The sequence below is a fragment of the Macaca mulatta genome, chromosome 1, assembly GCF_049350105.2.
Source record: "Macaca mulatta isolate MMU2019108-1 chromosome 1, T2T-MMU8v2.0, whole genome shotgun sequence".
NCBI lineage: Eukaryota > Metazoa > Chordata > Mammalia > Primates > Cercopithecidae > Macaca > Macaca mulatta.
The window spans coordinates 140,927,818-140,999,906 of record NC_133406.1 but is presented as its reverse complement, the minus strand read 5'-3'; the positions used below and the strand labels follow the sequence as shown (position 1 = coordinate 140,999,906).

At 36.4% G+C, this 72,089-nt stretch overlaps 1 protein-coding gene across 1 annotated transcript; it reads left to right on the top strand.

Moving 5' to 3' along the window:
• Nucleotides 1–13,773: 13,773 nt before the first annotated feature.
• On the top strand, nt 13,774–56,807 carry PLPPR4 (phospholipid phosphatase related 4). Its single transcript, XM_015145652.3, has 7 exons — nt 13,774–13,953; nt 37,575–37,760; nt 46,360–46,489; nt 48,651–48,846; nt 50,519–50,576; nt 51,358–51,531; nt 54,847–56,807. Exons 1-7 carry the CDS (start codon nt 13,876–13,878, stop codon nt 56,170–56,172), a joined length of 2,148 nt encoding a protein of 715 aa, XP_015001138.2. The 5' UTR covers nt 13,774–13,875; the 3' UTR covers nt 56,173–56,807.
• Nucleotides 56,808–72,089: the final 15,282 nt, after the last annotated feature.

Sequence of the window (72,089 nt, the reverse complement as noted above, 5' to 3'; positions counted from 1 at the left end):
AGACTAAAATTCAGAATTAGTGAGAATTAGGATAGATGAAGTGTTGGAAATTGTGGAAGTTGTTGAATATCAGGGATCAGGATTTACTTTTCTGTAAAGGTCCTGAGAGTAAATATTTTAGGTTTTGCATGCTACATAATCTCTGTCACAGCTACTCGACTCTGCCATCATAGGGTCAAAGCAGACATAGACAATTCAGAAATGAATGGGTGTATTTGTGTTCCAAGAAAACTATTTACAAAAGCAAGCTGGATTCAGGCTGTGAGCCAGTCATTCTCCAGCCCCTGCTCTAGAGGCTCCAAAACCCCCAAGGTCCAACTGGTTCATCAAAGAGCTCAGTCCACTTCCAATGTCAGAAGAGAGAAAATTGAAAAGCCTCATTTTTCCTGTGGCATTTTTACTCTATATGCTGCCACATCCTGGTCCTCCACAGTCCAGTGCAGGTCACCTCGAGGATGCTGAGGCTCTCTCCCTCACTTGGAGCCTGACACAGACTCCAGTAGTGCCCCACTTTGGGACTGCCAGGTTAGAGCTCTATTATTTTACAATCTCATGCTGATTCATGGTTCCTCAAAGCACAACACTATACAAGGTGCTACAGTTGAGGAAATGCGAGATGAGTTTCAAATCTATCTTCCCAATCGATCAAAGTAAGGGGTTTATATAGTGGGGCAGGAATGTGGCTAAAGTGCAGGTAAACAAGAATTAGGCAGGGGTAGGTAAGAGGAGTTGGTCAATAGGCAGCAGGTGGTTGGTAAGGCAATGAGGATGAATAACGGATCTGGTGTCTCCTTGTCCAGATGCAAGAATCTAGTAAGTTTCAGTTCCTTAATACTACTTGGGAGTCCTGAGAGTCGATTTCCTGAGAAAGGAATGCAGAAAATTATCATCACTATTGCTATCATCTTTATCTATCATCTAACTATCTATCTGTCTATCTATCTATCTATCTATCTATCTATCCATTCGGATAAGACAAATGTGTTTCTCAAGCTTTAAGACTGAGTGGTTCACAATGAGATACCATCTCATATCAGTCAGAATGGCTATTTAATAATAAACAATAATTACATATTAATATAATAAAATATATTGCTCTTATATTATATATTAATATACTGTTTTAAATTAATAATTTTAAAAATATAAAATGACTTTTTAATAATGATAAAAAATAACAGATGCTGGTGAGGCTGTGGAGAAAAGGGAATACTTATACACTGTTGGTGGGAGTATAAATTAGCTCGACCATCGTGGAAAGCATTATTGTGGTTTTTTCAAAGAGCTAAAAGCAGAACTACCATTCAACCCAGCAAAACCATTACTGGATATATACCCAAAGGAATATAAATCATTCTACCATATAGACACATGCACATTAATGTTCATTATAGCACTATTCACAATGGCAAAGACATGGAATCAACCTAAAGGCCCATCAATGACAGATGGGATTTTTAAAATGTGGTACACATGCACCATGGAACACTATGCAGCCATAAAAAAGAATGAGATCTTTGCAGGAACATGGATGGAGATGGAGACTATTATCCTCAGCAAACTAATGCAGGAATAGAAAATCAAATACCTCATGTTGTCACTTATAAGTGGGAGCTAAATGATGAGAACTTATGAACACAAAGAAGAAACAACAGATACTGGAATCTACTTGAAGATGAAGGGTAGGAAGAGGGAGAGGAGCAGAAAAGATAACTCTTAGGCACTGGGCTTGATTCCTAGATGATGAAATAATCTGTACAACAAGCCCCTGTGACATGAGTTTACCTAGGTAACAAACTTTCACATGTAACCTTGAACTTAAAACAAAAGTTTAAAAAAATATAAAAACATTAAGACTAGGAGGTTCAATTTCTATGTTTATTGAACTGTAAATATCAATTATATGGGACAATTTGGCTGGTTTCACTTTCTTACATGAGGATCCTAGCTTTTTAAATTAAATCAAACAGATTCATTTGTCGAAATACCAGAGCAAACAACTTTCGTGGCTTCCTTGACGTTAAAAGTCTTCCTTAGGGATGTTGGGTCCTATTCTATTTACATTTGCCTAGATCAACTCTTTTTAAAGTAAAGATCTGCTCCAAGATGACTTCTCTCTTTTCCTGTAGAATGAACTTGCAATTTGTCTTCACGAAAATAAAATTTAGCCTAGTTCAAAAGAAACTCTTATTCAGGTGTGAGCTCATTTTCCTGGGAGGCAAGAAGTCCTTTCTGGAAGGGCTAGACATTCTAAATTGAATAGAAGCTCAAGTTTTTAAAATGCAAATTAAACCAACGCTTTGTATATTGATTCTTTTTAACTTGCCAGTGCCCTACTTATCTTTACTCCGGCATCACCTCACACCTGCTGGCTTCTCACACAACTTGTACAATTCACCAATCAAAACCTGCCAGCTTCAGTTAACCCCAGTGAGCTGCACCCATGGTCAAGACATATGTGCCTGCAAGTAGAGAAACTCCAGAATCACTACATAAGAGGGGTTGATAGGCATCCTTGTCATCACCTCTCCCTGCGAGTTGTGGGTGGCAGTAAATTATGCAGTGGTGAGTAACTGGTGTTACAGCTTAATTTGTAGTCTATAGTGATGCATTTCAGGATGATGGCATAGTAAGATTGATTATAGCTTGAAATCAGATACTGATTGGTAACACTTCATACTTACTCCCACAAAAAAAATCTTACAACATCATTAGTATCATTCTACATTTTTTTGCATTTTATAAAGTGCAAATTGCACAGAGATTTTTGTTTACAAGTGAAAGGAACTCACAAACAAGTAACTTAGGCAAAAATAGTCGGGGGAGAAGGTGATTACTAACTTATATACTGAACCTCAAAGGTTGAACAGAAAGTTGTGTTGGAGCTCTTCTTCCAAGTAATTGAAATCAGGGACTAAAAACTCTTGAGAATTTCTATATCTCATCTCTTCTCTATTAATGCCAGTTTTATTCTCTTTTACAAGTGTAAGACTTTCTTCATTTGCTTAAGGACACATGACCACAGGAAGCTTTGGTACTTACATCTGTACATCTTTGCCACTAGAAAGGGAAAGGCACTCTTCCCTCCTGACTCTAGTCAGAACACTCCTGGGTGGGTATTCAGATAGGCTTCTACTGGTTTCATGATCATCTCTGGACAAATCTCCATGAGCAGAGGATATAGGGTAGCATAAATGATAGGCTTCACTTCAGTTGTGTGCTCACCCCATCATTAGTGTGGTGCAATCTAACAGAAAATGTCCGGATGTCCCAGGACCACATATTAGCTTGTATGTGGAAGAGAGGACCTCCCTCAAAAGAAGGGAGCAAATGAAATCGACAGATATTTACTACACGTGGAATCAAAGATAAAGTTTTATGAAAGAACATTTTATTGAATGATAAATTAATAACATACAATTCCATGTAAAGGACAAGTCAATGAATCTGAGAATTCTGAAGATTAAGTGAGCATAGTCTCCCTATTTGCAGAGATAGGACTAGAGATTCTCTGTTGTTTGTGACTCCACATATATACGAAATCAAATCTGCAGCCAAGAGTGGTGGCATGTGACTGTAATCTCAGTGTTTTGGGAGGGTGAGGTGGGAGGATCACTTGAAGCTAAGAGTTTAAAACCACCCCGGGCAACATAGTAAGATTCCAACTCTACAAAAAAAAAAAAAAAAAAAAAAAACAGGAATGGTGGCATGTAATACCTGCAGTCCCGTCAGCTTGGGAGGCTAAGGTGGGAGGATCATTTGAAGCCAGGAGTTCAAAACTGCGGTGAGACATAACCGCATTACTGCACTCCAGCCTGGGTGACAAAGAAAGACCTCGCTGAAAAAAAAAAAAAAAAGGAAAGTAAGGAAAGAAATCAGGTTTGTATTACTTTTATATATCAAAATGGAGTCCAGCATAAATAGAGTCATTTTTCAACTATCAATGAACACATCTACATCAAAGGAGTAAGTATAGGGTTAAAAAATATTTACAGGGTAAATTTTTATGTATTTTATTTTATTTTATTATTTTTAGATGGAGTCTTACTCTGTCACCCAGGCTGGAGTACAGTGGCACGATCTCAGCTCACTGCAACCCCCACCTCCCAGGTTCAAGAGATTCTCCTGCCTCAGCCTCCCAAGTGGCTGGGACTACAGTTGCATGCCACCATGCCCAGCTAATTTTCATATTTTTAGTAGAGACGGGGTTTCACTATGTTGGCCAGACTGGTCTCAAATTCTTCACCTCAAATGATCTGCCTTCCTTGGCCTCCCAAAGTGTGTGATCACAGGTGTGAGCCACCATGCCTGGCCAATTTTTATGTATTTTATATATTGCTGTGAAATTGAAACAAACTTTAATTCTATATGTTTTATTTTAAAGTTATGAAGTGTCTTAATTTTAGGAATGATCTTGCTTCAGCTCTTTTGATAAGAGCTTTGATAACAGATAGTATACATGAAAGTTGTATGAGTGTTAGCCAAAGTTGTTTTGCATATCCAGGAAGGTGTTTTATTCATTTATTCTAAAATCATTGGGAATTTGCCCTAATTTTTCTTACAATTGGTTCTGAAACATAACGGTTATCATCACAGCAGTCAAATTAAGACAGCGTGTAAAGAAAAGTTGTATTTTAATGTAACAAATAGAAGTCCCAGTCCATAGAAGAGTTCAACAGGTAAGAACAGGACAGGTGGGAAGATGTATGCAAGAGCCACATCGATGCACAGGTAGAGAAAAAGAGGACAACTAACATATAAATTATAGAACCATTTGGAGCTGTCATAGCCTGGGAACAAACTCGGAAGACTTCAAAGGGGAAGCGAATCTTCAGTAGAATTTAGGATGCAATTTAATGGAAGGCATCGGGCTGGACGCTGGGGAAAGAAGAAAGGACAACACAGATCCACTTTACTGAAGCACATTTCTCGGCAGCTCCAAAGAGATGCTCAATATTCCCATGTTGTACTAATTATAATACATAATCTAACTATGCAACCAATGGATAATCATTAAAGGATTGAGAGAATGCACTTCTTGTTGGGGCCAATAGTGTTCTCATAGTGCTGGCAGAGAGAAAGAGAGAGCAACAGGGTGCTTATTAGTTTACATAAATTATAAAATTAATAATTGTACATTCAAAATACTTATGTTGTTCCAGTGTTATACTCATCACTAGAAGGAAGGGTAAAAACAATGAAATTTATTTATTCAATAAAGATTCGCTGAACTCTTGATATGTACAAACTACTATGTTAAGGGTTCAAAAGAAAGGTGAATTAGATACAACTTACACTTTCAAGAAGCAAAATAGTTTTTGGGGGAAAATAAGACAATCAAGGCAAAAGTTTTATAATGTGATCTACATAGCTGTCCAAAGAAAGCTCTAACGGATCACATAGGAGGGAAGGTTTGAGGAAATCTCATAAGGAGTTTACTTTGGTTTGAAATTTGAAAACTTATTAAAGGAAGAGTACAAAAAAGGCTTTGGTACAAGAGAATATGGTTTATAAAATGCCATGTAGCCTAGGATGTCTGGAGTTAGTGATTGTATAAGGAGAAGGAGAGGTGAGATGAAAAGATTGGTGGAGGCCAGATCACAGAGGCCTTTACATGCCAGGCTAAAGACTGAATAAAATTTTATAGGCAATGAAGAATCACAGAGCATTTTTGAGCAAGAGAGTGGCATAATCAAAATTGTGTTTTAAGAGAATTTTCATGGTGCAAAATTATAGACTTGATCAGAAAATGGAAGATTCATGGTTAGGGAAATGAGCTAGTAAGCTATGACACTGTCACTGAAATAATGAAGTGAACACAATGGTAAGAGCAGACATGGAAGAGAGGAAATGGAGAAAAGAGAAATGACGTGTTGTTTCTCCAATTCACTCCTACGACTGGAAGTACAAGATGAGAATATATCAAATCAAATAAAATGATTTATAGTCACATGCTAGACTGTACAGTCAAAATAAGTTCTACTGGTATTCAGCGACATGCCTTTGAGAGCTAGAGTAGCAAGGACAAAATTCAGAATGTGGGATATGAATTCATTCCAGGAGAGTAGAACAGCATGTGAGGAGGCACAGGAACTGAACAAAGATGGTGCAAGTGCAGCTCAAACAAGCTTATCAGAGGAGAGGACACATCTCTGCAGAGGGGGACACAAGACAAGTGTCTAGTGGGGCAGGACTTACCCAGAGGGGTGTTGCATGATGGAAGAGCCTGGAGGCCGTAGCAGACTTTTGTAGGAAACCAGGCATTAATTGATGCTAATGGAAATATGGAAGAGAAAAATACGAAAGGGCAAAAGTTCATTGGAAATTCAAAAGAATTTGGAGACTAAATATAAGGGACACAGGCATGCATAAATCAAGGATGATGACTAGATTATTAGATTGAGTGGTTTGGATCATCTTATACTTTAATTAGCTACTCCTTGTTACTTTCCAGGAAGATAGTAGAGAACCAGTTGCAGTGTGACACTGAAAAAAAAGGAATAGCCAATTCATATGTATGTATTTCTCAACCCTTTCAGACATAAACTAGTGTATTAATACAGCACAATAGGGTAAATGTTTTAAAAGGGAATTGAGGGCTGCTGTGCAGAACTTGGTAGGAAAAATATCACATTTTTATAGTACATGAACATGAAGAAAAATCAAGTTTTGGAGAAATATATTAACTTTAAAACTTCCAAATACTATTCAGTTTTTAAATGAGAAACTTGGACTTACTTTTACAGAGAATGGCTACGTACATTTTCTCATCAGAATTTTTACTTTTGATCTCTTTAAATCCCTGATAGTAACCATTGAAGAGAAATTTTGCACAAGCAGGTGATAAAAGTCTGATATCATTGCTTTGCAATCATTAAAAATATAACAACCCTTGAAATTACATGTGAAGAATTCAACAGCTCTGCCTTCATTGACAAAAGCAATGTTTAAATTTCTTGTGATAAACTTAGATGTTTCTAAATCAAATTAAATATTTTATCACATGTTGCAAAAGAGAAATGATGCTTTATTTACAGAATGTACATTCATTTTTAGAGCTATTGCTATGTAGGTAGCATGGAAGCCATATACAAGACATATCAGTACCCATGGACAGAATTTACAGAGAGAAGAGAAATAGCAATCACTTCCCTCAGTTGTGCCCATGAGGAGAACTGCTGGATCTCTCCACTCTCCAAGCATCTTTAGCAGACCACACCTAGGGGTGTGCCCGGTGCTCCTTGGGCAGTAACATATGCCGCAGCTGGCTGTCCAGTAGGTTTCCAGGTAGTGGGGCTCCCTCTTGGCTATATTTAGTACACTGAGGTGGAGCAGCAAATTCTGAAGTCATTCCTCTTTTCTCCTGGTTTATAGCCTTCGGAGCTTGCTGTCACACACTGTTCCACCTTGAACCTGGATTATTGCAGCCAGGAGCAATCTGCATTGAGACTTGGCAGAGACCCTGCTAAGGCCCTGAGGGGATCAATATCTTGTGGGAAAGCTGAAACCCATTCACAACACACTAGTATCACAATGCACAACACAACTCTGCAATAAACTTTTTATTTTATTCCCTGTGTCACTGCTATAGGTTTTCTTGGGATAGCCACTGATTTCCAGGGCAGATATGTTCCTGTGGGATGAAGCTCCACAAATTCATGTAAACCAGCTTCTACCATATCCTGATAAGGAATCACAGAGGACCATAGTGGACAAAAGTCATTGATAGTAAAACAAACAAACAAACATAAAATTATATTTTAAACATCTCTTGCCTGAACCAGGCATGGTGGCTCACACCAGTAATCCCAGCACTTTGGGAGGCCAAGGCAGGCAGATCACTTGAGGTCAGGAGTTCAAGACCAGCCAGGCCAACATGGTGAAATCCCATCTCTATTAAAAATACAAAAATTAGCCTGGCATGGTGGCATGCACCCGTAGTCCCAGCTATCAGGAGGCTGAGGCAGGAGAATCACTTGAACCTGGGAGGTGGAGTTTGCAGTGAACTGAGATCGTGCCACTGCACTCCAGCCTGGGGAACAGAGTGAGACTCCACCTCAAAAAAAAAAAAAACAAAAACAACAACAACAAAAAAAAAAAAACAAAAAAAAAAACTCTTGCCAGAAGAATTGCTGAATTGCTGTTAGGTAAATTTGGTGTTAAATTAAAAAACAAAAAAGCCATGTCTTCTTATCAAAGGTATGTGAATTTTTTTGTTGTGGGCACAGAAAATGTTTTGATTGGTTGTGGGCACAGAAAATGGGCTCTGGCTAAATTAACGAGAAAGACAGAAAAGAAGAGAGGAAAGGATATATTTGGAAAGACAACGGGGATATAAAAAGAAACAAAAGAAAAGGAAAAAGACAGACTTCTTAAGGGAAAGTTAACAAGGACAGTTCAGAGAATCAAAAGGCCAGCCTTAATTATCATTCTCTTTTCTTCTACCACGCATCAACACCAACAATTTTCTGTCTCTGTATCACTTTCCTCAATATTCAGATTCCTGGGGAACAGGGTCCAGTTGTTCACATTTTGGTCACTATCCCATCTGGCCTAGGGCAGACTGAATACCTTCATTTACAGTCCCAGTTTGGACTGTAGAAGTGGGACAGTTTATCATGAAAATTCAAGAAACCACCACAGAAAGAAGGAATGATGGCTCCTGAACAAACACAACAACATATGTCCATTTCACTCATCTAACTCATTCATTTTTAGATGTGGAAATAGAGTCCCTGAGTTAAAATGCTCTTATCTACAGCCATGGAATTAGTCAAAGATGAGGCTGGAACTAAAACATCACTTTCCTGTCCTTCAGAAACTTCTCATTTCAGTGCTTTTCCTGCTTCACACATCTACATATTCAGTTATGTTAAGTCTCTTCTGTTTAGAAAAATGCAATAAAATCTTACATTGTCCCCTCAAAATGTGGTGGAGTGGGCTGATATCTGAGAAATACATAACTAATTTAAATATATTTTTATGACCTTAAAGATAAATGTCATGCAAATACCCAAAGGGCAAGTAGTTGCCAGGAAACAGAAAAGCAGTTTGCATTTGGCTATGGGCACACAAAACCAATATATAGAAAAACGACTTCTTTCTTATCTGAGAAGTCTGACACTTTTAATAATAATGTCAAATGCACTTTCAGGCATATTTTTTTCCATGTTATTTGTGCTATGAAGTACTGTCTCGTGAAATGTCAGAGTGCTGCTTTTTCAGTGGGTGCCATTTTTCATTTGAATGCACTGAAACAGGATTTCCATTGAAAATGTTCAAGTTCTGTGAGGCACATTAAATTGTTTTTAATTTCATTATTGTAATGTAGAGCTGCAACTAGCATACATGAAGCAACATTCAATATAAAAGTTTTGCACTTGGCTTCAATGTGAATTTACATGGTAAAGATGGGATTAAACATATTTTTTAGTTTTGGAGTGTTCTCTAGTAGCCTCTGTGCTGTAAGTGGTTTGAATGTCAACTCCTCTCATGGACTTCCTTGACTACCATTCTTTTTATTATTATTATTATTTTATTATACTCTAAGTTCTGGGATACATGTGCAGAACGTGCAGTTTTGTTACATAGGAATACAAGTGCCATGGTGGTTTGCTGCACCCATCAACTTGTCACCTACATTAGCTATTTCTCCTAATGTTATTCCTCCCCTAGCCCCTCCCCCCTGACAGGCTCTGGTGTGTGATGTTCCACTTCCTATATCCATGTGTTCTCATTGTTCAGCTCCCACTTATGAGTGAGAACATGCAGTGTTTGGTTTTCTGTTCTTGTGATAGTTTTCTGAGAATGTTGGTTTCCAGTTTCATCCATATCCCTGCAAAGGACTTGAACTCATCCTTTTTTATGACTGCATAGTACTTCATGGTGCATATGTGCCACGTTTTCTTTATCCAGTCTATTAATGATGGACATTTGGGTTGGTTCCAAGTCTTTGCTATTATGAATAGTGCCACAACTACCATTCTTAAGAAGTTTCTCATAGTGATTGCAACTGCACCTTAACTGTTTCTTTAGTAGTCTATATCACAAGATATAATTATATGTTTGTAAAGAAAGGCAGTACATGTAGCCCTTAAGATCACATAGCCTGGAGCAACCTACTGAGTTCAACAATCTCAGCCCCATTAATTATGTCTATGGTCCTTCCATACAATCATAGTTTACATCTCTGAGTCTCAGTTTTTTAACTATAAAATGTGATAGTAATGATACTAATTTCATAAGGATTTTGTGAGAATTACATGAGGTAAGATGCAAAGTATTGTTAATGGTGCCTATTCCATAGTGAGCTTCATGGAGGTGTTTTCTCTTACTATTACTAATCAATTGTCTGTATCTGTCTTCTCTTCACCTACATTAGCCTGTGAATTCTATGAAGGCAACAAGCATATATATTCTTTTCTCCAGTGGGTGTTTTGTGAGAAATATGCCTCTCACATGGAAGGGGATCAATAAATACTTATAGGCTGAATGGATGGACTGATGAACGGATGAGGTAGTTTTACGTTTCACCAAGTGCTTTCACATATATTGTCACAATTAAGCTACTAGGCATTGTTGTCAGATAGTACCAGTACTCTTCTCATTTTACATAATAGAAAACTAAAGCTTGGAGATACTAAATGGCTTGCTTATGAGCAGAGTTCAAACATTACAAACCCTGAGCTCAAATTCATGTCTTCTGACTCCAAATTTCATTCTGTTTTGGTTCAAATTTTCTATTTATTTATTCTATCTCTGAGTTCTGTCTACCGACTTTTTTATAAAATAGGGAAATCATTTGCCGTGTTCACTTCATTGCATTGTTTTGAGCATCAAAAGTGAAAGTAGGTAATATATATCAAACTGTTACCCCAGTGTAAGACATTATTATTGTGTTTAGTATTTAAGGGAATCTTTAGCTTGATTGGTTTAGGAAATGCTATACATTAGAAAAATAAAATTCAAAAGAAGAGAGACCGAAGGAAGGAGAATCTGACCTAATGAAAGATAAAGGATTTACGATAAGAATTGTCTTTGAATTCTGAAACATTTCCTAATCCTTGACAATGTGAGCAGGTCAATCTGGGCAGACCAACTAGGGAGGAAAAAAAGGGTCACTTTCTGATACTTGGACAATTTGTTGAATTGTTGAGGTATGGTCAACATACATCTCTGATATTTTGTCACATACCTTCAGGTTTTTTGCTATTGAAATTAAGCAGGTATAGGTTTAGTCTTATATTTCACCCTTTCTTAAATAAAAATACTGAGTTTCCAGGATGATAAGATCTGTCTTAAGTTACATATGTTCTAGCTTATTTTTTACCTCACCAAAGATTGTAAATTTTCTTGAAGTACCAAGAAGGTTGAAAAAAGAAAGGCCTCCAGTACCCAATACCCAACCCCCACAACACAAAGTAACATTGGTAGTAATGAAAAGTATAATTACTGATTAACGTAATAGTTAAACAGAATCAACAAGCACTTAATGAACATATACTATGTGAAAAACTATGCTATCTAGTTATATATGCATCACTTAATTTTATTGTTCCATTTATTTCTTCACTATATACTGATAACCTACTCTTTGCCAGGCACACTTCTAGTTACCAGAAAATATAATAATGAAAATGTACTGGACCTCAAAGAGTTTACTAGTGGGTGAGGCAGGCAAGATAAAAAAAGGACACAGAAATACTTGATATACTATCAAACGGTGATAAATTCTATGAAGGAAAATAAAATAGTATAAAAGAATAAAGAGTAACAGAGGTCTGAGATTATGAATCTACTTGGTGCATCAAAGACAACTTCCCTGAGGAGTTAAAATTTGAGCAGAGATATGAATTAAGTGAGGGGGTAAGCCAAGCGATTTTGGCGGAACAGAGTTCTTGGACAAAGGAACAGTAAGTGCAAAGCTCCGGAGGCAGTGAAAGGCTAGGCTGGAATGGCCAGACCATTGAGGTGCAAAGTGATGTGAATGAGGTCCTAGAACCAGGCAGGGTGGCCAGGCAGGGCTTTAAGGAAGAGACGGGAAGTTTGGACTTTCCATTGAAGTGGAAGAGAGCTCTTGGGGGGGTTTGGGTAGGGGAAAAACACAATTGGGTTATTTTTCAAAGGACCTTTCTGGTTGCTGCATAGGGAATGGTTTGTAGGTTGTGGGAATGGCAAGGGCAAAAGCTGGTAGAACAGTTAGAAGGCTGTTATGTTATGCCAGTCTAGGCAAGAGATGGCGGTCACTGTGTGTGGTGGGAGGTGAGGCAAGTAGTGAGTTTGGGAAGAAGATGTAGTTCTCTTCTGATTACTTCATTTTCTAACTGAAATAAGAGTTAATGTCAGGAACTGAGAATGAGGAGATTTGAGAAGTGAGAAGTTGTGAATGGAAAAATGGCTGGACAGAAAAAAATTACAGAATTGTGGGGGCAACTCCAGGACCTACTTGGAGTTTGTGGTCACGAGTTGGATGTGAGACAGGAGCATGCAGTTGCGTGTTTTCCTCCAGTAACTTTCAGTTGCTCTGGTAAGGGCAAAGAAGTTGGCTCAACTAAGCTGGCATATTATCAGGTGTATGGCAAATTGGGAGGCGGAAACAAGCAATTATAATGCAAGACTTTGGAACCCAAGGCTGGCAGAGGAAAGTGGGAGCAAGAGGTGGTGTTGGCAGTGAAATGTGTACATTATCAGATAGGGTGGTCCCATATTGCTAAAGACCTATTGGAGGAGCAACTAAAAGAGGGAAATGGACAAATTGGTTGGAAATTGTTCATCACATGCTTGAAATGGAGACTTGGAGATACTGGAAATGGCCTGGGACATGTGATCACAAAAGTAACTTATCTTTATTAGTATAATACCATGTCTTCTGTTTGCTGGGTGTTTCTCTCTTCTGTATCAACTTGATACTTCTGGTTGCCAAAGCAATCACAAAATTGAGACCAGCCATGTATACTGCCAACAAGGTGAAGGATTTCAGATTATTAATATCTGAAGACATACTTCTTTTTACAGTTATGATTGTGATACTGACACTGTTCTGGGAGTGTGACAGTGAGATTAGAACATACAGTAGCCTCTGGGCTCAGTGAGGATGCCTATTACCTGCGCATTCACACATCTGCCTCTCTGGATGCAAGGAACCCACATCATTCCCAGGCAACCGGTAGTGTTTGTTAGTGGGTGCTTTGGTGTGGAAGGGAGCCAAGGAGTCTCCTAGGTAGAATCCCCTGTAGGAGTTGTCATTCCTGGTTAGTAACCAGCTTTCAGTGAGTGACTACCTCGGCCTACTTTTAGTGTGGGATCCAAGATCTCATTTCGTGCAGACAGGGGTTGGTTTTCTTGCTATGGGTCAATGCGCTGGAGCAGAGCTTCTGATCCTTAGCATTCTTGAATAGCATTCCTAGAGTGACCTGGGAGGGTTCCCAGAAGGGGACTAGGTGGCTAGGCTCCTCTACCTCCCTACTGCAGAAACCAGGAGTGCGTCCCCCTTTTTGGATTCTTGACGTCAAGCTCCGGCAGCCTTGGAGCCTCCCAAGGGCGGTAGAGAGCTGAGGGAGGGTGACAGGGAGGGGAAGCCATTGCAGCAACAGCTTGGAGGAGGGAGCTGGACATCGTCTCTCACCAGAAAAACGGGGAGCAGGAGCCAGACTAGGGGAGGAAGAGGACTGGCACGCTCAGAGAATCGCTGGGTTGCTGCAAAAAGGGGCGGGGAGAAGGCGGGGGCGCTGCATGCAGCGCGCTGGCTCCAGCGGTGGCCGCGGGGAATGTGACATCAGCGGCGCCGGACGCTTGGGGCTGGAGGAGGCAGCTCGCCTCAGCTGCGCTGTGCACACCTCGCCCGGGGGAGAACGCAGACCCGGGCAGGCGGCAGGGATGTCGGCGAAGGAGAGGCCAAAGGGCAAAGTGATCAAGGACAGCGTTACCCTCCTGCCCTGCTTTTATTTCGTGGAGGTGAGTTGGCCCAGCGCCTTGGCATAATGCAGATCCTCTGGGCATCTCCTGAGCGAATTCAGGTCCTGGACAGCGTTGGAGGCGCAGAGATCGTGCCAGGGCGCGCGCCGCTGTCCCCAAATGCCCGACCCTCCCCTCTTCCCCTCGATTTCACAGCAGCTCCCCGAATGTGCCTGTGAATACCTGTCAGCCCGGGGTGATTACCATTAGAGGTGTCGCTGCTGGGTGGCCTACGGGGAAGGGATACCTGTGTGAGTGAGTGCGGTTTTAGTTCCTTGGCCCTCCTGTAGTGCCTGTGTGCACAACGTCCGCTAGTGCCCCAGAGGGGCCATGATGCCCATATTTCGGGATTTGTGTCTTCAACCTGCCGAGTACGTGTCGGGAACTCTGTGTGCACACAGCTATGCCTAGGGCATATGAGGGTTGAAGGTGTTTACATAGTACAAATATTGTTGATTGCTTTTATTACCCCTGCCCCCCCCACACAAATCCTTCTCCTATTATATTATTATGGTGCTCACATATGCTTCTGAAATTGGATCTGCATCTCTAAACATCAATCATCGGTGTACTGGCCTCTTTCCACAGTAAAAAAATACATATTATGTATGTGTGTATACATAACTATATATAATATTTCAAATCTATGACATCATCTGATTTTACATGATTTGTATCTGTGTATTTACTGTGCTGAGCAGTATTATAGATAAGCAATTAAATGCAGATGTATCCATCATGACCCTCTAACTTGCCAAAATGCAGTATTTGAGGGAGAAACAATTGGTAGGAGTTATAAAGATTGGCAGATACAATGGTTCTATGTACTGTGCTCCATTGCATTAGGAAGACATTTTTAAGCAAGACGTTTACTAAATTACAGATACAAAAGGGGTATATTGCATATGTTTAGGGAAATCAGATGGTTTTAGGCATAAAACTATATTCTGTGTAGTTAGAGTCTGGGTTGCCTAGAGAATTATAAGACTGTTGCTGAATCATAAATAACCTTCTCTGGCCATCTTTTCAGCCAAATATGGAGGTTTAGCCCTTCCAAGTACAAACAGTAGATTCTGTATTCAATGATTGCAAGGCTTATCTGTGATGAGGAATAGTCACTGCCTTGAAACTTGGGAGAAGAGACATTGTCAGTCTGTTCTTATAGGTAACAATATATTTGGAAGTTTTGTAGAGGTGTCATAATTTTTTTAAATAATTTCAGTTTTAAGAAAGATGTATGTGACTTGCATAAGTTTCAGAGAAATGATGGGTGACCCTTCATTCGTGACCCATAGAAAAGAAGCAAAAAAAAAAGGACCTATGTATTTAAAATAATGAATTCATTTATTATCCTTTCTCTTTTCACAAGAGATTTCTGAGACCACGATTGACCACGATTTAGGTAATTTTTGTTGAAAGATAATGAGCTTTCTCAAGAAAATGTAGGTAGCAGAAGATTCCATAATGAAAAGGGTGAAGGAATAGAAAGATGAGATACCTGCCTTCAAGTTCAATCTATCAGACCACTTGTCGCATTGCTAATCCATGTAGTTTTGTGTTATAGTGATTTCATTTGTGTCTGAATCAATGACATTTGTCTAGGAGAAATCAGTTTCTCTGAATTCCATCTCCAGGAAGCAACACACCTGAGGTCAGCTAGAAGCTGACTACATGGGGGTTGCAGCTATATGGCTTCAAGGAAAATGCCCCCATGAAAGAGGATGCAAACCAGACAATTAAGGATGTGCCTTTACAGAATGTCCGTGTGCACTTTTGAGGCATCTTTAACTGGAGTACATGTCCCTTAAGCAAGAATTTTAAAAGTACAAGTGCCTCATAATGCATTTGAATTGTGTGTTTAGGAACAGACATCTGACAATTGTTACTTCTTTTCCATGAGTGGAAATAGCCCAGATTCATTACTTTTACTTTGGCCCATTCAGATATCCTCTATGAATTCCTTAGCAGGGCAAGCTATAGAACAATTACTTGAAGACAATTCATGGAGTTTAAACGAGCATTGATGACACTGTGTCTTGGGGTTAACAGACTTCAAAAACAGATCCATACAATTGGATTGCAAATTATCTTCCTAAAAATTAAATGTATGATGAACCACTAAAGAGCCTCCAGAAAATGGGAGACTGCATTAGTATAACAATTATTTAAGGGTTTGACCAGATGCACTACCACGCTCCTTTGAAATGACTCATTTTGAAGGTGGTGACAATGCACTAAATTTACATCTCTTTTGTAGGATGAATAAACATAGCTTGAATTTGCATGTTAGTAAAATGCTCTAGAGTAATGACACTTTGCTTTCCAGCACAGTTTCCCAAGACCTTAGAAATTAAGATGGAAAAGTGAAACATGAGTGAATCTCTTTCCATCACAAATCAGTCTAAAGCACATATTTTTAGCCTTCTCTGTTACTCAAACCAAAATTTAAGTAACAAGAGGATTCTAACAAAACAGATCTCAGGAGAAAACAGTCCCTGGTTCTCAAGTCAGTGACACCAGGAGCGACTTACACTTTGCCTTTTTTCAAGGAGTTTAGGAGTTTGACATCACTAATTCATGATAGGTATGAGATGTAAAGAAACTTTAATTGGGAAAATGAGGCAAGGAAAACTTTCACTTGAGTTGTGAAAGGGGCTAAAATCAAGATGGACTGAGTTATATCAGGAAAATGGCAGCATGCTCTGGGAAAAACCTGGGCCTTGCACACAGATTGACTTGGTTCAAACACCGCCTTTGCCAGATACTACATGAATAGTTTTGGCCAAATTACTTCTCTCATCCTTAGTTTCTTCACATATAATATAAATTACATAATATAAATATAAATACACCTGTATTCATACATAATAGAAATTATTATACCTATGTCTTAGAATATTGAATATATCATGCGGTTAAAGGATCATGGCTGAGATATGGTAGGCAATCAAGATATGTTAGTTCTTTTCCTTTCTTATAACTGTTCTTGACCTGAAATAAATTATTTTACTTATAGTTTGGACTTAAAAGATCAAGTCCTGACAAGGTCCAGCTTGAGAGTTCCCATTGTTGAGAAGAAGTCATCTTCTCCCCAGTTTCTAGAAACAGTTTGGGCTCCACAGGCTTCTTGAAATGGATCTGTATTAATTGATACAAATGGAGAGAGTGAAGTACTATTTAAAGTTTGTACAATAATAATGACAACCATTTATAAAGTACTTAATATGTACTAACAATAAGCTAAATGCTTTACATGACCATGTCATTCAATCTTCAAAGTTTCTCTTTAAGAAAGAGCCATTATTATCTGTGTTTTGAAGAGAAACTGAAACTCATAAAAGTTAAACAACTTGCCCATTTTTATAAAGCAAAGTTAGAGGCAGGGCTGGGTATTAACTCAAAGCTCATGCTCTTCACCACTGCAATAACAATCTCTCTCAACTTGTTGAAAGAACATTCATATAGGCAAAGTCACTTTCTATGGTTTCTCACTGGTAAAAAAGGAAGATGTAGTAAGGCAAGGGCACACTGACAAAGGTAATACAGTTTTCTCTGACAACAGATCGGTTTCCTCAGCTCAACCTCCTCCACTGGGAGCCTCCAAGCACAAAGAGTTAGTGGACAGTGCATACTCCCCACATTGGCTCATCAGTTAGTGGCTAGTGCCCCTCAACAAGAACTCTGGATAGATGCAAGGAAGGAGTAAAGATGTTGGCAGCCCATTTGCAGAGTGTCAAGGTATCTCTAATTATACCCCTATGGGCATTAGGCTGAGGTGTTCGTGTTCAGCTACTAAAAGCAAGTAATCTTGTCTTTGTTCACCGCCATACCTGATGTTAAAGCACACATTGGTTTAAGGGATAGAATTATTTTTTCTTACATTTTTGGTTTATGCTGCTGCTTGCTAATGAAATGGCTTATGGTTGACAGTAATATTGGATGGCGATTTGAAAAACACGGTGATTTTTAATTTTGCACATCATTTTATGAGCAAGTTTCATAACTCAGTTTTACACTGTACAGCCTGGGAAAACAAAGGTCAAGTTGTGAAAAGAACTCTCAGATAAGCATAGCCAAATCTTATTAGGATAAAGAGAAAAGCAGGTTAAAAAGGAATGTTCCACTAAAGAAAAGGTTTATCATGCCCTTAAAGTTCCCAAGTACCCTGCAAATGATGGCTGTATCACTTACAGTAGCAACTGCAGCCAGCAGTATACCTAGAGTTAGCAAAAGAGTTTTCAAACTTTTTTTAAAATTATTATACTTTAAGTCCTGGGGTATATGTGCAGAACGTGCAGTTTTGTCACATAGGTATACACGTGCCATGGTGGTTTGCTGCACCCATCAACCTGTCACCCATAGTAAATATTTCTCCTAATGCTATCCCTCCCCCAGCTCCCCAACCCCCACAGGCCCTGGTGTGTGATGATCCCTTCCCTGTGTCCATGTGTTCTCACTGTTCAACTCCCACTTATGAATGAGAACATGTGATGTTTGGTTTTCTGTTCTTGTGTTAGTTTGCTGAGAATGTTGGTTTCCAGCTTCATCCATGTCCCTGCAAAGCACATGAACTCATCCTCTTTTATGGCTGCATAGTATTCCATGGTGAATGTATGCCACATTTTCTTTATCCAGAATATCACTGATGGGCATTTGGGTTGGTTCCAAGTCTTTGCTATTGTGAAAAGTGCCACAATAAACATATGTGTGCATGTGTCTTTATAGTAGAATCAGTTATAACCCTTTGGGCATAGCCCAATATTGTATGCGATAAGGCTGGTTGTCTGGGACTAGTGCACTTCCTTTATGCAAAGGATTACAGTGGTCCATCTGGGGCTCAGGCTCACAATTTTGTTCTCATTAGTCATCCTGCTCAAAGAGCAATTCATTATGTAATGTAAACAAATGACAAATTACCTTTTTAAACCTAAAAAGATGTAAATTCTTAACATGAAATAAATGGGAATGAGATTCTTTTTCCTTAAACATTCTGCTATATGACATAACATTTTTATAACAAAACTGATGCTAACTTTATGAAGGCAGAAGAGTTATGCTTCACCTATATGCAAATATATTTTGACAGGGTTACCGATACAGAAAAGAGTTTGAAATTGCCTGTTATTCATATGAGAAAACACACAAAGACACATATGTATGCACACACTTCTGTGCATAGGTATGTACAAATACACATGGAGTAAGAATATCATCTCTCTGTCCACTCAGTATAAAATTACAGTATCTGAAGCATTCCAATTCAGAATATTTGAATCTCAAAAAATTAAGATTACTCAGAAAGTTTTCATTCCTTTTGTTTTTTTCTTTTTGTGGCAGGGTCTTCCTCTGTCACCCAGGCTGGAGTGCAGTGGCATGATCTCAGCTCACTGCAATCTCTGCCTCCTGGGTTCAAACGATTCTCCCACTTCAGCCTCCTGAGTACCTGGGACTACAGGCGTGCACCACCACACCCAGCCAGTATTTATAATTTTTGGTAGAGACAGGATTTCATCATGTTGCCCAAGCTGGTCTCAAACTCCTGGGCTCCAGCAATCCTCCTGCCTCAGCCTCCGAAAGTGCTGGGATCCCAGGCGTGAGCCACCACACCGGGCCTACTCAGAAAGTTTTCATTACTTTGAATGTGTACTTAGCAGTAGATATGTTGCAGGATTTTGTTAATGGAGCTTAATTACTATAAGATCAGTAACTAAACAGTTTGTTCAGGAGTAGAAGCCATTGCTGCTACTCTGTTGCTATCCTACCTGGGGAAGTTCAACAAGCCTTTGAGCAAAGACACATATTTTGAAACACATTTTGAAATTGTGGTGTCTTGACAAAATCTTAATACAATTTTTATTTTCTTCCCATTGGAAATCGTCCACAGGTTTTTAATTGTAGCAAACATTAATTCACAAGATTTCAGTTCTATCTCATGATCTATGTTAAAATTACATAACTCACTTGATTTTCTTGCTAAGAAATATTGCTAGCTTATTCCCTTTTACATAAACTTCAGCATCAGTAGGAAATATAAAATCACATTTCTGCATTGCATATACCAAAATAGTAGCTGTAGATTTTTTTTCTCTTCTTTAGATTGTATAGAAGTAGAGTCTGCTCAAAGAAGTACTTCAAACCCTGCCAAATGAGATGAGTTGGCAAGTCTCTTCTCTTTCAAAGTCACAATGCATAAACTCTGATGCAAAATAAAATAAATAGAGATTAGAGCCCTAAGTTTTAGAGATAGAGTTAAATGAGGACATTTCTACAAATCTGAGTATTGAACATAACGCTTGCTATTAGGGAATTATTTTCTATTTCTAAACACCACGACTATCTTACTGTTTCTTCATGGCCAAGTTACTCAAAATGTGATTTGTTCTACTTTATCAGGAAAGAAAAAATACTTGGCTTCTGCCAATTTCAAGGAGATTTTAATAATAATGATAATAATCATAGTAATAAAAAAGAATAGTCCATTTCCAGTCTTCTTTATATGATGGACTCTCTAGATACATTATTTTTAGTCTGGAGAACTATCCTATTGAAAAGGCATTGCTATCTTTATTTTTTGAATCAGAAATTGTAGCTCAGAGAGCTACTGTTTTTACCAGGGTCGCATAGCAATGAAATGAGGGAGTCAGGATTTCAGAGCCTGTCCGTCTGGCTCTTGCATTATGACTACACCATACTGTCTCACACATGCTTCCAACAACAATGCTAAACCTAGTGAAGAAGTGCAATGGAGAGCCCTGCCTCTGCTGTGACTTGGCTAGCTTCATGGTATCTGGATGTGTGTCTTTGAAACATGTCTGGTTGTGGCTCTGTCAGAGTTGTGGATCAGAGTTTTTCTCTACATTCATCTACAAAACTTGGCTGTGTTAGTGCTTTTTCCTACTTAATAGTAACTGGTTTAATTTTTGATATGTCTAAAAGGCACAGTGTCCCCTAAAAACAAGCTCCCTTTGGGCAAGCACAAATGGCACCCGTGAGTCTCTGATGAAGATTAATGAGGATCAATGGGTAGGGGTGAGAGGGAAGACTTGGAAATTAAATAGAGTATAGGAGAGTAGAATATGTAGGTCGATTAAAATGATAGAAAGAAAGAAATTCAAAAAGATAATAGAAACAGAGAGAGGTCAAGCCAAGCAGGATTAGAAGAAAAAGCATTAGAAAATTGAAGGTAGGAGTGAAGTGGGTGTGTGTGTGTGTGTGTGTGTGTGTGTGTGTGTGTGTGTGTGAGATTGAGATCCAATCTATGAGCAAACCATGCAGACCCCTTTAAACATTTTGGTTGTCTAAGCTGGCTTGTTAAATTTGAGACACAATTATTGCTGTTTATGTTGGAAATGTATTACAAATGTTACTCATAGCAAACACATTTTCTCTCAGCATATGTATACAGCATAGGCTATTTCTCAAGCAACCTTTGTATTTAAAAGGTGAGGAAATGTCTTATAGAGTTTAAAAGTCTTATTACAGAGATAAGTCTAATAAAATTATATAATCCAATGACATATGGCCTTACTGTTTCTTCAATCACCTAAGAAAATTTTGCCTTGAAAAGGTTAACTGAGTTAACCTTTGGACATGCCAAGTATGCCCGAGTTACCTAAGGACACACTGGTTAATATCAGATCAGGAATAGAACCTAGGTCTCCTGACTCCTGTTCTAGTGCTCTTTCCTAATTATTACTATTTCTAGAATTCCTTATATTAGAAAGTTTCCCTCTGGATTATAACATTTAAAATACAGGTCATTCTAATTCTACATGTGAACAAATTGGGCTAGCTGTTTGTGCTAACTTCCAAACACATTTCATGACCACCTTACATTAAACAATTATGAATGGATCTTCCACTGTTCCAAGTTGTTAGGCTCTTTGAAAAGCATGGTAATAGCTAAAGATTAGAAAATCAGAAAGGGTTTTTCTCATTGCCTACATGCCCACCTGTAATTTCACAATTAACTCCCTTGACATGAGGTCTCTAACAGATAGTAAAGGAAAGCATAAACAAGGGAAGGAGTAAGAATATAATTTATGTCATCAGCTATAGAATAGCTTTGAATTTTCCCTTATACTTCAATGTAAATTTTTCATACATTATCTCATCTGATCCTTTAAATGCAACTGAGAAATAAATATAAACTCTATTTTAAAAATTAAGTAACGAAGACTCAGAGAAGTCCAAAAACTTGTCTAAAACTCAAGTAGTGCTATTTTCCATCTTGGTCAAAAGGAAAAAAAGGTGATATTTAAACTGTGAAATGTCTAATTATGAGCATCATGGTAGCCTTTTATGGTATGAATTAGCTGAGAAATTTATTTACAGTTAACTATCGAATGGAGTAATCTTTTCATGGTCAAGTGGATTTTGAAATATGGATGCCAAGGATAGAAATGCTAATTTTGGCATAAGTAACGTTGAGGTGTTTTTCTTATCAATAATTAGACTGAACCAATTGCACTATCTGGACTAAACCAATCATTACTATCTGGTTGTTTGTCAAGCAACATAGAGGAGGATAATTGCTTTCTTATTTGCTGTAACAAGATGGTTTCTGTCTGTGTAAAACTGGTATTTAGACCACTTAGGAATAAATTAAAGAAAAGGGGAAAGACAAGTAATTAAAATCAATGTATTTGTGGAAAAGGTAAACATGGAATCAGTACATTTAACAAAAGAATGATGTTTGGGAGTGAGAGCAATGGAAGTAGATGTGACTATATTGTTAATAACTTAATGCTCTTACCAAAAGTCTGTGCTATGGGTTTGCTTAGAGGTAAACTGCCATTTAATGAAATCCTAGACATGCTTCAGAAATTGAGTCCTCAGGGATAGAGTCCAAAAGAGATGGATCTTATATCAAATGTTCTTCAATACAGAATGCTAAAATGAAATTCCAGGGTATAACCTGTTTTGTACTCTTACAACAATTTATATATGTACTGAGTAAATATTTATTAATTGCTTATGATGTGACTTTTGGTAAAAGTAATAGAAACGATATAGAATCATCACTGACATACTTTCTAGTCAATAGTAGAATTTCCATAAATTTTAATTGGATGTAATAAAACAAGACTAATCATATGAACATAAATTTTTCTTTAACTGTCTTTTATCAGCTTGTGGAGACATTTTTATTTGCAGAGTGATCATAAATTCCCTATCAGAGACATTGCTCGGCCTTGTGGATTATTGAACAGTTGAAGATTAAATCAATATCCAAGGTCTATATGAGTCCTTATCTCTTAATTATGCTTATGTTCATTTTATGATCTAGGACCTACCTATGGATTGTTTGAGATTTGAAATTTCAAAGGCATCAGTGAAGCAAAGAACTTGCAATTTTAGTTTTCATAGAAAGTTGTTTCAGTTAGATAAGGCACATATACCACAGACAATTTTTTGTGCCTATGGTAAAAAAAACTATTAGATATAGATATATATATTTTTTTACTTTTGTAAAAGAATATAGCTTTTTTTTTTAACTTGATCTGCCAATTAGCTTTGTAATCTTTGGCAATTAACTTATTTCCTCTAAGCATCATTTTCCTCATTTGAAAATGATTGAACTATTGTGGTCAGGATAGAGTAATTATGACCCCTTAATCATATACAAATTATAAAATATGGCCAAGAATTCTAAAGCAAAGTCAGGCCTAGTAAACGAATTTTCTCTTTCCCATTTACCAACACCCCCTCTCCCATCTTGTCTGAAGTAAACTTTGTGGTGGCTTTAGATGCTACCAGATTACCTGGAAAGGGGCTGGTTCTCCTGATTGTTTTCTATTGGTATCACACATTTATGTATGTTTTATACAGTGTGCATACAATGGTAGAGCAGTTTATTATAATGTTTAAATACAATACCAACAAATATTTACTGGAATTTCTGCTCATTTTTAAAGATAGAGGGACATATGCACACACTTACAAAATAGAGACCACTTTTTTTTCAGTACCCTTACCTTGACCTAGTCAGTGGAGAGGAATTCTCATTTACTGAGCATCTTCTACACACAGTGCCCAGGTAACACTCTACTGAAAGTCCCTATTCCAGGGTTGTTGGGAGGCCCATAATCTGTAAGCTACTGCCGTTCTCAGCTTTTCAGAGTTCTAAAGTGTCATATATAAACTCATCAGCAGCAGTGTCTGTTCAATGCAAATTAAATATCCTCCCATGCCTCAACTGAACCATCTGTGAAATAAAGAATATTACGCTTTCTAAAAAATGATGAATAAATTAGATTTAGTCTTTGGGAAAGAGTCATCTCATTTAGGCTATTGTATGATTCATTGAAATCTTTTTTTTAAGGCAGTTGCATACACCCTGAAGAATTAACAGGTTACTTATCCCTTGGGTGATGATCTGAAAATGCTTGTATTGTAGCAACTGAGATTTGACTGATTAAAACATGGAGAACATCCAACTGTGAAGATTTGGACATAAATAATGTCTTCTTCATGGCAAAACCTCATAAAAAGGATGGTCAGCAATCTGTTATAAACAATGTACTATAGAGAGATGAACTTTTGAAAACTCTTCTGCATTAAGACCTCATTTAGTTTCTAGCTTCCAGTTGAATTTGATGTACATGAAGGAAAATTATTTGATGGTGTTATGTTTCTCAATATTTAAGCTTCAGACTAGTGGCTATTCCATAGATAATATTGGTTCTAGTAATTTTTAGATGGTTGGCCCAAGACATAATTAAGAAAAATTCCTTTTATTATTTATTTTTAAACTCCAGCCTGTAGAACAATACAAATAGCAGAGAGCAGATACTCTCTCAATAGATCTGTGATGCATTAGTTGTGGTGTTGGTCAATAAATCTAGCAGCTTAATTAATGAATATAGGGAGACAGAGCCTGGACTAAACCTCAGCTTTGGCCTTGGCCTTGGCCACATTATTCTTTGTCTGACCTTGAAGGCTAGTGGTCTTTTCAGTCCTGTTCAGAAATAGAGGAAGAGATTGCTAAGACTTCACTGCTCAAATGTATGTTCCAACATGACTAAGAATGGCCAAGTGTAGCAAATCCTAGAAAATGCCTACTCTATGGGACTACAAAAAACTTTAAGAACTGCTCATTCCTCATTCCAAATCCCCCCAGCCAACCAAACTCAACAGGCTCTGTTTCTTCCTCCACCACAACTCTTCACCTTCCCAAGATTCCAGAGGTCAATGCAGCACAGTAGGGAGAGGGAGCGGGGTATAAGGTATCTCATATGGGATGACCCTAAGAATCACAATGTCCTTAGCCATCTATCCTCAGTTCCACATTCTTTCCACGCCATGTTAAAAAAAAAAATCACAGAGAGGACAGCAATTTACAATCTAAGCAGAAGCTCTTTAGCATGGACACTGAGCTTGGGCAGTGAGGCAGGGCAATTTAGCTCTCTCTCACACTCTCTCTATTTACTATTGGTTCACTTACCTTCCCAGGTGATTGTGTTGGTCAAGCAATCCAAAAGCAGTTATATTTTTTCATTTACGTATTTAGTAATAAAGTGGCTTTCTTTGGCAGTTGTATAGCATTTTATTTATATATATTGTTCATCTTTTTGATGCATTTTCCAGTAAAACACATAACACAATCCTACCTACTTTAATTAATTTAATCACAGCATTAATATGTTAGAAAATAAAATAGAAGTTATTAATGTCCCACATTAACAGCTTAACTTCAACATCTCTTTTACATGCACCAAGCCTTTTCAAAAGTGAAACTTAAATAACTAAGGCCTTCAGCAGCACTGGAAAGTTTTAACTTTGAAGAAGGGCTCATAATGTGCATCTAAGTGTGCATCTAAGTGTGTATAAAGATGTGTACGTAGGAGACAAGCTCAGAGGGAAGAGAAATTTGTGATATGCTATAGTGTTCTAATCTCTGAAATTAGATGAGAAATTCCTTTTCTGGATAATTAATAGGTCAAATAAAATGTATCAGGCACAAGGCAAATACTAAAAACATTTGTTAAATAAATTGAATAAATATAATAGAAAATATGAACTTTCATAATGTTTAAGTAAAATGGTTTAATGATAAAATTGATACCTTATTTTTATAAACATTATGAAACTATAATTAATTTAGAAACACTGATGGTCTTTAATTCAGTCATTTCTGTGTGTATAATGTTAAGATTATATGTCAATTTAGATCTCAAAATCAAAAATTTGCTTTTCTTATGCTATAACTCAAATACAAGGGGACTTCTAAAAGTTCATGGAAAAAAATGGGATTAAAAGATAAACATAAAAAACATAAACTTTATTTCTCAACATAAGCTCTATCAAGTTCAAGATAATTTTGTAAGCAATGATAAAAGCTGTTTGGTCCATTCCTAAAGAACTGATGCTCCTGGGAATTTAACCATGTCATTGCAAAATTTTTTACATTATCAACTGAAGAAAAATGGATACCTTTGAAAGATTTCTTAAGAGTAGAAAACAAAACTAAGTCAGAACGAGCCAAATTAGGACTGTGAAATGGATGTCTAATGATTTCTCATTGACACTCTCACAAAATTGCCTTTGTTTGGGTGAGAGAGATGAGCATTGCTATGGTGGAGAAAGATTCTCTAGCAAAGCTTTCCTGGGCATTTTTCTGCTAACACTTTGGCTAACTTTCTCAAAACATTCTCATAATAAGCAGATATTACTGTTCTTTGGCCCTCCAGAAAGTGAACAAGCAAAATGCTTTGAGCATCCCAAGATGATGTTGTCATGACCTTTGCTCTTAACCAGTCCACCTTTGCTTTACCAGGACCACTTTCCCATCTTGGTAGCCATTGTTTTAATTGTGCTTTGTTTTCAGGATCATACTGATAAAACCATGTTTCATCACTTGTTACAGTTCTTTGAAGAAATGCTTCAGGACTTTGATGGCCTACTTGTTTAAAAAATTCCATTGAAAGCTCTACTCTTGTCTGCAGTCAATCTGGCCACAGTCACTTTGGCACCCATTGAATGGAAAGTTTGCAAAACTTCAATGTTTCAGTCATAATTGTGTAAGTGGAACCAAGGGAGAGGTCTATGTTGTTGGCTATTGTTTGTGTTGTTAGTAGTCAGTCCTCTTCAATTACAGTATGAACAAAACAAATGTTTTCCTTGCAAATTGATGTAGATGGTCTGATGTTGTGGGCTTCATCTTCAACATCATCTTTTCCCTTCTTAAAATGAATCATCCATTTGTAAACTTCGGATTTCTTCTCTTTATAAACCTTCTGTAAAGTATCAATGATTTTGCCATTCTTCTACCAAAGTTTCATCATAAATTTGATGGATGTTCTTGCTTCAATTTGAGCAAAATTCATGTTGCTCTGATAGGGGTTCTTTTCAAACTGATATCTTATCCTTCTTGGCGTTTCAAACTAGATCTTTTTCAGACATGTTTTCAGTGAGTATGAGCTTATTTTGGTGCAACAAATTGAAATCCATTCACAATTTTTTCATAATATACATGTTCCGTGACTTTTGAAGATCCTTCATATAGAAGTTTTAGTTATGTCACTTTTGCCTGACATTATTGCAATAGACTTTTTCCCCTTAATGTTTGTTTTGTATGCACTATGTCTTTCCTTTGCCAGGTTATGTGAACATCTATATGCTTTCTCTGTATGAATATAACAATCCCACTAATAGGGAAAGCACTATTTAATCTAAGTATATTAAGGTCTTAGTTTTGTTAGAGGACATCAAGAATATATGCAATATCACACATTATAGAAATTGTAGGGTAGCATTAACAATCTATAAAGAGAAATATTCTAATTCTTTTATTTTGTTATTTCTCAATGTCTTTGGAAACCCATTGGTCCATAGTATAAGCTCCTAGGAAGAGGTAGTATGTACAATAATCACAAACATGAATTGGGAAGCCAGATTTCTTGAGTTTGTAATCCAGCTAACAAGCCGTATAACCTTATACAAATCATGGAATCTTACTGTATAACCTTGTACAAATCATGTAATCTCATGTAATCTCAGATTCCTCATCTGTAAGATGGCAGTAATAATAGTACCTTCATCAAAAAGGTGTTGTGAAGATTGCATGAATTCAAACATATAAAGTACTTTAAATGGTACCTGTCAAATATTAGTAGCATTAAATTACAATTATTACCCAAATTTTAAAATGTCTGCTGTATGTTGTAAGGGAAGAGAAATTACAGCTGGAAGAAAGGATTTAAAAGCAATTACTTTTAACAATTGAAATACAGATCCTCAGCCTCAGGTCTTAGTCTCTAATTTGGTTTAAAGAATAAAATGCTTCCCAAGACAATACACATACTTCAGTGTCTAATTATGTAAGAAGAACAAATTTTTACTACCTGAGGTTAAGACTGGTGATTACAAAACCTACTACCCCAAGCCTAGTGCTAGATCAATATTCAGGTAATAAAACAACCATTTATCATTATTTTTGACTTTACTGTTAGATCATTGAGTGATTGTATTGGTCCTTTCAGAGCTGTAAAGATGTAGTTTCATATTCAGGTATAAAACATAGAACAGATTTTTTTCCCATTCAACCTAATACATCTATTAGGTGAGGTAGCTCTTCTCTATTAATTATCATTGCTATGGAGGATCCAATGTAAGTTTCTTGATTTTTTTTAATGCTAACGAAATCATTAGAATTCTAGAAATTCAAAATACAAAGCATTTTCTTGTGGTAGAATAAATGAAGATCTTTTCAAATGGGGGATATTTTCTTAACAATACAGCAAGAACGTCTCAACATTTGGCATCTCTCTTCAAATTATCCATGTATGTATTAGTTTATTGTATATTATTGTATATATTAGTTTATTGTATATTGAGGACACCTAATATGTCAGGGATAAAGAGATGGATAAGACAATTTCTCTGCTTTCAAGGATCTTGTGGCCGAATAGGAGAGAACGTAAAGGAACAACTGCCATCCCATATGACAATTGCTATGATCCAGGCATTCATCAGGATATCTCTGTATGTTCAGAGAAAGTGATCCAAAGGAAACACTAAAAGCAGGAAAGCATCTGGAACCTTACGTTTGCCTAATTTCTGATACTTTATATTAGAAATCATTTACTAGGGAAGACAAAAGTGAAAATAAAAGCAGACCATATCCAAAATATAATTAAATGCTCTTAAGATATTCCCCAAACCAAAATAATACAAATGACTTCACAGAAACTGCCCAGGGAAGAACCTTCCGGACCTGAGGGCACCACATCAGTGAGAGTGTGATTTGAAAGTGCCTGCCAGCCCTTTGCTGTTGTTGCCGTTGAAACCCCTTGACACATGGCCATCTCTCTCCTTGTGTCCTTTAAACTGGCAATCTCATTGAAGCCTGGGGCTATCCTTTCCTGAAAAGCACTAGACTAGTGCCAGATGGTGACATGTGGCAGAATGGCAGCAGGATACACGGCGGTGCATGCTTCCAGGAATTTAACAGACCAGGTTTCTATTACTGGCCTTTGCAGCCAGGCGTTCTATTTTACTTATCTGGGCCACGGTCCTTATCTTAAATTTATCTTAAGAATCCCAAGGAGGTTATAAGAATTAAATTAGATAATTAGGAGGAAATGTCTAAATGAAAACTCAGTAAATGTCCTTTGCTTTTTAGGTCTGAGTACATACCTAATAAATTCTACCGAAACTGAGAGGAGCTCTAGAAAAGACAGATCTCAGATTGGAACAAACAAAGCAATTTTCATGTTTGGATGATAAGGAATAAGTGAGTAGAGAACATGTTTAAGAGTAATAAGAATTAAGAGAAACAGAGTGGCCTTCTTCAAACTGCACCTGTCCCCTAGGACCCCCTCTCCCCATATGGGCACCCCACATGCAGTTATCTTAGCGGTGTGGAGGAGGAAAGCCAGATGAGTTCCATGAGCAAAGAATTTTGAGCACATTTCCCAACTTAGACACCTGGGTAGGAGTCTGGGTGTTCCCACCTGGGGGCTTTGTGGCTATTGCACAATTTATGTAAACTATTTCTGCCTCAGTTTTCTCATTCGTAATTTGGGGATACTGATAGATACTTTATACAGTGTAGATTGAATATAGCAATCTTTTAAACTTAACTAGTATCTGGCACCTAAGTCTTCAACACTTGCTGTGTATTTTTCAGAAATTGTCTATGTTTTTTGTTCCTTTAGTCAAAATTTCTTGATTTCTTTCAATTAAATTCAGTGAACATTTATTGGACACCTAGAACATTCAAAGCACTGGGTAAATTGCAAAGGTTTCACTTTTGAGTACTTGATCTTAGGGCAAGGGCTGGTAATATATAAATAACTATAATCAGAGGCAGACTAACAGATCCTTTGATAAAGTTATATATGTAGTATATGAGATGGAGTCTTCAATTCTGAGTGGAGAGCCTGGAGAAGGTTTCAGGGAGAAAAAAATTCTATGACCTCAACCTGAAAGGATAAGTCCAACTTTTATAAGAAATAAATGTGGACCTGTAACGTGAAGCAGAGACTAGAACGCATCTTTTTGAAATATAAATATAATGGGAACATGGGCTGTCTTTCTGGTTTAGGAGAGTGGAGAGTAGGTGGAAAGCAAAATTAACCAAGAAAGGCAGATCAAGGCCATATTTTAAAAAGTCATAAATATCATTCTAAAAAGTTTGCACGTTATTTTGTTATTAATGGGGCACCATTAAATGCGCGATGAGGTGTGAATTCTAGGAAAATTAGTTTGGAAGCATTGTGGAGGATGAAACAAATTATGAAGAGAATAGAGTTTTTTTTTAAAGGCCCTAATGCTTTATATAAGGCAGTGACAGTGTGAAATAAATGAGAGAAATTATTCTTCATTCATGACAGTATATGAAGCATTTCAGTATTAGATTGCAATGTAAAAAAAACCCATCATTTCATTGATAAGAAATGACGCCCAGAAAGGTTAAGAGACTTTTCCAAATCCCAGAAGAAGCTGGCAGAATAAATAAGGGGAGAAACTGGATTCTTCTGGTCCTGAGGCTAGACCGGTTTCCCTCAATCACACTGCCCTGTTTCAATTTGTATCTATTCATGTCATACAAGCCGTATCTGTTTTATGTATAAAAACCAGTTTAGACTTCTAGACCTTAAGTAATGTTGCAGACTCATTCTGACCAATTATTTCCCTTAATGACACTTTAAGTGTTACTGTATGTTTATAATCTGTATTTTTGAAGTTCTTTGCAGCCAATCTGAATATGCTATACTTAGAGCGAAGATAGTTTTATATATCATAAAGCCTAATATTATTTTATTATTATTATCAATATTTGAAGAAAATATTAATCTGTATTAGCTACAAGGCAAAAAAAAAAACTACAGAATACCACTAAAGATCATACTGTAGGAAGTAGAAAATTCCCTCACCACGTGTGTGTTGACCTGTGACAACCTTCTTCATGGCTACAGGCTTTAATACAATTGCTTTGATCTGCTAGCATTTTTTTCCCTGTTTGAATTGAATTTCAATGTACTGTATTACTGTTTCAAATTTCACATTTTATACGATTTCAGGGTATTTATCAAGTTGGTTCCAAGCATTTCATTTTAAATGTGTTATTAATATTAAAATCTTCCTTTATCTCTTATAATAGATCTTGCATATGATTGGCACGAATATACACAATTATTTTCTTTGCCTTCTTGTGACATTACTTATATCAAAGCTAAAATAATTTAACTTTGAAATGTCTTATGCTAGCGTTGTTCTCCAAAAGTGAGGATTTTGCTGCTTAAATCATCTAGTACCAATAATTTGCAGCTTTATGCCTCCAGCCTTGGTCTCTCCTGTTAGCTCCAAGTCGACATCTTACTTTAATAACTAAGAGACGTAACAGTTTTAATACTTTCAAAACAGAATCTTCTATTCTTTCCATCCAAACTTCTTCCTATCCCAAGGAATGACATCACTGACCTAATTCCTCAAACCCCATCTTTGAAATCAACCTTTATTGTTTTATCTTCTTCACTGATCAAGCCATAAACAAGGTTTGTTACATCTGTCTCCAAAACCATATCAACAATCTACCAGTTTCTTTGTATCTCCAGTACTAAACTCTAGGACATGCTGCCTCATCTCTCCTGGATTTCCGCCATTGCCATGCATCCACTAGAATGTAAGCTCTGTGAGTGCATGGAGTTCTCTGTTTGGTTTACCGCTACATTCCTTACACTTAGAGAAGTGCTGGGTGCCTACTAGGCATTCAATACATATTTGTTGAGTTTTGAACAGCCTTCTAAATTTTTACCCTATTCCTACTTTTGACCCGCCATGATCATCCTCAATCTGACAGCCAGAGATCTTTGTAAAATACATTGCAAATCCTATTACACCTCTGCTTGAACTCTCCGGAATGTTTCTGATCCTACTTTAAATAAAATTCTAACTTCCTGCTTGGACTTCAGGACTCTGCAACGTCTGGTCCCAAATCTACCTCTCTGACTTCATTTTGTATCACTTCCTCCATTTGATTATGCTTTTCACCTGGTTTTTATCCGGTTAGTTCTTTCTTGCCCATTCAAGTCCCTGCTTAAATGGCACCTACTCAAATAGGTTTTCCTTGATCTAAAATAGGAATTCAGGCACTTAATTACACAGCCCTCTTCTTTATAGTATGTGTTCTTTCTGATATATATATTTCTGACATACATTTAATATATATAATATATATTTTTTACCTGGCTTCCTCAACTACAATGAAATATTCATAGGGACAAAGATTTTGTTTTATCATAACTGTATTCCCAGGACCTAGAACAAGGCCTTGGCTAGCAGGCTCCCAAAGATATTTGTTGAATGACTAAATGGATGAGCCACCATTACCATATATATTAATTGGCCCTTTGTGACTATGGTTTCCACCAGTTCAAAAGGCTCTTATAGGACTCTGAATTCATGATGGCTATGAAGAAGGCAAAGAATGGAGCTGATCTGTTTTGCCCTAGGCTCAGAGCAAAGTGAACTCTCCCCAAAGAAAAGTAGTTTGTCCTTATTATAATCATGCTAAAAACAAGTAAGCTATCTGATCTAGATAAAGTGTCATGATAGATTTGATAAAATGTTTCACTAAAATGGATATATAGTCTAAATTTGTCTTTTTAAAGTTGACATCAGAAAAATCAATATTGACTAGCAAATGTGGTATTTTGAAACACCTTTCTTTTGTTTGCCCTGTTCTCTAAAACAGTTATAATTTTTCTTCTTAAAAATTGCTCTATTATTTTCACTCACAGGTTCCTTAGTGGATGGTAATTATAAGAATCAATCTTTTCTTTTTGAAAATAAACCGTTTTCCTAATCCTCAGGTAATTTCTCTCCTCTCTATTGCTGCATACAAATAGCTTGGTTCAGATGGGCACGGCGGCTCATGTCTGTAACCCCAGCACTTTGGGAGGCCAAGGCAGGTGGATAACCGAGGTCAGCAGATCAAGACTATCCTGGCTAACACGGTGAAACCACATCTCTACTAAAAATACAAAAAATTAGTCAGGCGTGGTGGCACACGCCTGTAGTCCCAGCTACTCGGGAGGCTGAGGCAGGAGAATCACTTGAACCCGGGAGGTGGAGGTTGCGGTGAGCCAAGATGGCGCCCCTGCAAAAAAAAAAAAAAAGAAAGTTTGGTTCACACTTTTTTGAGGGCTATATCATGACTGGAGAATAAAATTTGTAGTGTTTGGCTACATACTTTTAAAAAATCTCTTTAAATCTCATTTTCAAAATCTCATTTTAAATGTAATCAAAACAAGTCTGTGTAATTTTATTATGTGCATATCAATTCTATATGTGTGCCAAAATTGGCACATACCATCTGTTAAATTCCTTACACTCAAAAAAAAAAAAAACTCTTGTTGAGCATTTCAAAGATAAAAAGGTAACTCTGAAGACAATTATGTTAGAAATAAACATTGTCATTTAATTCATTACATTGGGTAGTAAACTACACTATGGGAACACCATGTATAAAATTATTTATTTCTAAAATATAATGAATATAATGAAGATTTTATACAAGTTACTCTTTATTACAAACAAAATGATGTAGGGAACAGAGTAAATATGCTTTTGAAAAAATAAGAGAAATAGATATCAAAAAGAAAAAAAGATTCTTTTTAATAGAGATGGGATTTCACCATGTTGGTCAGGCTGGTCTCAAACTCCTGACCTCGTGATCCACCCACCTCCCAAACTGCTGGGATTACTGGCATGAACCACTGGGCCCAGCGAAAAAATGATTCTTATTATGGAAACAAATGAAGGTTTTAAAACATGCTTCTATAGAAATGTAGAAGATATTAATATGGAAAATTATATAATTGGAAAAATGATATAATTGGAAAAATTGTCAGTTTCAGGAAGGCTACTGGCTGAAAAGACTAATGCATAATATTAGTGACAAATTAATTCATATGTTAATGTAGCATATATTATATAGAGAGATACATGCATATATATTTGGAAGTCACTATAATGTATATTAGTGGCAACACAGAAATCAGTACGATTAGACCCCTGCCTTAAGGCGATTTTAGTTTGGGAAGCAAAGCAAAAGACTAAACCTATTTTATAGCAGATAAAAAAGAGCAGTGGGTAGAAATTTCCTAAAAAGAAGTACTAGGGGATTAAGACTAAAGAAATTACTCTCAAAAGGTATTATCAAGCAAAGCTTCATGAGAAAGGTGATGTTTAACGAATATATTATTGTTACTAGTTATAACAATAACAATACTTAATAACATTTATAAGCTATTTATTCCAGATATTGCTGACTTTGGAACTAGAATTCATGTATTCAAAATCCACCTCTGTCACTTATGACAGGTGACTGCTTACCCACCTGCAAAATGAGGATACTGATAGCAGTTATCTTATATCACAATAGAAAGTTTTAGGTTAAATGAGTTTAAAATGTGTCAAATTAATTAAAATATCTAAAACAGAAAAATTGACACATAGTAAGCACTTTATGAAGTACTTGTTAAATTAATACTTAAATATATTTATATGGATTTAAGTGGAAATTTAAATAATGTGCATGCACCATGAAGTGCTGATTTATTGGTCAAGATTGAAAGCTACTATTCGTGCACTATCGAAGAGGGAAGTAGTGAGGGGGAATGATCAGATACTTGAAGTGATCGAATAATAGTCGATAAGAAAAAATAAATGTTTTTGATATACTTTTTGTTCTCTACAAAGCATCCATCTGAAAAACAGAAAGATAATGCAAGATTACTTACTATGTATTTCTTTTTTTTCCCTCAGTAAACCTAATTATTTCTTAATTACCAAAAAAAGACCTCCTGGGAATAGAAGGCATAATGTTGTCCTCTAAAAATAAAAATTAAAAAATTGTTTTTTCAAACCAAACAATCAGAAATCATGAGTAGTAAATATTGTCTTTATAAAAAACATTTCCTGTTTGCTTAAATAAATATTATATCCTCTAAAGGAACAAAGCCTTAAACTAAGCAATTCTTTGAGTGTTATATAAGTCTACATTTTCAGGTTCTGGAAAGTCTGGCACTAGATTAAGCATTTGTGATATTTTCTGTTTGGCTGAGAGCAGGTCTCTCACTAAGCTACTGCTCCTTGATGACCAAGTCTATCTTTTGTTCAATGTATTACATCTACCTACACAGTGCCTGGCACATTCAAACATGAATGAATAAATAATTGAACGCAAAAAGGGTACACAAAACCTAGAAAGTACACTGTGCCTAGTTTAGGGAGACCAAATAGATGAAACCCAGTGAAGTCAGGATTTTCAGATAAACAATGAACAATTTTCAGTATGAGTCTCTCTCAAATATTGCATGGGGTATACTTACACTAAAAATTATTCATTGCTATCTGAAATTCTGGTTTTGCTGGGTGACCTGTATTTTTATTAGCTAAATCTGGTAACTCCAAGTCTAGTTATTGTAGTTAAATTAAGGTTTATGCATTTATTCAATTAGCTAGTTATCAGGAAGTATTGATTGCTTCCTTAAATTATTAAATGATGTATTCCCTGCCTACCAAGTGCCAGGACTTATAAATAACACTGGCAGACTCTCACTTCATAGAGCACTTCTTTCAGTGGGAGATTGGGAGAGATGAAAAACAAATAAGTGAAGTATTAAACTGGCAAGGTAATTTCAGTTAATGATAAGTGTCATGAAAAAAATCAAGCAAAATGATAAGGTAGAGAGTGAAGGATGGATCAAGAGCTGCCTTGGGTAGAGCGTGCAGAAAGTCATCATTAAATGATGTAAAGAAGCCAGTAGTATAAAGAGCCAGAAAAAGAGCACAAAAGGAAGAAGAAACAGCAAGTGCAAAGGATCCTGGGCAGAAATGAATTTGACTATTACAGGAAAAGAATGAAAACCAGTTAGATTTCAGTGAGCAGGGGGCTGAGGAGCGATGAAAATCTGGTACAAGAAGAATCAAGGGCCAAAGCATGAAGCAACTTGCATTGCATGGGATGGCATTTGGATTTTATTCAAGTTGAGTGGGAACCACTAGAGTGATTCAGATAGGAAGTGATGCGATCTGAAATACTTCGTTGCTGTTGTTGTTTGTTTGTTTGTTTTCTTTATTTCTTCTAAAGAAAAGGGGGATACATGTGCAGAATATGCAGGTTTGTTACATAAGTATACGTGTGCCGTGGTGGTTTCCTGCACCTATCAACCTATCTTCTAAGTTCCTTCCCCTCAACCTCCACCCTCCAACAGGCCCTGGTGTGTGTTGTTCCCCTCTCTGTGTCCATGTGTTCTCAATGTTAAACTCCCAGTTATGAACAAGAATATGCATGTTTGGTTATCTGTTCTTGTGTTAGTTTGCTGAGAATGATGGCTTCCAGCTTCATCCATGCCTCTGTAAAGGACATGATCTCATTCCTCTTTATGGGTGCATAGTATTCCATGGTGTATACATACTAAATTTTCTTTATCTAGTGTATCATTGATGGGTATTTGTGGTTCCATGTCTTCACTATTGTAAACAGTGCTGCAATAAACATACATGTACATATGTCTTTATACTAGAATGATTTCTATTCCTTTGGGTATATACCCAGTAATGGGATTGCTGGGTCAAATGGTATTTCTGGTTCTAGACCCTTGAAGAATCGCCATACTGTCTTCCACAATGGTTAAACTAATTTACATTCCCACCAACAGTGTAAAAGCATTTCTATTTCTCCAAAGCCTCACCAGCATCTATTGTTTCCTGACTTTTTAATAATTGCCATTCTGACTGGTATGAGGTGGTGTCTCATTGTGGTTTTGATTTGCATTTCTCTGATTATCAGTGATGTTGACACGTCTGATCTGAAATACCTTTACAAGACCCCTTGGAATGCTGTGTGGAAAATGAATGGGTATAGTGGGAGGGTGGGAGTGAAAGTGTAGCACCAGTTAGAAGGTTGGGGTCGACTCATAACAGGCTGTGACTAAGGTGGGTGAATTGGAATCCACGTTGAAGGTAGAAGCAATAGAACTTACAAATGATTTTTAACTCTGGAATCAGAGAGAAATAGTGAGAGAAGGAGAGAAAGCCGCTTGTTTTCTATGTATGGCCTGTATGTCAGGTAGAATAAATTGATCTTCTTTGTCCTTCATTCTTAGTTGCCTATATTGGCATCATCGGTGGTTAGCCTCTATTTCCTCGAACTCACAGATGTCTTCAAACCCGTACACTCCGGATTTAGCTGCTATGATCGGAGTCTTAGCATGCCGTACATTGAACCAACCCAGGAGGCAATTCCATTCCTCATGTTGCTTAGCTTGGCTTTTGCTGGACCTGCAATTACGGTAAGAATTACCCCCAAAATTGTGTTTATCAGTCCTGAAAAACTAAAAATCACCACATTTGTATAATAAATGGGTTCAAAGCAAACAAAAGATGAACTGTAAATCTTAAATTAAAATCGTGTCTTTGAGATATATTGACAGTATCATGTGGAAGTTAATAGCATAACGTTATTGGCATTAGAATTTAAACATTCTATGATTTGAAAAATGATTGATTCCTAGTGTTTATTTTTATAAATCATTATGAAAAGTTTTGTAACTTTATAATTCTCTTTGAATGGCTAATAAGATATTTCTGATACACTTCCTAATTAACTTACTTTACATGTGTTTATTTGGTATCTGAAGCCTGAAAAAATGGGGGGGAAATTACATATTCAACAGACTGTCTTCCAAAAGTGCATTTGGTACCACTTACAGTTTCATTTTTTTACTAGATTATCACTGTTTATTGATTATGAGTACTGAGCATAAATAATTATAAAGTAAAGATATAAAAACTCATTCAAGGCATGCATGCATGAACACATACACATACATACGGACATGCTCAAAGAATAAACTGTTTTATATTCAGAAAAGGCATTTGCATTTTAAAATGTTCATAAATTCAAAAGAGCTAGAAGAGAACAATTTAAGTGTTCCTAGCATAAAGAAAAGATAAATATATAAGATGATGAATACCCTAATTACCCTGATTTGATCTTTACATGTTATATGAATGTATCAAATTATCAGCTATATCCTGAAAAGATGTACATCTATCATGTACCAATAAAAAAATCTAAAATAAATAATTAAATAAATAAAATATGTACATAAAGAAATGCTCTAATGTACTAGAACTAAATTCAAAACATAGTTGTTTTTAATGTGTTAACATACATTGTAACACACTTTTAGATAAATCTATTAACAAATAAGACTGGCCAACCATTTTCACCACCTCTTTTGCCCCAAAAATACTACCTAAGAGGACAAGAAACACTTTTCAAGGGAAATGATATTGACTTCTACGGTGAAAAACTCGTGTTTTGCTTTTAGCATGTTCGTGAATGTCAAAGGAAATGGCTATGAAATTAAAAGCTTTATTTGAAAGCTTCACATTCTAGTTAATTGACCTGTTCAGGTTCAGTACAGCGGCAGTTTAAGAAGAGTCTCTGCATAAATGTTCTAAACTCTACACTTTTATGTAGCTATGGATTTTTTAAATTCCCCAATACTGAATAATGCTCGGAATTATTTAATATAATGCTGTTTACACTTTAAATACATAGTGTATAAAATATTCTCAGAAGATAAAATGGAAACAATTTTCATAGAACTTTATCATATTTAAAAGGTCTCTAAATACTTTATAAATTAATGAGTTATTCTACAGTGACTGTCCGATTATTAGAACTATTAATGATGTACTTGGAAGAAGCTGAGACTCTGAGACTAATAAAATATTCTTAGAGTGTAATATTGCTCAGAATAACAGTATTTTCCTGTCATTTACTAAAGTTTTAATAAAAAATTCATATTATGCAGTCATTTTACCAGGGCAGAAAAACAGAACTAAAGACAAAAGCCACATGATTATCTCAATAGATGCAGAAAAGTCTTTCAATAAAATTTGACATTGCTTCATGTTAAAAACTCTCAATAAACTAGGTATTGAGGGAACATACATCAAAATAATAACAGCCATATGTGACAAACCCAAACATCATACTGAATGGGCAAAAGCTTGAAGCATTCCCCATTGAAAAACAGCACAAGATGAGGATGCCCTCTCTCACCACTCCTATTCAACCTAGCATTGAATTCTGGCCAGAGCAATCAGGCAAGAAAAAGAAATGAAGGGCATTCAAATAGGAAGAGAAGAAGTAAGACTATTGCTGACTAGTCACCAGAGGACATGATTCAATGTCTAGAAAACCCCACTGTCTCAGTCCAAAAGCTTCTTAAGCTGATAAGCAACTTCAACAAAGTCTCAGGACACAAAACTATTGTGCAAAAATCACTAGCAATCCTATACCCCAACAACAGTTAAGCTGAGAGCCAAATCACAAAAGAACTCCCATTCACAACTGCCACAGAAATAATGAAATATCTAGGAATACAGCTAACAAGGGAAGTGAAAGAGCTCTACAAGGAGAACTACAAACCACTGCTCAAATAAATTGGAGATGACACAAACAAATGGAAAAATATTCCATACTCATGGGAAAACATCAATATCATTAAAATGGCCATACTGTGCAAAGCAATTTATAGATTCGATTCTATTCCCATTGAACTACCAATGACATTCTTCAGAGAACTAGAAATAATCTATTTCAAAATTCATATGGAACCAAAAAAGAGCCCAAAGAGCCAAAGTAATCCTAAGCAAAAAGAACAAAGCTGGAGGCATCACGTTACCCAAACTATACTACAGGGTTACAGTAACCAAAACAGCATGGTACTGGTACAAGAACAGACACATAGATCAATGGAACAGAATAGGGCACCCAGAAATAAGACTGCACACCTACAACTATCTGATCTTTGACAATCCTGACAAAAACAAGCAATAGGGAAAGGATTCCTTATTCAATAAATGATGCTGGGATAACTGGCTAGCCATATGCAGAAAATTGAAACTGGATCCCTTCCTTACACCATATACAAAAATCAACTCAAGATTAATTAAAGACTTACATGTAAAACCCAACACTATAAAAACCTTGGAAGATAGCTTAGGCACTACCATTCAGGACATAGGCACAGGCAAAGATTTCATGATGAAGACACCAAAAGCAATTGCAATGAAACCAAAAATTGAAAAATGGGATCTAATTAAACTAAAGAGCTTCTGCACATCAAAATAAACTTTCAACAGAGTAAATAGACAACCTAAAGAATGGGAGAAAAATCTTGCAAATTATGCACCTAACAAAGGTCTCATATCTAACATTTATAAGAAACTCAAACAAATTTACAAAAAAATCCAATCCTATTAAAAAGTGGGCAAAGGACATGAACAGACACTCCTCAAAAGAAGGCATACATGTAGCCAACTAGCATATTAAAAAAAGCTCAACATTACTGATCATTAGAGAAATGCAAATCAAAACGACAATGACATATTATCTCATACCAGTCAAAATGGCAATTATTAAAAAATCAAAAAATATTAAGACGGTGGTGAGGTTGTGGAGAAAAAGGAACATTTATACACTGTTGTGGGTTCAACCATTGTGGAAGACAGTGTGGTGATTCCTCAAAGACCTAAATTCAGAACTACCATTCAACCCACCAATCCCATTACTGGGTATATACCCAAAGGAATAGAAATCATTCTATTATAAAGATACATGTTCATTGCAGCACTATTCAGAATAGCAAAGACATAGAATCAACCTAAATGCCCATCAATTATAGACTGGATAAAGAAAATGTGGTACATATACACCACGGAATACTATGCAGCTATAAAAAGAATGAAATCATGTATTTTGCAGGGACATGGATGGATGTAGAGGCCATTATCCTTAGCAAACTAACACAGGAACAGAAAACCAAACACCGCATGTTCTCATTCATAGCTGGGAGTTGAACATTGAGAACACATAGACACATAGAGGAGAAAGACACATACTAGGGTCTACCTGAGGGCAGAGACTAGGAGGAGGAAGAGGATCAGTAAAAGTAACTAATGGATACTAGGTGTAATACCTGGGTGATGAAATAATCAGTACAACAAATCCCCATGACATGCGTTGCCTATGTAACAAACCTGCACATCGTGCACATGTATCCCTGAACTTAAAATAAAAGCTTAAAGTTTATAATGTATATAAAGTTTATATATATGTATATATACACATATAGATGCTTTAAATGTATCATACTGCCACACCAGAAAGCGCTTATCCTAATTGGGTAAAGTGCTCAAAATTATTATAATTGATATATTTGAATTTGAAATAAATTACATAAAATACTATACAAATGATCATGCCTCTGTTATAAAAGTTGTATTGATATTTAATCATTTAAACAATTTGATTGTACATATCCAGAAGTCTTTCTCCCCTAGGGTATTTTATCAAGTTGCTAGGAAAGCAAATTCAGTTGTGGCACTCCCCGCCAGCACTATTTATTTCATGTTGCTTCTTTTGCTGACACTGTTACATGTCCGGGGGACAATAAGCTTGGTGTCATCACTGTGTGCCTGCTTGTGTTGACTCCTTCACATCCTATAATAAATTCTCAATATACAAGTTTGGGATGCTTTCTGAGGGATCGGGCGTTAAAGCTTTCTTTCTTGAGGTCTGAGAAATAAAAGAGAAACTCCACCATGGCTCCCTTTCACCTGGCTGACCTGGGAATTCCAGTGCCAACTCCTTCCAGAAAGGCATCATTCAATTCCTAGGTCTCCATGGAGCCTCCATAGCTGCTGCATGCCTCTTCATGGAAGGAAAGGCAAACTGGGGAACTATTTATGCTTCAGGATCCCTGGTTTCCCTATATCACTTCAGGATACTCCAAGATGACAGAAATTCATCCCACCACACTGGTTTGATAGGTTTTAGGTAACTAACTGGATGGTGAGACAGACTAGACTTTGCTGACATCAAACACTTTGTCACAGCTTTCTCTCCAAACATATACTATACTTCTAGATTTCACTCTAATTTCATTTTTTTTTCTTTGGTTTTGAAGGCCTTCTCCCAAAACATACATTTTCTCAGCAGTGATCCTCTAGAGTCTGCTGTCATCTTGTTCTAAAACCATAATTCTATCTCGAATCTTTCTACATATATAGCTATGCTAACTCCTTTCCCCCTCTCTTCCTGACAGTAAAAATAACAGACTCTAATTTCTGACTTTCCAGGATGTCATTTTCTTTTCTATCTTTAGGGCAGCATAAGCCTGTTCCAAAAACGGGGTAGTGAGAAGGGATAGGGAGGTAAGCAGAACTCTCCGTTTGGGGATGAGTGTCCAAAAGGACTTGTGTAAGGAGAACCGCCACCCGCCACGTGGAGTGGAGGGAAGGCAAAGCAAAACAAAAGGCCTTGCTTCAGCCAGATTCTCCAAAAGGACCTTCCTATGAATACAAAGATCAGCTAATTTGTATGCAGGAATTTAAATATGAATCATTCAGTATTTGCTTCCCAGATTTTTTAATGCTTTGAGAGATGTTTAAAAATAACTTGTCTTCGTGATGTTATACATGAAAGTGGAAAAATGTATTTCATTTATGTGAAATGTATATGTTTATTTTTCTGAAATTGCCCTTAAACTGAAAAATTTCTTCCTTAATATTCAATTTTCATTTACTTTTGAGTGATAAAACAAGCATTCTGTTTTAGGTTCTTCGGAGATTATTTCTCAGAGAAAATGAGAAAGACTATTTGGGTTTATCATAAATCTTCATGAAGTCTATGTGAACAGAAAAAAAAGTGCACTTTTTCTTACTGGAATTACAATTTTACTACATATTGTTAAACAATTAATACATCTAATTTTATAGAAGAATTCTATCAGAATTTAATTCTAGCTCCTGGGATAGACTTAGCTTTAAGAGACTACACAATCAATATGCAGAATATTAGACATGTTGGGGCTTCCAAAAAACATTCATTGAAAATTTAAATATTGAGGATACTGTGAAGAATACTATCATAATTTTTGTTGTTTTCTTTTACAAGAAAGACTTTTGGATTGTGAGTTCTCCCTATGATGACTGTTCCATGGCCAGGTTCCTTATACTACTAAGAAATGTATTTCTTCTCAAAACCTCCCCTGAAGTAGTCATTATAACATCTCCTCCCAACACCTGTCCATAACAACAACAAATTGTGTTCTTTTCAGGGTTGGGTACGGAACAAAACAGAGACTGCGAAAAGATACTTGTTGTAAACTGTTTTCTGTTTACAAATGCAACAGCAACAAATAATTTTCTTATCAGAACCTAAATTCTGACACCATACTGCAGTACAACAGTGTGCCATTCAAAAGGGGGAAACAAGCTAGGCGTTTGGAAATGCACTGGGAAACAGATCCCCATACCCTGAGGAGACCTAGCTTTATGCCAAATTGAATTATTTTGAAAACTCGTGAATGACATTAGCTGAGGTTAAGTGACAGAAGTGAGTGTGAGAAAATGAATGTCCTGTTTAATGACAGGGATGGTTGGGTGATGTCAGAATACTGATAAGAAACCTCTATACACATTACATGGTCTAGCCAAATAAGCGTTGCACTTCTTTTACATATGAGTTTTGAACATATTCAAACAACTAAAATAAAACTCTTGGCCCGGAGCGATGGCTCACACCTGTAATCCCAGCACTCTGGGAGGCAGAGGCAGGTGGATCACTTGAGGTCAGGAGTTCGCGACCAACCTGGACAACAAGGTGAAACCCTGTCTCTACTAAAAATACAAAAATTAGCCAGCCTTGATGGCGCATGCCTGTATTCCCAGCTACTTGGGAGGCTGAGGCAGGAGGATGGCTTGAACCTGGGAGGCAGAGGTTGCAGTGAGCCAAGATCATGCCATTGCACTCCAGCCTGGCCTACAGAGCAAGACTCAGTCTCAAAAAAAAAAAAAAAAAAACTCCTGAAATCTCAAGGTCTCAAGGTCATTTGAGATAATGACTGTTATATTGTATGACAAAATACAGATACATTCTTATGTAATTCAACACTCATGGACAAGACATGAATCATTACAAATACAAAGAGAAAACAAAATTATTCACAGAATTTTTATTGAGGAAGTGAAGGTGAAATTAATCTCTTTTAGCTGAATACAATACATTTCAGGAATAAGTGGTTAATTTTCTGGAGATGATGATTTTGAGGTAGCAGTTATATTATTCTGTGTAAGTGCTGTATTATGTTGTATCTGTCTACACAGAGTATAGAATCTATTGAATTTCCATGTCTAACTTGAAATGCTAATGTAGGACTGTATTTTTCAAAAAGTATACATGGTTAACTCAGCATCCAATGGTTTGAAATGAATTCCTTTTGATTGTTTCTATAATGATTGATTTTAAAAGAGTTTATTATGCCACATGATTTTCACACATATGGTTATATGTAGAGTTCTACTGTGATAATTATTCTTTAAATTTTTTATACAAAGTAAGATTATTTATAATTAAACATGTACCATATTCCCTACAAAAGTAAATATAGTCATTTAAGTATTCAAAGCAGAAGGCCATAGGCTTACTGTCATTAGCTTTGTTTTTTAACTGTAATTTTGAACACTTCATAAAATAAATGTTAAGCTAGTAATGACAACTGAGAGGTTTTCCCTGGAAAACTTGTTTCAGTCCTAATCAGAGTTATAATATTTACAGTGACATGATTATTTGTATTTAAGAGACTGTTAGTATCTCATTTAAGAGACTGTTAGTATCTCACTAATCGTACTTTCCTCAGCTCCACACATTTATAGCAAACCAATATCTAATTTCACAACAATCTTTTAGGCACAATTATCTCAAATATTTGAAAAACTTTTTCATGAATAAAATGGATCATTTTAAATCTTGCTTCTGTTGTACAGGATAATTGACAACCCAAATGCCTAAGGTAGTTAGCAAATGTGAGTCCCACAGTAAAAGCCAAACATGCAAATCTCACCGTGCCAGGCACTGTGCTAGACAGTGAAGGTGAAAGATAAATAAGAAATGGTTCTTCCTTCAGAAGGCCCCAGTCTAGTGAGAGACTGCCAAATGAACAATTTCATAAAGCTATGCTAGAGGGAAGGACAAGATAAGGGAGCCACATAGATGGAGATGTAATTCAATTTAGGGTACAGTAAGAGGTTTCAAAGAAAACTTACTGAAGAAAATCATGTCTAAATCACATTGAGTTCCTTCATTGATCTCACAGGTCCTAAAATCCTACAGCAAAGTGCCCTGTTCCTTATCTTAAGAGAGTCCTCTTGATACTACTGTATGATTCTCTGTCCATTATGAACACATTGTCTAAATGTCTATACCTAGGAAATATTATCCTGCTGACCTAGATTCTCTTGTAATCTGCATTCTCTGATAAGACAGCCACTAGCCACCCGTGGCCACTTCATTTTATATTTGTTTATTTAATTTTTAAATAATTAATACAATGGAATAAGACTAAAAATTCAGCTACTCATTTGTGGTAGCTATATTTCAAGTGATCAATACCCACATATGGGTAGTGGCTACTGTATTGGACAGTGTGAAGGACAGTTCTATCATTGCAGAAATGTTTATGGGACAGCTATGCTGTAGACAGCACCTTTCTACATTCACACACTTTCCATGGATTGATCCTTCTGCTCAATCCCAAATTGATTTATGGACCTAATCTGCTGGTAAAATCTTCCAGTACATAAGAGTCCAGAAGACCCTACCAAATCTCATTAGAGTGGCCTGATTACTTAATTCTCACTGCTTGATCAAATTCTCAGAAGAAATTACTGTGCCTCTAAAACTTTTAAGAAAATTTACATCCTTACTTTATTGAATTGATATGTTAAAAAGTGACATGTAATTCCTTTATACCTGTTGGCTTAATAGGTATTCCAACATGCCTTTTCCTGAATACCCTTCTATCTTTGCAGATTATGGTAGGAGAAGGAATTCTCTACTGTTGCCTCTCCAAAAGAAGAAATGGGGTTGGACTGGAGCCCAATATTAATGCCGGAGGCTGCAACTTCAACTCCTTCCTCAGACGAGCCGTCAGATTCGTTGGTGGGTGTGGGGAACCACAAAGAAAAGAAATGTTTTCTTTTTCAAATAGAAATGTCATATTTAATTATAGATATTAAGTCTCTTACACTAAAATTTAGATGTATAATTTCAGTACATGATGAGTTTTACATTGTACAAGAAACTGCAGTGAAACACCAAATTGGGCTTTGTATCTGAAATGTGTTATTTACATTTGTTGCCCTTGTTTTGAGAGCTAATATGCCATGCATTTCAACTTATTTGTGCCTTAGCTCTGGTTGAAGCATGAATTTATTTTAAAATGGTTTCGGTGGATCTGTGTTCAGTTTTTTAAAATGGAGAACAAACGTCAGCAGGCCAGAATGAACAGACAACTCTTCAGAAATTACTTCAGTCACACGAATGATTCCATTTCAATTTTCCTGGAGTGTTTTTATCCAGAAGTTACTACACTTTGAAATGTCACCATTGAGTACTGCATCATGGCCATTTTTCCTTGGTTGTAGCCCCTAATGTTACCTTTCATCTTTCATGAGACCTATAGAAAATCTATAGACCTGGCTATCATCATCTGAATCAAACCAGTTTTTAAACCTTTGTCTCTTCTGCATAGCATGGGGCCATCTTAATGTTGTTCCAGTCATAGGTCTTTTATTTCTTTTAATATAGTTGAATAGTCACCCACAATACATCACACCCACCTGAATGTTTTCTATTCATTCCCAGTAAGTCGGCATAAAATTATTTTTACCTATAACATGTAAGCTCAAAATAATTGATGGCTTTGCTTAATCCCTAGTAGATAATTATACACAAATTTCTTTCCCACAAGAGGAAAAATCAGGTCTAACTCATGCCCCGGACTCTGCTCCACTAAGCATTTTCTTCCCATCACATTGAGAAGATAAGAAAACAATAGACAGCTTAACAGCATCGCAAACTCAGGCAAGGAAATAAAACTCCAAGACATGTAGCTGAACACAGAGAAAATATTCCCTAATGTAACAAAATACTGTGGACAAAGGGCCACATACCCTCTCTCGACTGGAAGGATGATCCATTCCACCCTAGAGAACATGTTCCAGAGCCTGCGTCAGCAATAGGTCTAGAAAGTCCATTATCCGAAGGAAAAAGTAAGTCTTTGCATGCTTCTAGGAATTAGAATGTGGCAACAAAGTTTCTGTGTCATGAATCCCAGGTGTGTGGGTGGAGAAGCAATTGGAGGAGTGGTGGTTAGGTGACAGTAAGCAGTGAAGAAAAATGCAAAACAGGGTAATGTGCAAGCCAGCACTCTTGTCTGGAGGCGGTGACTGAAGAATTACCCTGGTCCTCTCATAATGATTTCTATGAGTAACTCATGAATCAGAATGCAAGCTGTCAAGTCAGAATGAATCTAGGGTGACAAGAAAACCTAGAGTGAGCAGGTTCCAGATCATGTGCCTGTGAGCAGAGAGTTGGACTCCCAAAGATAAGGCCAAGCAAGCAATTTCAAGAAGATATGGAGTTTGCATGTACAAGTGCAAGGATTTTTTATTTTATGGTTTAAGACTGGTCCTAGGAGAGAGAGAAAAAGGAATTTGGACCAAGAGATGTAAGAACAGCATGTCCAAATTCCAAACACACAGGTAGGCTCCCCACATTAGTGTACCTAGGATATGATTGTCATTTCCATGTCAGGGCCTGCCTGATGTTGTCTCTGCTTTAATTAGCATTCCTAGTATGATCACAGCTTGAAGAGAATTAGAATGGATTCTGCAGAGTGTGACGACTGTGGCTAGTGTTAGAGATCATCAGGGAGAAATAACCCTGGCAACTTAAAAATGCTAAGCAAATTAAAACTACTTTAAATTTTGCTTCATTCACATGTCATTCCTCTCAAATCATACCTTAGCATGCTCCAAGTGTCTGACAAGTGACTTACAGTTAATGTTAAGAATTGGTCCTTTATAACCAAATTAACAAAAGTGCCTAAAGTTACTACTTTGGAGATACTCATTGCCTTTACTTTGGCCGTAAATATCTGTTTAGAAGTTTAGGAATGTTCTATACTGTCTTCTTGAAATTAACGTAGAGAAAATGAGCATAATAGATTTTAAGATCTTAATTCATTAATGTTTAATGAATACGTTTGATGCTGACACAACCACCAACTTGGTAACAATTTCTTTCATTTTGCTTATAGGTGTTCATGTATTTGGACTATGCTCTACAGCTCTTATTACAGATATCATACAGCTGTCCACAGGATATCAAGCACCTTACTTTCTGACTGTGTGCAAACCAAACTATACCTCTCTGAATGTATCTTGCAAAGAAAATTCCTACATTGTGGAAGATATTTGCTCAGGATCTGACCTCACAGTTATCAACAGTGGCAGGTTAGAAATAGGTCTAAAAACACTCTGCATCATTGTTTTCATTATTCAAATGCTGTTTGGAGTATCACTTTAAGCATGGCTTTTTCAGTCGTAATGGTTTTTTTTTTTATTTTTCTTTTCAATTCAATGATCTCGTCAATGACTAAACCGTAGAAACCTGTTGGGGGCTTATTCCACATTCTTCCCTATGTCTCCAAATTTCAGCCCACCTTCTTGCTACTAGTCCCTATATCACCAAACTCCACCATGTTTTGTGATCGATCCTATACTCATTATGGTTTTAGGTTACTATAAATGGTTTATTTCAGAATATTTATAGTCAGTCATGGCTGACAGTCAATATAACTCTAGGACTGGTTTAAATGGAAGACTAAACACATATGAAAGTTGTATCTCCATTACATGTTATATCAAAAAAATGTGAATTTTCCTTTTTGTAAAGTTTGAGAAGGGGTAACATCTAGGATTGCATATGATTTCTTTCAATCAGGTCTAACTCATGCCCCAGACTCTGTGCCACTAAGTTCATTCATTCTTTGAATGAACCTAGGTGTGCATAGCTTCTGGCCTTACATGTCAGAATATAAAGGAAACTCAAGAAATTACCAAAGCATAAATTTTTAATAAATAAAGCAAAAATAAACTTATATGACAAGAGACAGTAGTTTAGAGGCTCAAAAGAAATAAATTGCAGAGGGATAAGGGCCAATCAATTATTGTAAGAATTGAATTTTCCATTCAATAAGTTCCCAAATATTCACTAAGGAGTCAAAAATAAGTTAATAGGTACAACTGAATAATTAAAGCCTGATGTTATGTGATTATACACATTAAGGTTCTCATGTATCATTCAATAATTTTGGACCTACAGCCAAGACCTATGTCCTCTATTTTTTTCTCAGTCCTATTATATTAACTTATCTCTATTGAATAGGGATCTTCTTTATCATGGTACCAAATAATTAGGAAGGCAATAATTTAAGTGAATTTTATTTTTTCTAATTTTTTAATTCATTGAAACAAGTCTCTATTCTTCTTTCGCCTGCCCTTTTCAGTGTCTCTTCACCATCCTTGCCTGCTCTTTAAACTGTTTAAACAACATGATTTATGATTCTTGAGATGAAATTACTGTAAAGTGTACTACATTTTGTTAATTTTGTAGAGAAACGTTTTGTTAAAATTAGACTTTTCTTATGCTTTCTAGAGTATTAATAATATACATTTAGATCCAATGCCATGAGAAAATAACTTCATTTTTAAAAAATTCTATGTAAATAAAACAATGTATTTAGGAGCATAGAAAAAATTTACAGCTAGGTTTTGTGAGCTGTTACTTTGAACTGGTATAACTCTTACACCAAAGAACAATGATGTTTTCCAATCCATTTCTACTTTCAACCATCGTTCTAGTGATGTAATGAAGTGGCCCCTTGCCAAGCTAGCAGTTCTTTATACTGGAAAGTACATCACTATTATTTGTTAATATTAATGGTGACTAGCAGTATTTACTTTATCACTAAGGTCTTTCACCAGAAAGCTGAACAGAAAGCAAAATTATTGCTTATTGTCTTGTGATTTTAAGTTGAACGTTCTAACCACTCAGTGTCTTTGAGATTATTGCTAACAGTGTATCTGAACTACAAGGCATAATTTGACTATCTTCTTTTGGCAGAAAGTCCTTCCCTTCTCAACATGCAACCCTTGCTGCCTTTGCAGCTGTGTATGTTTCGGTAAGTAACTGGTTCTTTTTGTTGAGTTGTGTTCTGCAGAAAATCTGAGCAATGAATGTTGTCTCCAGGTGACTAATTAGATGATATACCCATGTAATAACAGAATGGTAAATTTAGTACTGCAGCCTTAAAATACAATGGCATCCAAAGCAGAAATCAAACGCTACTATAAAAAATAGTACAGTAAAGGAATTTTTCTACACAGTTATAATAATATTTATTTATTCTGGTATCCCTTTAATATTATACTTCATGGAAGGATATTGTGAATTATAGGAATGTTACAAAACTTGAAAGAATCACAATAAGTACCCACAAAGACATACAACGTGCACACACATACACACACACAAACACATGCACACACATATGCTACTTTAGTATTTCTGTAACAATAAATTTTAGGTCAGTGTAAATTTGGAAATGTTGTACAATGAATAGTCATTTTATCTAATTTATACAATAGTCCGTGAAGTCTTTCCTGAGAAAAATGAACGAAATTATATGACAAGTAACATGGAGACTAAACAGTTAAATGGCTAACTCTACTGGTTTGGTATTTTTCCAACCTTCATATAATTAAATGAGAGATCTGTTATTTATTTGGTAAATTTCATCATGCATATCTCTTCTTGGCAGGTACAGAACATAGCCATAGGAAGGGGGAATGAAACAGTAAAACTGAAGTCAGTTGTATCAGACTTTTAACTTTTTATTTGATTATAATTTACTAATAAAATGGCCTTTCTAACATACTTAACCCACTTCTTCCATTTTTAAGATGTACTTCAATTCCACATTAACGGATTCCTCTAAGCTTCTGAAACCTCTCTTGGTCTTCACATTTATCATCTGTGGAATAATCTGCGGGCTAACACGGATAACTCAGTATAAGAACCATCCAGTTGATGTCTATTGTGGCTTTTTAATAGGAGGAGGAATTGCACTGTACTTGGTAAATAATTTACTATTATCTTATAAACCAAAGTTTAAAATGGAAAACATGCAGAGAATATTTTGCACTATAATAACTTCCTTGCAATATATTTTAAATTTACAAGGAAATGGCCACATCTCCATTCTATGCCAAAACACATATCCCACTTTCAACAAAATCATTTATTGAACTCTTACTATGAGCCAAAAATTGTAATTTTAAAAAGATTTTTGAATTTTGTCTTTATGCCCACCAAACAGGAGGTGGGCAGGGACTTCTATTGATAGTACAATTATAATGTTACAGATGAGGAAAGTGATTATTGCCAAAAGTAAGGTTAGTGGAAACAAAAATTTAGTTAAAGGTTATATAACTTTCCCAACACCACAAATTTAGCACCTGAATGTTACTGTGATACAATTAGTATTGACTTCTTTAACACTACTCTTTTTTCAAGAGTGGTCTTCCTCTAAGGGAAATATCCTCAGCATAAGGAAAGTGAGATTGTCCATTTCATTTTGTCATGCATGCATGCATTCATGCATTTTACATTTATTCAATATCTAATCTGTGCCAGGGATTGTATTGAACATGAAAACACCGAGAAATAAGATGTATTCTTTAGAAGTTTACAATGTAAAGAATAACATAAATATAAATGGTTACAACATGTTCAATGATATAACAGGGTATGAACAAAGTATTTTGGGAATAGCAAACTGCCTGAGGACGTTAGAAAACACGTCACAAAAGTGATGTGTGTGTGTGTTGCTGCTGCTGCTGTTGTTTTTAATGAGAGTTCCATGGGGTAAAGAGAGGAGGGAGGGCATTCAAAAAGAAGAAACTACATATGCAAAGAGACAGGCATCTGAAAAAGCAAGTGGAAGTGGAAGGTGGCGGAACAGGAGGAAGGAGACATAATGGTCAGGTTTCCAGCATTGAACACTGGATCAATGATGACTTCATTAGCAGACCAGGTAAATGACAGATGAAGCAGATTTGTAGGGGTAAAGGGAGTTGAGAGGATCAATTGAATCAATAACCAGTTGAGTAGTTGCTTCTGGAGTTCAAAAAAGCAATTAGTACTGGAGAAGGATATTATTTAATGGAAGTACCATTGTAGTTACTACGGGTATATAAAATTGCCAGGTCATAAAAATAAAAGGGAGCCAGGGAATACCAATAAACAAGTTACAAGCAGAAGAAAAGGCAATAATGAAAGAAACTGAGAAGAGCTGACAGAAATAAAAATAAATTATCTGTAGCTACAGTTCTCAATCATTTGGTCTTAGTGCCCTTGGAAAGGTATTACAAGAAAATGATTACCGAAATACAGGTAAAGGACTGAAGTGTGCTATAATTTTATACGTTTTTTTTTTATTTTCATAAACCAGCATAGTCAAGATTGTCACTTTAAAAGTTATTTTTACTCACATGCATTCTTCAGTGCAGGAGAAAGGGATCAAATTAAAGTTAGTGTGCCAGAAATTGTGCATAAGCCTGGATTACCTATAGGAGTGTTGGCAATGTGCATTGCAGAAGAAATAAAGAAGATTGGAAATGCCACTCTCTAGTTTATGTATCGCTTTTTGCATGTGTGTCATTTCATGATGTCCTGGAATTAGTGTGGGATTTATAGCCCAAAGGATTTGATTATGAATCCAGATTTTCCTCCACTTAGCCAAGTCACACAGCTTCTCAGAAGCCTGTTTCTTAACCTACAAAATAAAGATACTAACTCTCTGTCCCATGTCATAACAAGAATTAAACAACTACAGTTATGTATTGCATAATGATATTTTGGTCAACCATGGACCACATATATAATACCACGATGATCCCATAAGATTGAAGTACTGAATTTTTTCTATATGTTTTCTATATTTAGATATGCAAGTGCTTACCATTGTGTTACAATTCCCTAGAGTATTCAGTATAGTAACATGCTGTAGGATTTTGCAGCCTAGGAGCAATAGGCTATACCATAGACCCTAGGTGTGTGGTAAGCTATACCATCTAGATTTGTGTAGGTGAACTTTATGATGTTCACACAATGACAAAATCACCTGTCAATGCATTTCTTACAATGTATCCCTGTCATTAAGTGACACATGGCTGTACTTGTACGGAGAGCTTATAGTTTAGTGGAGGATTTTCCCCAACTTACAAATTTAAGTACAATTATTAATAGAATTCATGTAGGGATTGCTCATTCGGGTGAGAGCATAGAAAGATACTTAGAAGAAGGAATTAAACTACTCGAAGAGGCAGGAGCTTGACTTCATTCCATTTCTGTCTGCACTCTTGCCATAAAATTGGAAAATTTTCAGTTCTAAGCCAACGTTTTGTTCATTGTTAAGCATTCTATAAAATGTTAAATCAATTTTTTTTGTTTTGACTTGAAAAATAGACAGTGGTTACCTCCTTTTGAAATTAGCATGCAAATAGGTGTCTGCTGCTTGATTTTATCTCTAAACCAAGTATCTCAAAAACTGAAAGTCCAGCAGGGATTAGATCTTCTATGTGCCAAAAGGGTAATGATTTTGAGGCTGAACTTTAGGCTTTTTCCAAATTTTGCTTCCCAAATCTAAAAAATAAAAAAATAAATTAAAAAAAAAGATACACTGTGTATGAAGAAAAAATTAAATAAAATCTGGCTCAAATTTAGTGCAATGGTACTAAATTGATCAAAGAGTATTTCCCAACTTATGACCAAGTTTAAATCAGGAAAGAATCTAGGTGCCCCAGTCTGGTGATGGTTTTGCCCTCTCTTCCAAGAGCACCCTGTACAATGACGAACACACAAGGCTGTACTCAGTGTGGGTAGCAATAATACATGTCTCTGACCTTATTTCAAAACCAGATATCATGTTTTATGAATGATATATTGTTCTATATTTTGTACACCTCTTCTACTTTCCATCATATGATTGAAAATGGAAGGTAAAATAAATCATTTAAGCCATTTGAGATGTCACTCAACAAGAAGTTCCTAAATCTGGAGAAATGAATTGCTTTGAAAAGCAGGAAAAAAAGTCCTTATTTCTCTCTTGTCTGCTTTTTCTTCTGAAAAAATACACAAGATAAGATTGACAAAAACATCCAATAGGATGGAGAAAAGAATGGGGTTCACATTGCTGAGCAATTCATGCAGTGATTTATGATATAACTAACTATTTCCTGCAAAAATATAGTTTTCATGTTTCATTATTTGTATTAGTCAATGGTGTGTAAGAAGCATATACCTATGTATGTACTTCAGTGGGTATTCTAAGGAAATCCTTGTGACAGTCTTCTAGTGCATGATATTTATTGCTTTTTCTCAAACACTAGGGCTTATATGCTGTGGGGAATTTCCTGCCCAGTGATGAGAGTATGTTTCAGCACAGAGATGCCCTCAGGTCTCTGACAGACCTCAATCAAGATCCCAACCGAGTTTTATCTGCTAAAAATGGTAGTAGCAGTGATGGAATTGCTCATACGGAAGGCATCCTCAACCGAAACCACAGAGATGCCAGCTCGTTGACAAACCTCAAAAGAGCAAATGCTGATGTGGAAATCATTACTCCACGGAGCCCCATGGGGAAAGAGAACATGGTTACCTTCAGCAATACCTTGCCGCGAGCCAATACCCCATCTGTAGAAGACCCTGTCAGAAGAAATGCGAGCATTCACGCCTCTATGGATTCCGCTCGATCAAAGCAGCTCCTCACCCAGTGGAAGAATAAGAATGAAAGTCGAAAGTTGTCCTTGCAAGTTATAGAGCCTGAGCCTGGACAGTCACCACCCAGATCCATAGAAATGAGGTCAAGCTCAGAGCCTTCGAGGGTAGGGGTGAATGGAGACCACCACGGTCCTGGCAACCAGTACCTCAAGATCCAGCCTGGCGCTGTCCCCGGATGTAACAACAGCATGCCTGGAGGGCCAAGAGTGTCCATTCAGTCCCGTCCTGGGTCCTCACAATTGGTGCACATCCCTGAGGAGACTCAGGAAAACATAAGCACCTCCCCCAAAAGCAGCTCTGCTCGGGCCAAGTGGTTAAAAGCTGCTGAGAAGACTGTGGCCTGTAACAGAAGCAACAGCCAGCCCCGAATCATGCAAGTCATAGCCATGTCCAAGCAGCAGGGTGTCCTCCAAAGCAGCCCCAAGAACACGGAAGGCAGCACGGTCTCCTGCACTGGCTCCATCCGCTATAAAACCTTGACAGACCATGAGCCCAGTGGGATAGTGAGGGTTGAGGCTCACCCAGAGAACAACAGGCCCATCATACAGATCCCGTCCACTGAAGGTGAAGGCAGTGGCTCCTGGAAGTGGAAAGCCCCTGAAAAAGGCAGCCTTCGCCAAACTTACGAGCTCAACGATCTCAACAGAGACTCAGAAAGCTGTGAGTCTCTGAAAGACAGCTTTGGTTCTGGAGATCGCAAGAGAAGCAACATTGATAGCAATGAGCATCACCACCACGGAATTACCACCATCCGCGTCACCCCAGTAGAGGGCAGCGAAATTGGCTCAGAGACGCTGTCCATTTCTTCTTCCCGCGACTCCACCCTGCGGAGAAAGGGCAACATCATTCTAATCCCTGAAAGAAGCAACAGCCCTGAAAACACTAGAAATATCTTCTACAAAGGAACCTCCCCCACACGGGCTTATAAGGATTGAGTGATGTCCATTCCATCATTTGGGCTACTCCCAAAAGACCATTTGTCGATTCTACCTGTGCTCTGTTCCAGCGAATTGGAAAGTCTCACCAAGCTAGATTGTCTATCATCAGCCCAGAACTCTGTAACTTTTCAGAACCGCTATACTCAAACTTGTAGATCTCACATCAAGGAGAGGGAAAAGCACAATGCAAGAACCTAACTAACGTGATGGTGTGAAGAGTTTTCTTAAGACGTGTCGTCAAACTTAAAAGGTTTTGCAGAAAGCAGTATCAAAAGAAAGTGGTTTTCTTCAAATGTATACTATTTTACTTCCTGAATGTGCCAACTTTGGGGATTTTTCTTTATAGTGAGCTGTGGGAACCCAGAACACACACGTTTTCCCTACAGCAGAGGCCATGCAGTATTATATATTCATTTTGCAGAATCTGCACCTACAGCTCAATACGGTTGGTGCTGATTATTATAGTACATATACCATGTAAACTCTCAAACTCTATTTAGCTGTGAAATAGTGGTGTGCAATTCCTTGTTAAAGAAATGCAACTTTATTAAGAAGATGCTGGCTGCTTTGTGTTAGAATAGGACACCCCGCAGCTTCTCTGTAGTGGCTCTGTCACAGTCAAAAAAAGAAAAGGTTTTTGTGCGTTTCTTCAAAATTCTGCTTTCTTCAACATCAAAAATTGTGTAGGAATATTTTCAGTGAAAGGGAATAACTAGTACTTTTCTGCATAGTTTTTCTGCTGCTTACTTTTTATTTAAGTATAGGTACTGCTAATGAATCTGTTTTCTTAGTGAGTAAATTTGCATAATTTTAATAAATATATTATTTTAGAGAATTTTTTGAAATTGTTGTGATCATATTTTGCTTTCTATGGCTTCTCCTTAACTTAATTTTTTGATGTTATAGATACATTCTCCTACTTTAAAAGCAAAAATAACAATTGACATTCCTTGAGCAAAATATACTGCTGTGAATTTGCAAACAAGAAATCTGAGCCAAAACTTGACATTGTGGGTTACATTGCCAGAAATGTTGGTCAAGTTTGCCCTTAGATGTCTACAACTAGCTGGCATAGGTTGCCATCTTAACAAGTAATCTAAAAGTCCCATTTGGTTCTACATTATTAACTTTTTTTTTTCTATATCCTGCTGACCAGTAAATTAGAGCCACACTGGTTAAGTTCAACCCTTGTCTCTAAAACATTTTTGTTAATTGGACACCAAGAGGAAGAATCTGAAAAAAAAATGCATATTGGTAAGTCAAAGTAGCTCAAGGTATAAATTAAGAGTGACTTCAAAATATCTGAATACGCACAGTTTTAGTTTAATATGCAAACAACCATTTTTGCTACCTATCCTGAATCAAGCCTTGAGCCTAAATCAAAGGAAACCAATACCATTGATAATAAGAAGATAAAAACAAAATATTTTGGAGTGTTTTCCAACTTAAAGTATGAAGACATATTCAGTTCTTGGAACTTAGTATTAAACCTTTTTAACGCCATTTCATAAGAATTCTGATATATACTTGATGATTGCCAAGGGGATGAGAGGAAACCACAGAGATGGTTGATCTAATCTTAGCTCACTTTCCAATAATAGAAGGAGTTGTTTACAGATGAATAGTATCACATCATTATCAATTTCTACATGGAAAAGGGCAGAGCTTTCTAGAAAAACCAACCTTCTAAGGCATTAGGAATTTAGCTGAAACCAGCAGAATTGAAAACTCTGGCAATAAAACATGGACTCGACCATATCCCTTCTGGCAATTTCCTTCTCAGAGAGGGGAGTGGGAATAAAATGTTGCCTTCCCCACTTCTCACCACCACCACCATCATGATGCTTCTACTGGCTTTTGCCAGTTTGTAGAGGGAAAGGTGGGTTGGTTTTAGTGCTCCGAAGAACAAAAACAAACAAACAAAAACCCCTGCTACAGCATTTCAGGTGCAGTATGATATTTCCTAATCTTTCCTATTTCTTAACAAAAGATTTTAAAGTACTTCTCTAGTCATTGAAGTTTTTTTTTTCTTTACATAAATATTGATATATTCTTTTTCTACTCAAAGTGCCAAAGGCTACAGTTTTTAATGACTTAACAAATTGTACCACATTGTTAAGGACATGTAATGACAGACACTAGAACTCAGACCTCTGCATGTATATTTGATAACATGTCTTTTGTAAAAAAAAAATTACAAAAAAATTTGTTTACATTCCACTGGTACCTTAATTTAAAATAAATCAGACTAACAGGTGGTATCTCTTCTTAGTGTTCTATTTATCTTATTTGCTAATGGGAGCACTTCTTCCTTTGTTAGGCTGTGCTTTACTGATAAAACCAAGTATTGAATAAAGAGAGTTAATTATCTTTTTAAAGTAAATAAAATTATGAAAATATATATAGTATATATAAAGTATTGTGTTTAATAAAATGTTATGCAATGTTTTCCAAACTGATAAAGTTTGTAAAGTGCTATAAATGTATTTTGTTAAGTACAGATAAAAGCTATTGTGTGAGTATATTGTGCTAAAATCATAGAAATAAAGATTAGATTTCTTCATCAAAATTGGAATATTTTTGTTTTTACTTCAGAGTCTGAATAGATGATAGCTTGGCTTATAAGAAAATAACTGAGGAAATAAGAATAAATCAGAATTGATTAAATTCATAATCAATGAATTTAATACATAAACATAAACGTAATACATCATCAATATTTAGGAATGGGTTACAACTAAGAAAGAAAAGTTTCTCAATCTATGACGTTTTCTTATTGTTTAGAATTTTATTTTATGCTTATTGAAGGAGGTTTTTGATACTTTAAACACATTTTTGCATATCAATGTTACAGTGTATAAAAAAGAAAATACGAAGGACTTGACTAAGAATAGTTGATGTACTTATTTTCCCAAACAGTAGTGCCCTTTATGCCATCATGGCCATTGGTGCTGCAGCTTTTCTTAAAAGAATGCTTCACCATAAACTCCACGATATTCTTCCGAGCCATTAAGACTCATTATATGAATTTTACTGCTGATGATTTGTACATCTAACTAGAAGGTATTAGCACAAGTTTTTAGACCATAACCAGAACTTAGGATTTACTCAAATGGTCCTAAGGAGTTTGTTGAGTGATATGTGAAGTTACAAATGTCCAGTAATGCCACCAAGTTCATGTAGCTGTCCAATTGCAACCAAGCTCATACATACCAGGCAACAACATCACAATCGCTACCTGGCCAACAGCCAATGTAAGATACTGTTGATTGTAGGAAACATCCTGGTTTTAGAGAAGTTAACATATGAAAAAAAAAATGTGTATCTTATATAATGGGTGAAATACAGTTTCTCTAGGTCTTTAAATTAAACTTCTCTAGGTCTTGATTTTTTCATTTCTAAAACGGGGACATTCAGCCATATTTCCCTTTCTAAAGGATGTCCTAAAGTTCTCAATTTCTATGGATTATCATTATGTATTTTATCCAATGAGCAAAAACTGGTAAGAAAATAGGAAATAACTTAATGATCTAAAATAAGTAACTATTTAGTATTGCCATCTTTGACTACAAGGTTAATAGAAGCAAGCCAACTGGGGTTGCTGAAAGCCTACATCAACCATTTCACCACATAACATATCAAAACAGGTGGCCTGTATACATATATCCCTGGTCCTAGTACCTTTCTTATGAGGCAACAGGTGAGTAGATTCTTGGTTATTATATACTTAGGAAGCTATCATTAAGGGCCCTATTATTTCTGTCTTTTATAGGTCAAGTCTTTACTTTATGTCTATGAGTAATTTCATATTACAGGTCAAAGGGAATATGAACATGTATGCATGATTCAGAGAGTAATTTAATTAAAATAATATGAATAAAAAATAAAAATGAATTAAGATGACTTAATCTAAATTTAATCTAAACAAAAACAACAACCATGACTTGGAAAATTGGCAAAGGCCTTTTTGTGACTGGATATTTCATTTCCTCTGCTTAAATATGTTTCTGACTTTATTCTGTAAAAAGATTCTAAGATGCTCTAGGATCAGATGTTCCCATTTGAAGAAAGCATATATTTCAGTAACAGTATATAGATCGTAAGTAAGATCTATTTATAGAAGATCCCCATTGACGATGCTTTCAAGTTGAAAGAATATTTAGATGAGCCATTTGATATAGAAGTGACTTTTATTTCACTGTCCAAACAATTGTTAGCCAAAGAAAGTTCCTAATTTTGTGTATTTGTGCACCACAGTTAATGACAAGTAAAACTATAACTCTGCCACCAATTCTACTTAAGAAACTTGAATGCCCTTTTCATCTCCTTTACTCCCCTACCTTAAGATTCTGTCATTGCCTATAAGAAAAATGTATCTAAATTCTAAAGTTACATTTTTAAAATGGTACAACTGACCATTAGATGAATGAGTTTAAAGAAGAGAAAATATGAAAATTGCATTTGTATAAAATCTCATTTTCTATTTATCACCTTTTATGCCTGGCTACTTCCTTATAAGAGTGAAAGAAAGGAAGTCAAGGATAAGCCTCTTTGTCGTTAAAAAGATGATATAAGGCCAGGCATGGTGGCTCACACCTGTAATCCCAGCACTTTGGGAGGCTAAGGCAGGCGGATCTCCAGAGGTCAGGAGTTCAAGACCAGCCTGGCCAATGTGGTGAAACCCCATCTCTACTAAAAATGCAAAAATTAGCTGGGCATGGTGCCAGGCACCTGTAATCCCAGCTACTCAGGAGGCTGAGGTAGAGGAATCCCTTAAACCTGGGAGGCAGAGGTTGTAGTGAGCAGAAATCATGCCACTGCACTCCAGCTTGGGCGACAGAATGTGACTCTGTCTCAAAACAACAACAAAAAAAAAAAAAAAAAAAAAAGAAGAAGAAGAAAAGAAAAAAAAGATGATATATCAGTGACATCCATCATTTATAATCCACTCGATTGACCCCAACTAGATCCAGTTTAACTTTTCCTTTCATGAATCGTGCTTTTAAGGTCAAATCTAGAATATAAAAATAATTCTCAAAACTCAACAGTAGAAAAAAAACAGAGTAAATAAAAAACAGTAAAAAAGTAAAATAAAAATGGACAAAAATATGTACAGAAGTTTCACCAAAAAAGCATGTACAGATGGCAAATAAACACATGAATAGATATTCTGCATCATTAGCCATTTGGAAAATGCCAATCACAAGCACAATGAAATATCACTAGTCATCTATGAGAATGATTAACATTAAAAATAGTAATAATATCAAATACTGGTAATAATGTGGAAAAACTGAATCGCTCATATACTGCCGGTGGGGATGTAAAAGGTACAACCACTCTGAAAAACAGATTTATAATATTTTAAAAACTAAGTATACACTTACTTAACCATACAACCCAGCAATTGTACTCTTGGGCATTTATCTGACAGAAATGAAAACTTATCTGCCCACAACAAAAATGGTACATATATATTCATAGTTTCTTTATTACTAATAGCCAAAAACTAGGAATAACTCAGGTGTCCTTCAATGGGTGAATGATTAAACAAACTATTATATAGTCATATCATGGAATATTATTCAGCAATAAAAAGAAATGAACTATTGATAACCCCACCAACTTGATTGAATCTCCAGGGAATTATATGGAATGAAAAATCAACACCAAATAGTTATGCAATGTGTTAATTATCTCATGCAATAAACAGTATAGATACAAGCAATCTGTATTTGAAGAGGTGGATTTTCATCTTTAATACACGGTTTTCAAGGTTGTTCTAATTGCCACAATTTCCAAGCATAAGTAGGATAGGAGTAGGAGGGAGGAAGTCAAGGATAAGTAGTTTTACCTTTAAGAAGATGCCATAACTGGTATCGATTATTTATGATCTACCCAACTGGTCCAAACTATTAGATTGGTGCAAAAGTAATTATTAGGTTGGTCCCATTGAAAGTAATGGCAACAACCACGATTGCTTTTTCACCAACCTAATAGATCACCTTTCTGCAAGAGAGGCTGAAGAATGTACTCTCTAGCTGGGAGGCCCTGGGCCCAGCTAAAATTGTGCATGTCTCTTTTCTAAGTAGGTAGAAGAGGATGAGAATAATTCCTGGGGACTAATGATCAGTCTCTGTCATACCAGCTTCAAAACACTTCACAATCTAACCTACAAATTCATATAGTCTACTACTTCTCCAGGAAAACCTGTTTGATAGATAGATATGTAGATAGATGGTAGATAGATAGATATATACAGAGTTTATTTTTAGCTCCCTTTCTGAAAAGTCTTCACTCCTCCTTTTAAAAATCCCCTTTGGTCTTCAAACTTAAATCTCAATCTTCGTCTCTACAATTTTAGAGCTGGAAGGAAACTGAAGGGATTTACTCAGTCATGCAACTGGTAGGTGTCAGGGAGGCACTGAGAACAAGGAACAGCTGTGTTCTGTTAACTTTTTCATTCCTCAAGATTAGCACATCATCCCACCACACAGGTTGGACATTCATTAAACATTTTTAAATGAATGAATCAAATAATTCATCTTCTGACATCACTAGAGTCAGTACATTTTTTAAAAGGGCTAACTTCATCTCTCCTTTTTGAAACTATTTAAAGATCTTTGATCTGTATGGCCAATGCATTTACTTAATCATACAGTTTGTATGATTAATCAATCTGATAAATGAGACACTGAATATTTACTACACACTAAACTATAAGTTCTTTATAAGCAGTTCTAGCACAACAGATGTTTAACAGATATAGAATAATTGAATGAGTACAGTGTGCTCTATCTACTGTGAATAAAAAATAAATAAAATAAGTAAATGAGACTTATTTGGAAGAGAAAGGAATGGTTGTCCATTTGAGTGTGCCCGGAAGTTCCAGTTTCTCAAAAGTCCACTCTGAGACCCTGAAGCCAAACTTATGCTATTTATGTTTTTATCTTTTTTCTTATTTGAAGCATGTTTAAAACGTGTTGACATAGTATAAGCCAGATTTCTTGGAACAAGCTGTTTTCTCACAATACATATGACCTAGCAACAGTTGTTTGTTCAGATGTTCCCACCTCCACAGTAATCTTTGTGGAGGCAAGTGCTAACAAAGTATACCTACTTACTCCAACATTTAAAAAACAAAAACAAAAAAACAGAAAACCCTCTATAGTCAAGCATGCAAGGTTTTTTTCTTAATTCAAAATCAAATAATAGACCAGGACCTACAGTGATTTCTTTGTACCTGGCATATCCACTGCTCTCTTCTTGATACTCAGTGCGCCACTCGAATATCACAATATTTTTCAGAATTCTAGAGTAGTGAGAGTCTTTGAGGTCAGACTGACAAGTATTCAAATTTCAGCACCACCTACTGTGTGCCTCAGTTTTCTTACCAGTACAATCAGTATAATAATTTAGGGTTGTTATGGGGATTAAATGACTAAATATAGGTACAATATTTAAAATATTGTGTGACATTTAGTAAGCAGCATATAAATGTTCTTCCTTATTTTTATTATTTGGAAGTGTTCTGTGGCTTCTCTATCTCCAGTCCTCACTTCTCCCTAGAATTCTAGATTCAAATATGTAACTCCCTACTTCATTGATATCTTTACTTAAATATCTATAACTACCTCATATTTAACAGTTTCAAAATCACTTCCTGATATCTACTCCCAAACTTGTTTCTTTCTGTTAGTAATGTCTAACTGTCCACCCTCCCACCACAGCTGCTAAAGAAAAATTCTAAACTCTATCCTTAATCCATTCTTTTCTCTCACCATTCACTCTCAAACTAAGTCTTATCAGCACTTCCTCCAAAATATAACCCAACTGTGATCGCTTTTTCCTAGCCACAAAAAAATAGGATCTACTTTGGGTATTTGGGTACGAGAATAGCACTCACAGATATTTGGCATTTAGGCAAAAAGGTTGGCAAAAATGTTCTCTTCTTCCGGATTTTTTTCCAAAAAAAATCATGGAGAAATATTTGCTGTGATTTATGAAACAGTGAGTGGTTAAAGAGGGGGAGGAGTGATCAAATGTCAAAAAAAAAAAAAAAAGAAGAAGAACCCAAACCATCCCCCTGAAAAAAAACTGTAAGGAAACTTCATATTTTAGCATGTTATTGACATGTTTTAAATGCTTTTAGAATAGAAAGTGGCATAAGAGTTCCTACAGTGGGTAGTTATTCTGGGGAAACAAATGGAATCATCAGAGAAATGCAAATTAAAACCACAATTAGCTATCACCTCACATCTATTAGAATGGCTATTATCAAAAAGTGAAAAGATCACAAATGTTGGCAAGAAAAGGAAACCATTGCACACTGCGTGAATGTAAAGTGGTATACCCGTTATGGAAAACAATATAGAAGTTCCTCAGACAACTAAAACTAGAATTACCATAGAATCCAGCAATCCCACATATGGATATACATCCAAAGAAATTGAAATTTGTATGTTGAAAAAATATCTACGTTCCCATGTTCATTGTGGCGTTATTCACAATAGTCAAGATATGAAAGCAACTTAAGTGCCTGCCCGTGGATCAATGGATAAAGGAAATGTAGCATATACACGTGATGGCATACTGTACAGCTTTTAAAAAAAGCAGGAAATTCTGTCATTTAGAACACCCTGGATGAACATAGAGTACATTAAGTTAAGTGAAATCAGGCAGGTACAAAAATACACATTCTTTATCTTCTCACTTATATGTGGAACCCAAAGAAGTCAAACTCAGAGAAGCAGAGATGGATACCGGAAGTGGGGGTAAGAGGGTGGAAAAATGAGATATGTGAGGCAAAGGATAGAAAACTTCAGTTAGACAAGAGAAATAAGTGTTAGTGATCTATTGCACACCATGGTGACCATAGTTAATTGTAATATATTTTATATCTCAAAATTGCTTAAAAGAGTAGATTTTAAGTGTTCTCACCACAAAAAAATAGTAAGGTGAGATAATGAATATGCTAATTCCCTTTAATTATTCTACAATGTCTACATATATCGAATATCACATTGTACTCCATAAATATATACAATTGTTTTTGTCAATTAAAAGTAAATAAAAACTAAAATATTTACAGAGTATCTCCTACGCGCTAAATACTGTTCTCTGTTTTTGAGGTGTAGCATGGGAAAAAAAGTTTCTTATTTCATACTGCTTAGGAAGTGCTGGAAAGTATGCTTTAACAAATGAGAGAGTAAATGAGAAAGAAGATATAGGATCCAAAACACAATTCTAACACACACAAATACTGAAGGGCAGTCTCAGGAGCCTAGTTGTAACCAGGTGCGGAAATCAACTAGTCCAAATTGGAGAAGGAGGCTGGAGGGTGGATGGTGAGATGTCATTAGAAACAGAATTCAGCTGAGTGCATCTGAAATGTTTGAGCATCTGGAAGAAATATTGTTAGAAATTTGACAGATCTCAGAGCATTTTGCAAAAAATTACCAATTAGACCTTTAAAGAAAAACTAAGAAAATAAAAAAGGCAACTATTAAAACTTTTGGACCAAAAAAAAATTAAAAAGTAGATTTGTACATGCTTGACTCCACAGCAAATAAAATTCACATAATAATATACATACATGAGCACCAACCATTGCCTTAATATAAATTTTTGCAACAGGAAGGTCGTTGTTGACTGTGATGAGGAAAGTGCTAGGGGACTTGCAGGAGGGAAGAGCCTGATTGGAGTGGGTTCAGGAACAAATAGGAGAGGAACTGGAGACACCAAATGTAGGCAATGCTTTCAAAAAGTTTCAGCAAACATTTATCTCAGCATCATTAAAGATTTTTATTTTTGTGCAAGTTGGAATTAATACTTCCAAAAATGCTGAAACTATACATTATATGAAAAAACATATGTAAATTTATGTTTACATGTTATTTAAAAGTTGATCCAGTCTGGGCACAGTAGCTCATGCCTGTAATCTCACTACTTTGGGAGGTCGAGGAAGGAGGATCACTTGAAGCTAGGAGTTCAAGACCAGCCTGGCTAACATAGTGAGCCCCCGTCTCTACTAAAAATTAAAAAAATAAAAGTACCTACCTGTAGTCTCAGCTGCTCAGGAGGCTGAGGTGAGAGGATCACTCGAGCCCAGGAGGTAGCGGTTATAGTGAGCTGAGATTGTGCCACTGCACTTCAGCATGGGAGACAGAGAAAGACCCTGTCTCAGAAAAAAAAAAAAAAAAGATTAATCCAGTTAAGAACTTTCACTACACACCCCTCTTCCATCATCAAATTTTGAATATCTCAATTTTAAGACTTCAACTGAAGGATATATACCAACTAAGTGAAAGGAAAGGTCTTAATCTACACTTATCTATAAATAGAAATTGTTTATGCAGTCAGCTTTCCTTGTCCAGGCCAAACGTTCTAGTCAAGTTTCTCCACCTTGCTGAGTCTAAATGCTAAATAACGGCTATGACAGAGAAAGAGGTGCTTCACTAGCTAAGCAAATCATTTTCTGCTAAGCAAATCAAAATGGTAAAGCATTACAGATGACAGGCTATTTTCTCTCTTCAAATTGATGTTGAGTGCATATAATCATGCACAGTCTTGGGGATTCTTTCATTATTAAGATTAATCATGACATCAGCATTTTTAAAAGCTGTTTTTCTTTAAATAGCCATGAAAGTTAGCCTCAGTGATAGGACTAGCCTCTTCCAGAGACTTCTAATGAACACCTAGCAATCAGCAGGCAATCATGTTACTCCTTGAACTACTGAGAAAGTAACTGCACAATATGACATGTCAAGAGCCCTCACCCATGTATCAGTGGCAGGTGGAATGTCATTCTGCTGAGATAAACCCAGGAGCAAGCAAAAGTGATATTCCCACAATTCCCCCGGCCCTCTGGATCTCTTCTCCCTTTACTTCCCTCAATAAAACACTTTTACCTGAAGTCTTGACCTGTTTTCTTTTGTGATCTTTTAGGTAATGTTGTCCCCTTTCAGTCTAAGCCCCTAGTGGAGTTAAAGGCATGCCCCCAAATTCATGTAGCTGGGTGTGATCCTAATTTCCACAGACTCCATTACTCAGGTCCTGGATGCTGCAGCTGTTGAAACGAGCCAATAGTTTCCTGATACCCCCATCGTGTCTGCTCTATTTTTGAACTTTCTACAGCCTATTTCCCCAATTAGGTAATCCAATACCTGGGTTCCAGCTCTTGGATTAGAGCTGAATGAAATCTCCAGGAATTCCTTGTGGCATTAGTCTTGTCAATCCTATCCTGTAGATAGGATAAGATCCTTCAACATTATCCTCTAGAAGCTACAAACGTGACTGTGCTTTCCATACTTTCTATTCTAGCTTCACAGTCTTTCCTCTCCACTGAAGGAAGTCCAGTATTGCTGCTAGCATGCTGCACAAATGAATCATATATTCTAATCCTGCCAGAAGAAAATACAATAATTGCAGTAATTCTGGAGTTCAGATCTGATAAACAGTAGCAACTTTCAAAACAAGTGAAATGGCATCTCAATTCCATCAGATCTGGTGATCTTTGGAATTTATTAAAAAAATGCCAGAACCTAGCTTAAGGTTTGCTATTTTGTTGTTGTTGTTCTTTCAAAAGTAGTGATTAAGAGAGAACATCCACCATGTTTTCATTTCAGTTCTGTCACTTTCTACTTTGTACTAAGTCTCTCAATTTCCTTGTTTGTAAAGTAAGACGCAAACTACCATGTGCCTAGATAATTGCCGGGAATAAAGGACAGCGTTAGGGAAGGGCCCTCAATCTCATAGAGAATAGCAAAGAGTAGCAAGACTCCAAAAGAGAAGACTAAGCAAACAAATTGACTTGTGACAATTGCACACATCCCAAGAGTAGACAAGACACACTGGATCAGAGAACAATTTATTACTCACATCACAGCAAACATCAGGAGCGTCAAGTAGTAGCACAAATTTCCCCAAGTCCTGTGAGGTGAAACAGTGGGTCCAGATGGTGATTACGGCTGGGGAACCCAAGACTAAGAGTTCAGCACAATTTGTAGCAAGAAGTAAACAAGCCATTTTCCCTCCAGCAGGGAGCAAGCAGGACCTAGGTATTCATGTTTTAGTCACCTCAAACTGCTTGAGACCCTACATGAAAAATTAAGTAAATGGTTCTTGATCAGAGGACACTTAGGTCTTGCAGTTAAACATACTCAACAAAGACATACAGAGGCTATAGGGGAACCACAACAGACTGTCTTGTTAACAGTAAGCTTAATGAGCCTTTGATATGGCTATTTTAAACAGCACCCTGGCACATTTGTGATACTTTCACTATGTAATAAATAAGCAAAGTGATCTTTCAGGAAATTAGTCTTTTCTAACTCTATACATTTAAAATTAATTGGATTTATCATTTGTGGGAGATATTGTATACATGTTTGTAGCTGTATTTTAAAATCAGATGATAACTCCAGATTAGAGGCAATCTTGTAGAGTGAATAAGGGCTTGAGATATAGTCACCAGATTTGGATTCAAGTCCCAGGTCTGCCACTTCCCTGCAGTGTAAATCTTAAGCAATTATCCTTTGATCTCTCTGAACTTCCATTTCTGCCTCTGTAAAATAAAATTTTAAAAATATCAGTCCAAAAACACGAGCTCACAAAGATTTTTGAGACTCGGATTGATGGTACATCTACAATTTCTTTTAAAATTATAAAAGATTAGTAAATACCGTAAGTATAAACTAGCAAATAAATTTAGGGTTTGCTTAAAATTCATAATTTAACTTCCTCGTTATACATAGCTGAAGCTGTAATAAATGAGATGTGATATATTCAAGTAAATCACTTCAGTGAATGCTGCAAGTATATCTGTGGATTGGCAATGCTTAATTATTTCCACCTGTGATTCAGCAGGCCGCCACCAGGAGATGGTAGCACTATTTGTGTTCTATTATTAGAATGCAATGTTTAGCTCCAATACTTCAGCATAGCAATTTAAATTATAATGAATACGTTACTTAATATTTATTAAAATCAATAGATTGCTCAAATATTAAATATATGCATTTATATGATAACATAAAGAAAATTTCACATAGAGGAGGATTTTAAGAAATGTAAAACCCAAACATAAAGCAGCTTGGTTTATTTAAACTAATTTTAGTCACCAGATAAATCAACACTTAGGGGAAAATGTAGTGTAGACTCTACTTTCTGCACCTGGGAGGAAGTCCTTTGTAGCTGCTGCTGCCACCTAGATATGAAACTAGAGTGGGTCCCTTCCTCTCCTTCCTTTAAAGCAATGGGGCTCAGGGCGCACAAAGGGCTCCAACATAGTTGTTTGAAGTGTATTCCAAGTGTTGTTATTTCTGTTGCTTTTGCTGTTGCAAGCTTGCTCAGTTCTGTGACAAGACAGAAACCAGATATTATCTGCTTTGTGCTCGTGCAGAACTCTAGTACCAGCTCAACATGTACCTGCAGTAAGTAGTAGGCTACTTGAGTCCTCAGAGTAATCTCACAAAAATCTTATTACTTTTCCCACCTTACAGATCAGCAAACTGATGAGCTGAAAGATTGAGAACCGAGATTTTAATCCATTTTATGAGATTTTAATCAATTTCTATCTTTGTTAATCAATGGGCACCAGGAGCATGGCTGGAATGTATGTATTCATCCTGGCCCAGAACTGCAAGGTACCCAAGAAGTCACCATTGTATCTCAGTTCTGTTAATGTTGCTTTGGTCCACTTCCACACATGCTTTGACAGATCTTACAGCATAATCACTGAACTGTTTCCTTACCAAGTCATAGAGAATTCTTTCAGCTTTGTGGTCTGGGTTGCTAGAAATATATAAATACATGCCATGGGGGTTTGTGCATGTGTGTGCATAACCTTTAAGGGAAAATATACACCTGTAAGTATGTTAGCTGAAGCTCCTAAGTAGTGGCTGTATGAATATTTTATGTTTCCTCCTGGCCATTGCTTCTGTAACCTGTTTCTAAAGTGATAAAAAGAGAGAGAGACAGAATACAAGAGAGGCCAGTTTCCATAGGAACACAGGTAACAACGGAAAAACCTGTTAGTCTAGAAGACTACCTCCAGGTAAGCTGAACTCACACCACCAGTATTATGAGCAACGCATGTACCCAATTTAATTGCATTTCAAAACGTCCTCTCTAAAAACCTTCCATGGGTAGTATTCACAAATTTTTTCAAAGTATAGAAACAGGATCTATCTGACCTCTAAAAATAAAAATATTTTAAATGAGAAAATGAATTACAATTTTTTATTTGTATTGGTACTATTTGAGTATAAGAAAAAAGGCCAGCATACAACATAAATACTCTAGGAGAAAATCAAGGCAATGCAAAGTAATTACTTTTTCTTAATTATTGGCTTTGTAGTACATCTAACTGCCAAACATGTTAGCTACTTGAGAGAGAGCCTGAAGAGTCAAAAAAATAATAAGCAATAAGTAACATAGAACATTTATAAATTTACAAGATGAATTGCTATGAAAGAATTTGATTTAGAAAAAAGTTGGTAACTTACAAATAACTTCCGATAAACAACATAAGAAAGCAAGATTAATCTGTACTATATTTTAAGAGCCCAGAGAAAAAATTCCATTTTAGAAAAATATGTAATTCTCCAGAACATCTGCATACAGCTTTCAAAGAGGAGTTTAGGTATTACCATTTTAACAGCAGATAAGTTCTCGAAACTTTAGTATTACCTTCAAATTCTTTCCTTTTTCTCTTCATGTCCAACTTCTGATAAAACTCTGCATCTTGTCAATTCTCTTCCTTCCCCGTGACCTCATAGCACTCTTTTCCCCAAATGCTCTAGGTCCCCACACTGTAGGCTTACGATGCTCAGAAGCAGACCCACCTTGGCTTTTTTGCATTTCCTTACCCACACTCCAAGCCTTAGTGGAGGGAGAAGGTTCTCATATATTTGTTAGACAGATCTGATTAATTTTTTTTTTTACAATATCATGTGAATGACTGATGGGGAGGTCAATGTGTTACACTTCACAGGGTGATCTACATTTAAAAGAGATATTTAAATTAAAAAATTAATTTGCTGGTGTGAATCCTTTGGAAATTGAGGAAATTTTTAACAAATAAATGAATAAATGAATACTCAAAGGAAGAATTAATTTATGATGTTAGCATTTCAGCAGCAACTGAACTATAAACCCCAATAATCTCCTACTTTCTATAATTTGGGCCACTATCCCCTTTACATATAGTCCTCAACTCTGCAACAAAATTTTGGAAACTTAGAAGCAATCTGATTTGTTCTTTATCACCTCTTCCCACAATGCTGAATTTATAGCACTGGGTACCTTTAAAAATAGAGATAAAGGTAGGGCTTAAAATCAGAAGATGTTTAAGAATCAGCAGGAGCTACCACATGACCTTCTCACTGTTCCTTTCCCACTTCTGCAGAAGACTTCAACTTTGTCCTTGAGACTATAAGACAGAGGCTTATTTGAGAGGGTAAGAGGTCCATCCCTGGGAAGCACTCATCACAGATAGGAACAGAAATCCTTATTAAAATCTCAAAGTTACTCACCTAGGAGAATTTGACTGGCACAAGAGAAAAGTGCTAAAGGGATTGATATCAACCCAGCCAGATTAACCAGATGGGGTATCAGTGAATCAAGAAAACATAATAGTCCCAGGCATGCATGCACCCATTAATAAAACTTTAAAATATATAAAGCAAAAATTAACAAGTCCACATTCACAGGTGGATATTTTAACATCCTTCTCTTTGTAATTGATAGGTAGAAAAATATCAGTAAGCACACAGAAGTTTTGAACAACATTGCCAAAACTTGACCTAATTAATGACAGGCTGGATAAAGAAGATGTGCTACAGATACACCATGGAATACTATGCAGCCATAAAAAGGAACAAGATCATATCCTTTGCAGGGACATGAATAGA

Excerpts from the sequence above, each read along its gene's own strand:
- PLPPR4 (XM_015145652.3), top strand. The coding sequence starts at position 13,876 with ATGTCGGCGAAGGAGAGGCCAAAGGGCAAAGTGATCAAGGACAGCGTT. Across the intron at positions 46,490-48,650 it reads ACGAGCCGTCAGATTCGTTG|GTGTTCATGTATTTGGACTA; the intron begins GTGGGTGTGGGG and ends TTTTGCTTATAG. Across the intron at positions 48,847-50,518 it reads ACAGTTATCAACAGTGGCAG|AAAGTCCTTCCCTTCTCAAC; the intron begins GTTAGAAATAGG and ends TTCTTTTGGCAG.